The 72,089-nt window shown below is 38.2% G+C and overlaps 1 protein-coding gene across 3 annotated transcripts; it reads right to left on the bottom strand.

Moving 5' to 3' along the window:
• Positions 1-22,581: 22,581 nt before the first annotated feature.
• LOC104246938 (lysine--tRNA ligase, chloroplastic/mitochondrial) lies at positions 22,582-43,567 on the bottom strand. Of its 3 annotated transcripts, none has more exons than XM_009802850.2 (14): positions 43,268-43,567; positions 37,809-38,027; positions 37,088-37,199; positions 34,618-34,726; positions 33,782-33,839; positions 32,600-32,668; positions 27,698-27,805; positions 27,328-27,420; positions 27,085-27,189; positions 25,752-25,958; positions 25,510-25,604; positions 24,746-24,836; positions 23,420-23,599; positions 22,582-23,021 (listed from the first exon to the last, which is right to left on the bottom strand). In XM_009802850.2, the coding sequence occupies exons 1-14, from the start codon at positions 43,505-43,507 to the stop codon at positions 22,929-22,931; spliced, it is 1,779 nt and encodes a 592-aa protein (XP_009801152.1). In that variant the 5' UTR covers positions 43,508-43,567; the 3' UTR covers positions 22,582-22,928. The 3 variants fall into 3 exon arrangements, 2 of the variants coding, with proteins under 2 accessions (XP_009801152.1, XP_070018620.1); XR_011403620.1 differs by lacking the exon at positions 22,582-23,021 and adding an exon at positions 24,449-24,486 and having other exon boundaries at positions 23,507-23,599; positions 24,625-24,836; XM_070162519.1 differs by lacking the exon at positions 22,582-23,021 and adding an exon at positions 24,449-24,486 and having other exon boundaries at positions 23,507-23,599.
• Between the last annotated feature and the right edge of the window lie 28,522 nt (positions 43,568-72,089).

The following is a 72,089-nucleotide window of genomic DNA, read 5'->3' as shown; positions in this document are numbered from 1 at the left end:
CTTTAGGTCTTAAAGCACGCGTTGCACTGTTTTCCCTTGAACCATTTTTTGTCCCAATTGGATTTTTTCGCAAGGTTTTTAATGAGGCAATAACAGATCGTGCTAACTCAAAAATCGAAGGTCAACCACGAATCGGTGTCAAAGACAGCATTTAACAGTATCCGAGGTTCCATACAATAAACCTCGAATACTGAGAGGCATTGCCTTTGGATGTTAACTTTGTTGTGAGGAAATTACTTCATAATAACGGGGTCTCGATAGGGCCAAACGGTTGAACGAACCATGCCCAGATAGGTTGTTCGAGCCCTGGCTCAAAACATGTACGCATGTGCAATCATTTTTCATAAGAATAAAGAGAAGTATTTTTCCTTGCAATTATTTCATGTCTTAGAAAAAGTTTTTCTACTTTACAATTCCATACTTCAATCTATTATGGGAATGAGCTTAAGGGCCGATTGTAACAAGAGTTCGAATAATCACTCCCACACTCGGGGACTGACATCCATAAAATAAACTCGAACAGATCGAAATATTGAACGTTGAGGACATAAGACCTCTTAGGCAACCCACAAAATTTAAAGTCCATGTCCATACCCACTCGGGGACTGTTATCTTAGGAAGGCCTGGATAACCCGAGAAACCGAGCTCACTGGGCTACACCAAACTAATAGTCTACAGCCAATTTAACACAGCTCGGAGACATCTGATACCTATAACAAAATGGCTTCGAAGAAGACACAAAAGAAAGCAAAAATACAATGGCCTAAGGGCTACTTTTACTTCAAGTTCGAGAAATCATTCTCACTCGACTACAAAGCCCAAGGGATACCTTATCTTAAGTTCGAGCAAATCCTCACTCGATCATAAAACCTAAGGGATACTTTTACTTCGAGTTCGAGCAAGCCCTCACTCAACTATGGAGCCCAAGGGCTACCTTAACTCGAGTTCAAGCAAATTCACACTCGGGGACTATCTATCAAGCCCAAGGGCTACCTTATCTCGAGTTCGAGCAAATCCTCACTCGATCATAAAGACTAAGGGATATTGTTACTTCGAGTTTGAGAAAATCCTCACTCGACTACGGAGCCCAAGGGCTACCTTAACCCGAGTTCGAGCAAATTCTAGCTCGGGGACTATCTATTAAGCCCAAGGGCTACCTTATCTCGAGTTCGAGCAAGTCTTCACTCGATCATAAAGCCTAAGGGCCAGTTTTACTTCGAGTTCGAGCAAGTCCTCACTCGACTACAAAGCCCAAAGGCTACCTTAACCCGAGTTCGAACAATTTCTCACTCAGGAACTATCTATCGAGATCAAGGGCCACCGTAGCTCGAGCTCGAGCAAAACCTCACTCGACTGTTAAGCCTAAGGGCAAATCTAAGTAAAGTTTGAACATTCACTCGGGAATTGCCGATTGGAAATAGTCAAGGGCAATACTTACTATCATTCCTTTCCATCTCAAACCTTGGACCTTCGAATACAACTTTATAATTTTATGCTAAGGGCTTTTTGACCCTTACATAAACTAACAGATTCAGAAGCCAAGGAAAGGAAAAATGTTTTATATATTCACCGAAATATTTTTACAAGGGCAACACGGCCCAATGGAAGTTCTTTACAAAATGCCTAAGCGGCCTCAATAGAAATACAAAAACTATTTAAATGCCTAAGTGGCCTGGTCATCTCCATCTCCGAGAGTGGCATCTTCGCCCTCGGGGTGTTCCGCACTTTTGAATTTGCTCAAGCTTTTGAATTCTCCATCATCATCGGGTTAAGCTAATTTATCAGCCTCAGCTTTAAGCTTCCTAGCGTTCTCAATCTCGACTGAAAGATCGAAGCCCCGAGCGTGGATCTCTTCGAGAGTCTCCCTCCAAGACTGGCATTTGGCGTGCTCAGCAACCCAATTTGCTCGAACCTGAGCAACCTCGACAACCTCCTTTGCTCGGACCTGAGCAGCTTTGGCATTGGCCCGGTAAACAGCCACCATTGCATCAGCATTGGCCTTGGTCGCTTCGACCTCCGATTTGGCCGCTTCGAGCTCTGTGACCAACTTCTCTCGATTAGAAATTACATAACCCAACTAAGACTGGAGCTTCTCAATTTTCATGGCTTGCGCCAAGGTTTTTTCCTTTATATTTCAGAGCTGACCTTCAGTCGAGGCCAACTAGGCCCAGACAGTCTCCTTTTCTGAGGCCAAATCATGTTCTTTTCCATTCTTTGGCCTCAGTCTTTACAGTCTCTACCTCTTCACGGAGCTGCCCGATTATATCAATCTTTTGTTGGACCTACGGGTTTAGATAGTTAGTCATTATGCCTGATTCATCTTCAGTAACTTCAAAGATTATGTTTACCTGCTCGACCAGATCGGCATGCTCTTTTTGGGACACCTCTAAATTAGCTCGAAGGCTCTTAACCTCCACTTCTCTTTGCTCACTAAGAAGTTTGAAGTCATCCTTCTTCTCGGTGAGCCCCTGAATCTTGGCCTCATACCGGCTCAACTCCTCTCGAGATCGAAGCAAGGCCTCGTGATGAAGCACTTAAGCCTGCAAAACACGGAAAAGGAAATTGTATAAAAAAGCATAAGTACAGAAATTGAAATTGTCAAAGGTATCTAAGGGTACCCGATTCAACATCTGTTGAGCTTTATTGAACAGGAAGGGCATCTCCACTTCATCCATATTAGTCTGGTCCTCTTCGGTTACCAAACATCGAAGGTAGCTAGCCACCCCTATGGGGGCAGAAAGGACTCGAGCATCCTCCGGGACCGAGATGTCAATCGATCGCTTGCGTCTGGGATCAACACTTGGAGCTGGAAATCGATTGGTCAGTTTAAGGCTCAAGGAAGCCTCACTCAAGCTCTTCTTTGGTATCTCCAAGTCACCCAGGCCGGTTGCGTCTTCCACTTCGACAAAATAGCCACGGAAAGGGTCTTCTGCACTATGGACCCCTTCATCATGGCAAGTCTCCGCCGCCTGAGCATCATTAATCATCGACTTAGTGAATGAAGGAAATGAGAGGTAATCTCCGATTTTTATCACCCCAGGTAAATCTTTTGGGACACCGCCTTCATCTCGAGAACCCTCGAGCCCAGTTTCTATATCAGCATCAGTCGCCTCCCCGATAGATTCCTCACCTCGAGGCAAAGCAAGTTCGAACTTTTCTGGCTCGAGGACCTCGGCTAAGGCTTCCTCGAGCTCATCTAGTCGCGGCAGTACGGTCTCAGCCCCCACCGGTTTGGGAGTTCCTCAAACATCGACACCGGCTCACACACGAGCCACCAGCCCGGTTCCCTCTTCTTTTTCGTCTTCGGGATCTTCCCTTAACCGTTGGACTGACTCCAAAGTTAAAGGGATGATGTTCCCCTGTGGTTTACGGGTTGTCTTCTTTTTGGGCTTCTGCCCCTCAAATTTCACGAAAGTTAAAACCTTCTTCCTCTTCTTTTTCTCCACCGGCTTCGAAACAGATGATGGGGGAGGGATTTCTTCATCACCAGATGGAGGCCTCATCATCACCTCCTTTCCAAGACTTGCAAAATAAGAGAAATAAGTAAGTTAGAAAAAATATTCGAACAGTGGTCAAATCATTAAGTTGAGGAGAAAAACTTACCATGGCTACTAGCCTCCCATCGACCCTTCGCCAAACCGTCCCATGCGCGCTCAGCTTGTGTCGATTGTGATATCAGGCTCCTAACCCAATCCTCAAGTTGGGGGACCGCACCCGCCATCCAGGCAACGGGTGCATCCAGTAAAACGCTAATAAGAAAGGGTAAAAAATGAAGACAATAAATAGAAATTAGGGACGGAATCTTACTTACGTTTCATATTCCATTTCTCAGGAAATGGCATACTCTCAGCCAGGATCAAGTCCGAGGTCTTCACTCGAACAAATCAGCCCATTCAGTCCCAGTCTTTGTCCTCGTCTATGCTCGAGAAAGGTGCCCTAGTGGCCCGACGTTGAAGCTTTATTAGTCCTTCTCGATAGAGTCGGGGACTATATAGGCGTATGAGGTGATCGAGGGTGAAGGGAAGCCCATCAACTTTGCTTGCGAAGAAACAAAGTAGTATCACGATCCTCCAGAAAGAGGGATGGATCTGACCGAGGGTCACCTCGTATTTCTTGTAGAAATCTATGATAATCGGATCCAAAGGACCCAACGTGAAGGGGTAAGTGTAAACACTTAATAACCCTTCCACGTGGGTGGTGATCGATTCTTCTAGAGCAGGCACTACCACATGTTTTTTACTCTAGTTGCAATCTATTTTAACCCGGGAAAAGAGTTTTTCAGTTATCGAGCATATATACCTCCATAGTGGCTCGCATCGGCTCTACACCGAGGAAGTTTTTTCAACCTTGAAATCAAAATCAAGGACACACCCTCTGGGAAAAAAATCTTCTGGACATGGCTCCGTCGTCGTTTCCTTACCAACCGACCATGACGATGAAACATTCTCCTTTTGTGGAATGGTTTTTGAAGTCTTAGCCATTTATATGAAGAAGAATGAAACTGGGGAGGAGCGCTTGGTAATTTGTGAAGAAACTTAGAGATCTGAAAATACAAAGCTCTGAAGAAGGTAAAGGGTTTTGGAGATTAGAGTGAAGAGGATTTGAAAGTAAAGTTTGAAAAACGAAGAAAGATACATTTATAGGTAAAGATGACGGTTCAAATCCGGTAGTGGCCGACCGTCGATTGGCACGCATTAAATTCCTGGGAAACTGTGCCGCCGAGACGTTTCAGTTACCTCTATTTCTTATGTCATGTTGCTTACGTCATGATATATCGAGGTAAAGATCGAGGGCTCAAATCATTTCTTGTCATTACTCTCCAAAAAACGAGCGGACTATCTGTAAACGGTCAAAATCGGGCTTGACCTTTTTGTGCAACTGATCGAGGCAGGGGCATGATAAGTCAAGGATCGGCTTCGATTTATATCATACTATGGTGCAAAGTTAGGTTGTCAAGGTCGAGACCCTAAGACCGATTAAAATCGAGACCGACCAAGATTGGAACCGCAAAAAGATGGAGATGGGGGGAAGTTTACTGGGTTGAATAATGGAAAGATAAAATATCCACTATTGGACGAGAATCACGGCACAAATCCCGGCACGTATCAAGAGGGGGCCGATTAATCAGCCAATCATGTTATTTCTCACTATATTTAGAATTGTACCAAGAGTAGGACTCCCCCACTATATAAAGGGGGTCTGATCATTTGTAAAGGACATCATATTCACATTACAAAGGCTATATATTCACTTTCTCTTAAGCTCTCAATATTTTTGTTATTGTGTTCATACTTACCGGTGAAATATTCATTTAATTCGAGGGCAGTCTAGCTCAAGGATTAAAGCTATACATTTTATTTAGTTTGCTTCATTTATATTTGCTGTTAATTCCATTGTCAATTTACCTTTTCTCTCAATTTGTGCTAAGTAAATCACGTGTCCTTGAAACCATATTATAAATTCAATTGTTATCCGTTTTTAGAGTAAACATTATGGTTTTTTATTAGGCTGCAATGAGCAAAAAAAGGGGAATTGTAGTCCAATGTTTATGAGATTAATGACCGAATATCTAATGTAGTATGACCAAATTTATCTCTCTTTTTTTACGTTTTGTAGTACTTCATATGAAAAGCTTTCACACCGGTAATGCTATTATATTCAGTAATTACACAAATATTATGAATATGTATGAATAATTAAAGCAGGCCACTTGTTCCTATAGCATTGCGATGAAGGTGGGGGCCAGTTTAGGATATGAAATGAAAATAGAACCAACCAAATGATTAAGGGAAGCCTATAAAGGTGAGAGCTTTTAAGGACAGAAGTGAAAATATTTCAATCTTTAGACACCAACTTTTTTTTAAAAAAGAATTTTTAACTTTTACCCCCAATATTGGGACAAACGCATGGGGTAATGTATTTGATTGCGGAAGCAAAGTAGGAGGCTTCTTGTCCTACCTCATGCCCTACAATCCGATAGCCACAGCCATCAATGATAAGGTTCCAAAATCAAAAACACCTCACGCTGATTTTAGTTGGGTTCACTTTAGAATTTAGATTATAGCCTGTGCATCATTTCAAGAACGCTGGTGGCAGTAATCTATATTGTATGAATATCTTCCTTTATATGGCAATAGAGTGGTTCTAATAATGCATATGAGACTCAAATAAATTTATCATCTTTGTAAGTTAAGACGATATCATTTTGAATTCAAGTATTCTGTTTATGTAATACCATTAATTTCTAGATTCAAAATAATTGTCGTATTTTTATCACGTCAATTACTCTACAATGATCGTTTCATCTTGTAAATAATTTGCTGATAAATTTAGTTAGTTGTTCTTTCACATAAAAGTTCTGACTAAAGATTTACGTGCAACGCGCGTACATAATGAATAGTTACATTAAAAAGCATGAACCCCTAAACTTAAAAGTCAAATTACATATTCACCCTTTAGTTAAAAAAAAAAAGCAAAGGAAGTCACAATCGCTTCAACGCGTGCATGGTTTGAAGACCTAAATAATGAAGCGGTGGCAGCTTTTGGTTTTGAAGAAAGCATCTTTGCGCGCTACAAACGTTGCATCTACTATTCTGATAGGGTGCGTTCACTTAATTGGTAGACTCATATGAGAAGTTGAAGCATGTGCACATTGGAATTAAACTTGTTTGGAAAACTTACTCGAAGCCGGTTCTTGAAAGTAATTCCTCAATATTCAAGATCAGTGATATGTTGGTTTTTGGTATCTTCCTACTTGTTGTATTTGTAAATTATAATTCTGGAGAAAAGAAAGTTAGCGTATAAACGTAAATATAAACGAAACAGTAATTAATTCGAGTCCACTGAATTCACAGTGTTTCCTTAAGGAATTTAATCCCCTCCTAGTACCCAAGGTTATGGATTATTTCCTCCCAGAATAGAACGAATTACACACTGGTGTAGCGATACTTCAAACCCCAGTGTTTCAGCGAACACAAAGTTCGGTAGTAAATCACACTTACGGTTGCTTTGTTTGTAGTTTTAAAATAATGCACAACAAAGGAGGAGAACTCAGAAGTCGAATGGAAATTCTAAGAGGAAGGAATGCAATTTATAGCCGATGTTGAGTTCTTACTGAAGAGGATATCAGTAGTTGTGTAAACTGAAGAGGAACGATTTCTTTCTGTGTCTTCAACAAGTTGCTTGCACCATCTATTTATAGTGCAGTTAGCTGCTAAACACGGACCCGCTGCCACTCATTTAGTGGAGCACTTGGCCATGGTGGACGGAGCACCAGGCTGCTAACTAATGGAGCAATCACTTGCTATTATGGAGCAAGCATTTGGCAATGGTGGGAGACGCATTAGCCTGCTAGAACAAATCCACGGATTGGAACATATCCGTTACAGACACAGATAATATTACGTTAATATTTACTATTAACAAATAAATTTGGTCAAAAAAATTAATCAATCAATCATGTGACCAAATCCAAATCCGAATCCGAATCCGAAGCCGAAGCCGAAGCCGAAGCCGAAGCCGAAGCCGAAGCCGAAGCCGAAGCCGAAGCCGAAGCCGAAGCCGTAGCCGTAGCCGAGCCGAGCGAGCGACGACGACGACGGCGCGAGGCTTGCCTTCTTCTTAACTCTTTAAGAGCTACAAGAAGAGCAATTGTATATATACCCACCAAAATCTTTTTCCTCTTCCAATATGGGACAATGTTTCAAGAGATGGAAACTTAAAATTTTACTAAAAAAATTCATTTTCCCTCCATTTCCTATTCACCCTCTTTTTAAGACTTTTCCATCTTAAAATCCTCAACAATCCCCCACATGAATAGGGAATGGCTATATCACAGAAGTATGCATGAAAAACTTGTGTGATTTGAAAGCAAGGATTAATTGCATTTGGATAAGTAGGTTTCCCTTTGAACTTTCCGTAGTGAACTTATGTCGGATATACTCGGTCAATCGGTAGATTTGATATCTTTGAACCGTCGAACTTAAGTGTATACCTAGACAACCATAAGTCACATAATCATCCCTTAACCGTCTTTGGTTCTCATTGTTGTGTTTGTTTCAGCCATGAACACCGCTTGGTTTCATAATTGCGTAGAGAATTGGCCTTGCAAAATTCTCCTTGAAGCGGCTAACACTTCACACTTACATAGGTGATTTCTAATCGTGTCATCTCGTAGATACACTATTTGATATACCCCTATCAAATTTAAAAATCATTAAAAATTCTTAATGATTTATCCTTGGTACTGAACATTGTCTCATCACGAGAATGGACCAAAATTTTTGTTGACAATGTTGAACCGTCATTAATGACTTTGTTTGATCTCCTTGAACCTAGATCTTGGGATCTCCAGTCTTCTAGGTAGAGTTACCGCCACAATAACTTGTTCTCGGCCATAGTCCCATTCCCCTCGATGATTTCTCAACTACCTCTCTAGTTAGGCCTTTTGTAAGTGGATCTGACACATTATCACTTGACCTTACATAGTCAACGTGATAATTCCTCTTGAGAGTAGTTGCCTAACGGTTTTATGTCTTCGTCGTATATGACGAGATTTACTGTTATACATAATGCTCCCAGCCCTTCCAATTGCCGTTTGGCTATCACAATGTATGTATATTGGTGCCAACGGTTTGGGCCAAAATGGAATATCTTCCAAGAAATTCCGGAGCCATTCAGCTTCTTCACCGGCTTTATCTAAGGCTATGAACTTAGCCTCCATTATAAAGCGGGCAATACAAGTTTGTTTGGACGACTTCCAAGATACCACTCCTCCACCAATAGTGAATACATATCCACTTGTGGACTTCAAATCAGTTGAACCGGTGATCCAATTTGCATCACAATATCCTTCAATCACTGCAGGATATTTACTGTAGTGCAAATCAACATTTTGGGTATGTCCTAAATATCCCAAAACTCGTTTCATTGTCATCCAATGAGATTGACCTGGATTGCTCGTGTATCGACTCAGTTTACTTATAGCACAAGCTATATCTGGTCGTGTACAATTCATGATGTACATTAAGCATCCCAACACACGAGCATAATCCAATTGTGATATGTTTTGGCCTTTGTTCTTTGCTAATGCAAGATTCACGTCAATTGGAGTCTTTGTAACTTTAAAGCCTAAGTGCTTGAATTTTTCAAGTACTATCTTAATATGATGAGATTGTGACAATGCTAGACCTTGAGGAGTCTTTTGGATCTTAATCCCCAGAATTAAATCTGCAACTCCCAAGTCCTTCATATCAAACTTGATAGTTACCATACGCTTAGTCGCATTTATGTTGGCAATGTCATTACTCATTATCAACATATCATCCACATATAGGCAAATAATGACTATGTGATTTGGAACATTTTTAATGTACACACATTTATCACATTCATTTATCTTAAAACCATTTGACAACATTGTTTGGTCAAATTTCGCATGCCATTGTTTGGGTGCTTGTTTTAGTCCGTAAAGGGACTTAACAAGTCTACATACCTTATTTTCTTTACCTGGAACCACAAACCCTTCAGGTTGTTCCATGTAAATTTCTTCCTCCAACTCTCCATTTAAGAAGGCCGTTTTAACATCCATTTGATGAATTTCAAGACCATACACTGCAGCTAATGCTACTAACATCCGTATGGACGTAATCCTTGTAACTGGGGAGTATGTATCAAAGTAGTCAAGACCTTCTCGTTGTCTATACCCTTTGACAACAAGTCTTGCCTTAAATTTATCAATAGTGCCATCATCTTTCATTTTTCTCTTAAAAATCCATTTAGAACCCAAAGGTTTATTTCCAGGAGGAAGATCAACCAATTCCCATGTATGGTTGTTCAATATGGATTCTATTTCACTATTGACTGCCTCTTTCCAGAACAATGATTCCGAAGAAGACATAGCTTCTTTAAATGTTCGAGGCTCATTTTCCAATAAGAAAGTCACAAAATCTGGTCCAAACGAAGTAGACGTTCTTTGACGTTTACTACGTCTTGGATCCCCCTGATTAAATGTACTTTCTTTTGTTTCTTCCCGAAGTCGTTTAGATCCTTTACCAATCGACTCGCATTCCTTTTTATACGGATATATATTTTCAAAGAACTCAGCATTATCTGATTCTATAGCCGTATTATTATGAATGTCGTGATTTATGAACCAGAAATCGATATGCTTTACTATTGGTCGCATATCCTATGAAAACACAATCAACTGTTTTCGGTCCTATTTTTACCCTTTTGGGTTTAGGAACTTGCACTTTTGCCAAACATCCCCACACTTTCAAATAATTCAAGTTGAGCTTTCTTCCTTTCCATTTTTCATATGGAATGGATTGTGTTTTGCTATGGGGTGTGAGCACGTGATTTTTGCCCTATGAGAACTACTCCCAAATATTCAAAATAAAATGGTTTTGTGTTGTTTGTGATTTATTTGTATTTTGTCTGTGCATGTTTATTTCTACTTTAATTAAGAAAAATACAAAAATATGTGTTGCATGTGCATTTAGGATTTAATTTTACAATTTAGGAATTAATTAAACAATCAAGTTTGTTTTACAAAATGGAAAAATCACAAAAATATGTACTTTGCATTTTTGTATTTAATGTCTGAATTGTGTGATTTAATCTTTATTTGATGTTTAATTTTGTGTGATAGCTATTATTAAGAGTTAATGTTTTTAGTTAATTGTCGATTTTATAATTTAATTAGGATTTTTAGTTGAAAAGGAATTAAAAGAAAATGAAAAAGAAAAGAAAAGAGTGAAAATTGGACCAAATCGGAACTGGGCCATTATATTTTGACCAAAAATCAGGCCCAAACAGATGCCCAGACCGGTCCAAATCTCACAGACGTTCGAACGACGTCGTTTCAACAGCAATTAATCACAGTTGTTGGTCCTGCATGATCCAACGGCTCAAAAGCCGTCTCCCTTACCCATTCCCTAGCCCGACCCGTTACCCGGTTCAAACCGACCCCCTACTTAAACTAAACGACGCCGTATTGGTTAATCTCCTTGATCCTAGCCGTCAATCTTCATTGATCCAACGGCCAGGATTTAATCCCCTCCCCCGTATATAAGTCCAATCTCTCACCCCACACCCCCCCAAGCCATACCCTCTGTTCATCCTTCGTCTCTTTCAGAGACAAACCAAACGACCCTCGAAACCCTAGCCGCCCTGAAACCCTTTCGCCTGAAAGCCGGCGGCAACGATGCCGATGACCATGAAACTAACACCCCTCGAGCACCTAACCACCCTCTCCACGAATCTCTTACCCGTTTTGCTCGAATCAGCCTGTAGCTTCTCGAATCTTCAATCGAAGATTCGAGCAAAACTTGAAACTACCCCAACCAGCCCCAAACTCACCCCACGGCACCCCCTGACCACCCTCGTTACCAAACCACCGTTGGTTTGGTTCGAATCAGATCAGAACCGTTCGAACCCCAAATCGAACCCCCAAGAACCCTAGAAAACCAAAGGTTGAAGTCTGTCCGAAGAAAAGGAATTTGGGTGTCTAGTGGACCTTAGTCGAAGTGTTCTCAGTTGAGAACACTCGATTAAGGTCCCTTCGACCTCAAAAAAGGTCCGAGTCAGAGTCCAAGTTAGGATCGTGTAGTGTCCGAGTTCTTGAGGTATTTTTCCTGTCCTGTTGATTCCATTTTGTATGTATTTATATTTGTTTATTTGTTTAGTTTAGTTTTATTCATTTTTCAATTCTTTTTGTCGATTGATTCTGTCCTTCTTCAATGACCTTTTATTTGGTCGAACTTTTTCTGGTCATGGTCAATGTATATGATAAACTATATAATCGATTTGAATGAGTGTCGTCGATTAGTTAAGTTTTATTACGAATCCTTGTTTCTATCAATACGATTCGAATCACCTGTGTGCCTGTTCGATTCTTATTTGCTATTGATTGTATGTGTTGTAATTCGTGTAGTCAATTGGATAAGTGTCGTCGATTGGTTTTACATGCTTGAATGTTAGAATAACCTGATTTGACTCATGCTGCTTCAATTCTGATTGAATCACTATTAGAATTTGATAGGCTGGATTGGTTATAGTTGTTGTAGTTTGGTGATTAATTAGGAATCAACTTAGTTATCTGTTTAAGGAGATTGGTTATAGCTGATGAGGTACAGGGGATTGGGTAGGACAGTAATTTCAGGGACCCTAGGAGGGTATTTTGGGATTTGAAAGGTTTGAAATGGGTTTAAGTTGAATGGCCTGACAGTAGGGTACTAAAGTGCCATTAAACTAATGAATTGTTTAGTATTAGCGGGGAACAAAACATAATAACATGGGGAGACCTAATAGGGATTTAATTAAAGTATGCACTACCCATAACCATTGAATAAAATAAAGGAAAGACAAGGGTTAATGGGGGACAAAAACAGACCTTAGTGGAGTCCTAGAGAAGATCATGGGAAAAATGTTTGATTAATGGGTCTAAATGCTCCTAAGAGCTGGAAAAAGATAAAAAGATTGGCTATAAAGGAGAGGGATCGGGACAGTGTAAAGGAAAAAAAAAGAGATTTTTGGAGAGGGTAGAGAGGGCATTGTTAACACACTTTTAGAGTCTGGTCTGGCTGTTTCTTTTTGGGTATACTTTAGAAGAAAAAGGGGATCGGAGAGAGGTATTCTGAGAGGTTTAGGAGTTCTTGAAGGATTCAGTTTTGAAACTAAGTCTGAGAGTTTGAAAAAAGAAGAAAAAATAGGAAAGGATTGAAAGTTACTGTTCCATTGGTTTTTAGTTGGATTTGGAGTCTTAAACACTGATTCATGCTCTTTGTTGCTTGCTGAATCTACTCTTGAAGTCTATTGGTCTACTTTCTGGTTTAAACTCAAGTTCTGTTAGGCTTAATTTGGGTATTTGTGTTGCTATTGGTATTGCTGGAGCTTTAACTGGTTTTCCTGATTTATTTCTGGTGTGTTTTGCTACTGGAAGTGTTGTGGGTCAATCTCTTTTCTATTTCGTTCCTGGGTTGCATTTTGGTCCTTCTGGTACCACATTGGGTCACTTTCAAGCTGTTGGTTATTTGTTGCTGTTTGTTGTTGCTGTGTTGTTACTGCTCTGCTGATTCTCATCTTCCTCTTCTTATATTTTCCAATGCCAGGTACACTATTGCACCCTTCGAATGACTGTAGGCTGAAAATGTGCGGAAATAATGCTATATGAAGAAGTGAAGCTTGTTTCTGATTTAACCTCTCTTTGAGTTGTGTGTTTAAATTCTACACTCACTGATGATATAGATCCCTGTTAGTCTATAATAGTTGGACTGAAATTAAGTTGTATGAGTTTCTCTTGTTGTTTAAAAACATAGTTCATACTACTACATGTGGGCATCTGTGAAGTTAGGAACGAGCTTAATGGACTGTTAAAATCAATCGGAAGCTATAGTTGTTAGATTATGTTCTATTAGTTTTGAGTATTTAGCTTGCACACCATTTGATAATTCAGATATCACTGCAGTAATTGAAAAGAAGAGAAGATTGTAAATGTGACTAGCATTGTTAGATAGCACCAGTCGTAGGCGTCAATTATGATTTTAGCATTTCGGATTGTGTTGTTCTACTGTTAAATAATCACAGATTTCTCAAAATAATTGGTAATGGCTCACTAGTTTTGAAGCAGGAACATGTAATTCAAATTAAGGGTACTGGTTGCCCAGATTGACGTTAATAAAGGCAGTGTTAAACCAAATTGGACTTGATGCATGATATAAGCCATTTCTTATATGTAAATAACGAACAGTAGAATGAGTAGGAGTAATATTCGCATTTTATTCATGTAACTGATGCTGTGGAGATTTGACTTGGGGCCCTGCCCTCAGCCGTTGTTTAATTGGGCTCACATTTGGGCCCAAGCTGGCGTTTGTACTGATTTCTTACACGGACTGTAGAAAGGCCCAAAACCGTTGAATGATTTGAATTCATGTGCCCATGAACCCCAGTTATAACAAACCTTATTGTACCGGACTTTGTGAATTAAGTTGATTGGGTAGGATTTCTTTTTCTTTTAGAGATAAATAAAAAGAGAAAAAATGTAGTCACTTTAGGATTGTCTTTTTAAAATAAACAAGATAAGCCTCGCCTAGTAAAACTCACAGATTGCGGGGCCCTCACGATTGTATATATTAATTACTTAGAACTCGGGATCGACCGCTTAGCGAATTTCACGGCCTTCTTCCCAAAATAACAACGCGTTAGTCTCTTTAGGCGCGTACTTTAAATAATATTACCTTCTTAAACCCGGGTGCACATTTATGTGACCCAAATCCAAATCTCAACGAAGTCGAAATATGTCGATAATCACGGGTACATTGATTGTGACGTAGTTCGAGATGCATTTCCATGACGTTGCAATTATTTTTTTAAATAATGAATGAGACGAGCCTCGACAAACAAAATACATAAGCTGCGGGGCCCTCTATAAGTGTTTGTAAAATTCCTTAGACATTGGGATGAGCCGTTTAGCAAAAGTTCACGGCCTTCCCCAAAATGATAATACGCTAGTCGCCTTAGGCGCGCCTTTAATAATTTACTTTCTTAAACTCAGGTGCACATTTACGTGACCCGAATCCAAATCTCAACGGAGTCGAAATGTGTCGATAACCACGGGTACATTGATGTGACGTGGTTCGAGATACGTTTTCACAACGTTGCAATTCTCTGTTAAAATAATAATGATAATAATAAAAGCGGTTAAAAGTTAAAATTTGCACATAGGTTCGTAATTGTATAAAAATCAGATAATTAAGCCGAATATGACAGTTGAGCGACCGTGCTAGAACCACGGAACTCGGGAATGCCTAACACCTTTTCCCAGGTTAACAGAATTCCTTATCCGGATTTCTGGTTCGCGGACTGTTAAACAGAGTCAATATTTTCCTCGATTCGGGATTCAACCGATGACTTGGGACACCATGAATCTCCCAAGTGGCGACTCTGAATTTCTTAATATAAATCCCGTTTCGATTGTCCTTTAATTGGAAAAACTCTCTTATACCCTTACAGGGGTGTAGGTGAAAAAAGGAGGTGTGACATGGGGTACTCGATTTAGTATCCAGTTAGCCGTAAGAACGGCTTCCCCCCACAAGTTCGGTGGCAAATCAAAACTTATCATCAATACGTTCATCATCTCCTTTAATGAACGATTCTTTCTTTCCGCAATCCCATTAGATTGGGGCATGTAAGGGGCTGTTGTTTGATGAATAATTCCATATTCTAGACATATTTCTATAAAAGGAGATTCATATTCACCACCCCTATCACTTCTTATCATTTTGACTTTCTTGTTAAGTTGTGTTTCAACTTCATTTTTATATTGCATGAATGCGTCTATTGCTTCATCTTTACTATTAAGTAAGTAAACATAGCAATATCGAGTATTGTCGTCAATAAAAATTATGAAATACTTCTTTCCACCGCGAGATGGTATTGACTTCATGTCGCAAATATCTGTGTAAATTAAGTCTAAAGGATTTGAATTCCTTTCAACCGACTTATAAGGATGTTTAACATACTTAGATTCCACACATATTTGACATTTTGATTTTCCGCATTCAAACTTAGGCAATACTTCCAAGTTAATCATTTTCCGCAAGGTTTTATAATTGACATGACCCAAACGTACATGCCATAAATTATTTGACTCAAGTAAGTAAGAAGAAGCTGAAGTTTTATTATTAGTTTCGACAACTATTACATTCAACTTGAAAAGGCCCTCAGTAAGGTAACCTTTTCCTGCAAACATTTCATTCTTACTTATAACCACCTTGTCAAATACAAAAACGCACTTGAACCGTGCTTTACAAGAAGTCCAGTAGAGACTAAGTTCTTCCTAATTTCGAGAACATGAATGACATTGTTCAAAGTCATGACCTTGCCAGAAGTCATCTTGAGAAATATCTGCCCATATCCTTCAATTTTTGTTGTAGCAGCATTTCCCATAGAAAGCGTCTCTTCGGGTCCAACAGAAGCATAGATAGAAAATTCTTCCCTCACAGCATAAACATGGCGAGTGGCTCCAGAATCAATCCACCACTCCTTAGGATTTCCTACCAGGTTGCGTTCAGAAAGCATAGCACACAAGTCATCAATATCTTCGTGCTTTTCAACCATGTTTGCTTGACCCTTCTTCTTGTCTTTTTTTGCAGCACGACACTCTACAGATCTGTGTCCAACTTTTCCACAGTTGTAGCAATTTCCACTGAACCGCTTCTTGCTTGGGTTATTTCTTGGCCCCGAAGCCTGCATCCTCTTTCTCTTAATTTGAGAAGTAGCCTCAACAATATTTGCTACCATTATTATTGATTTTCCACGGCCTTTCTTTTCAGCTGCTTTGTTGTCCTCTTCGATTCTCAACCGAACAATGATATCTTCAAGGGACATCTCCTTTCGTTTGTGTTTCAAGTAGTTCTTGAAATCTTTCCACAAAGGAGGCAACTTCTCAATAATTGTTGCAACTTGGAATGCTTCATTGATGACAAGACCTTCAATGAAAATTCCGTTAGTAAAAATGCTAAAAGTTTTACTTTCAATATCAGTATTCATTTTATATATACCTTCAACAAGTAGATCATGAATAACCACTTGCAATTCCTGGACTTGGGTAATAACAGACTTGCTATCTACCATTTTGTAGTCCAAAATTTTTGCGGCAACGAATTTCTTCATCCCGGCATCTTCGGTTTTGTATTTCTTTTCAAGCGCAGTCCACACTTCTTTTGACGTCTCCATATTACTGTAGACATTATACAGATTATCCTCCAGTCCGCTAAGAATATAATTCTTGCACAAAAAGTCAGAATGCTTCCACGCCTCAATCACGAGAAAGCGTTCATTCTATGGAGTTTCATCATGCAGATCAGGAACATCTTCCTTGATGAACTTCTGTAAACATAACGTAGTCAAGTAGAAGAACATCTTCTGCTGTCAGCGCTTGAAATCAATCCCGGAAAATTTTCCGGGTTTTTCTATCGGTACCAACACTGGTGTTCGGCTTGTTGATGCGTTGGCAGTCATCATCGGAACAGCTCGGTTTCCGTTGTCATTTGCCATTTTTTCTGTAAAGGAATGACACAAACAAACGTTTAATAAACGTTTAAACTTGGAGGGAAAAAAATCACGTAGATTTTAATCTCCAACAAACCGCCACGAAGGCTTTAATCTCCAATACGGGAGTAGACAAAACCAGAAAGGTTTTAGTCTCCAGAGCAGTAAGTATAACACAAATACAGAAATGGATTAAATTCCTTAAGCTTCTTGGTTTTTGGTATCTTCTTACTTGTTGTATTTGTAAATTATAATTCTGGAGAAAAGAAAGTTAGCGTATAAACGTAAATATAAAAGAAACAGTAATTAATTCGAGCCCACTGAATTCACAGTGTTTCCTTAAGGAATTTAATCCCCTCCTAGTACCTAAGGTTATGGATTATTTCCTCCCAGGATAGAACGAATTACACACTGGTGTGTACTTCAAACCCCAGTGTTTCAGCGAACACAAAGTTCGGTAGCAAATCACACTTACGGTTGCTTTGTTTGTAGTTTTAAAACAATGCACAACAAAGGAGGAGAACTTAGAAGTCGAATGGAAATTCTGAGAGGAAGGAATGCAATTTATAGCCGATGTTGAGTTCTTACTGAAGAGGATATCAGTAGTTGTGTAAACTGAAGAGGAACGATTTCTTTCTGTGTCTTCAACAAGCTGCTTGCACCATCTATTTATAGTGCAGTTAGCTGCTAAACACGGACTCGCTGCCACTCATTTAGTGGAGCACTTGGCCATGGTGGACGGAGCACCAGGCTGCTAACTAATGGAGCAATCACTTGCTATTATGGAGCAAGCATTTGGCAATGGTGGGAGACGCATTAGCATGCTGGAACAAATCCACGGATTGGAACACATCCGTTACAAACACGGATAATATTACGTTAATATTTACTATTAACAAATAAATTTGGTCAAAAAAATTAATCAATCAATCATTTGACCGAAGCCGTAGCCGTAGCCGAGCCGAGCGACGACGACGGCGCGAGGCTTGCCTTCTTCTTAACTCTTTAAGAGCTACAAGAAGAGCCATTGTATATATACCCACCAAAATCATTTTCCTCTTCCAATATGGGACAATGTTTCGAGAAAGGAAACTTAAAATTTTACTCAAAAAAATCATTTTTCCTCCATTTCCCATTCACCCTCTTTTTAAGACTTTTCCATCTTAAAATCCGCGACATATACCACTTCATTGGATCTGCTATGAGGTTGGTAACAAAATAGGACATGCTTTGTCAGAGACATTTAATGTTTCAATTCCAGAAAGTGGTAGCAAAGATGGTAATTACTACTATTTTCTCCGTTGAAACTTGACGGCGAGAACGGAAGAGAGGGGTTGGGTGGAATTGTGCTATACAAATATACTAGTATATTTGTTACTACTGTTATGTATTCCGGAATAATGCCCAAAAATTGTTTTGTGCGACAAGAGGATGAGCACAATAGTAAGCGTAAAAGAGATTAGTCTGGTACGTGGATGAAGGATGAGAATCATGCGTTTGATGCGATTGTAATTTTTGAACTAAGAAAAAAAAAATCTCGAGGGAAGCAAATTATAGAATTGGTCAGTGGAATTTGTAATGTTCTTGAACAAAGATCAGAATTAAATTGAGTGCAGATCAATGGTAAGTTTCATTGATTAATCAATGAGTTACAATCTGAACGAATTAGAGTAAGTTGGCAACATAATGCTGCCTAGCTATGTTAATCGGATTCTGATCGTGCCAAATTAGAAGATGGTTCAGGAAGTAAGTGACAAAAATCTGCTTTAATTTTAACTTCTTTGCTAATTCTTATATTCTCTATTCTTTGTGATTTAACGAAATTTAATATCTTTAAATGTTATAAAAATATATGATCATGATCTCATAATATGTTTTGTGTCTAACGTACATATTATGATTAGGTAGTAATATTTATTATTAGGATAAGATTGTTATGGTACTTAGTTCTTTGACCAAATGAAGTTAGTTTGTTGATACACGATTTGGTACCATGAATGACAATATGTGAAGATCATTTTCAAGGTGGTAAGAATTTATAATACATGAAAGTTTTTGAGATCATTATGAAGTACTATGTTTGCCTGGATCATATCTTAAAAGCATGTTTAGCCAAACTTCTAAAATTAACTTATTTTAATATGTAGTAGCAATCATTATTTGGCCAAACTTTTAAAAAGTGCTTCTAAATGTATTTTTCTCAAAAAGTATTTTTTAAAAAAGTATTTTAAATAAAGCTACTTTTTTCTTCTTCTCAAAAACTGCTTTTGCTTCTCCTCAAAAGTATTTTTTCCTTTCAAAAGCTTGGCCAAATACCTTATTTTTTTATTTTTTTTAAAAAAGCAATTTTTACCAAAAGAATACTTTTGCCTTGAAAGAAGCTTGGCTTAATTTGAAAGTTGCTATAACTAGCTGAAATATAGAGAGAAATACTTCTTTATAATTAGTACTATGTCATTTTGAGTTTTATTTAAGGTTAAAATATCTTTTATATATACTTGATGTCTTCTAATAAGAAACATAAAATATTAATGCTTTGGGCAATACTTGTACTGTAATACTTATAAGTTAGAGTTGTCCACGATGTGGCACTTCAATTATCACCTTTACAACTTGCTTGGATGGTTGTTGTACATTGTATCGTATTATATTATTATCCCAAAATAATATTTGTTTTGATTGTTTAGTTAAAATTGATTGTATTGTGTTGTTATACATTGTTCCGAAATAATAAAATATCCCATTTTTTGAAGCAGCCAATTTGGTATGGTGAGATTTTTTTCTATTTTTCTTTTCAATTATGTCCTAACTTATTACTTTATAATTCTATTTTACTGTTTACCCTTTTTTATTTTAATCCAAATCTCCTAACCTACATGTTCATTCATTTTTTCATTCTGCCGCATCCAACTCCAACGTCAGGTATATGTTTTGCCTTCTTTTTGTTTTGTTCTTTCTTCTACTTTGATTTTTAACTCCAATTCTAATTACTTTATTTCCAATTAGCTGCATAATATTTATTTTTAACTCCAATTCTAACTACTTTATCTTCAATTAGTTGCATAAGATTTATTTTTAACTCCAATTCTAACTACTTTATGTGTAATTCTTGATAATATTTAAAATAATTGAGGGTATTTTAATAAACTAATCAATTACAGTACAGTATGATACAACAAAATATTATTTGGCAACAAGAAACAATACAATCTATCGAAACATTATATTCATAAAACGATACAATACAATATATTATAAAACAATGGGTAACAATGATCCAAACATAGCGTTAGACATTCATTTATATACAACTACTTTAAGAAGTGAACGCTTATTACTCTTTTGGAGACATTTAATTACCATCTTAAGCATATATATACAAAAGTGTTTTAGAGTAGAATATTTTAACATATTCTTCAAAACCTATCTCATAACATGGAGTGATGATCTTCAGAAGCTTGAAGTTCTCACGTAAATGATGCAGAGTCTGGTGGCGGATCCACCCTTCTACGTGAGGGTCGCATGGCACCCGTTAGGTTGGCAAAAATTTTATATACGTGTGCTAAATTATTTTTAAACAAAGTTAATAGTTAATCTTGCCACCCGCAGTTTCAAACTAGACAAATGTGTCATGGTTGTGAGAATGTTTTGGAAGGTTTGATTGCGTGTAGGGCTCATGTTCCAAGGTAAATACTTATCCGTACTGTGTGCTTATACCAATCCAATAAATATATGACATATGTATTTAAAAAAATATTTAACACTAAACTATAGTTAATAAATATATATTCTCATACTAATTTCTCACTTAACCATGGTAAAAAAAAAAAAAAGGGACAGCCCGATGCACAAAGCATTCTTTGTTCACACATGGTCCGGAAAGGGCCGCACTCAAAGAGTGTGATGTAGACATAGTAAATTAGTACAGTTTGGTGTAAATACTCGAGTGTGGGTAAATAAAAGTAGTATTGCTCTTAATCTCAAATATCTAAGCCTTTTTCTTTTAAAACTGAAAAACTTGGGTGTCGAGAATTTTGGATTGAGATCAAATTAATTTTTTATAATTTATTTTGTTTACCATATCTTAATTTTGTACTTGTCTATGGTTGTGTAAAGTTTAAAACTGTTTAGTTTTAAATTGTAATGAAAATTCCATACGTATTGTACAAAAAAAAAACCATAAATTTTTTGGTTTTGAGTTTTGGGGACTTGTAAATTATCAAAATTTACGTTTACTTATGGAGTGTTGTTTAACTATTGAAGATAATTTTATTATTTTTCTTATTCTGAATTGGTGTAGTTCTCTTATCCAATATGTTATTTTACTTGTGATTTTTTTTTTTTAATAGAGACGGTGTGATTCTCTAAATAAAATATTTACCTATTAATTTTACATGTGAAAATTTATTTTTAATTTATAAGAAAGACTATAATTCCACTGATGAAAATGTTGATTCTTGTATTATTAATAATAGAGATGTGATATATTGTACAAAATATTGGTTCTATTTGTTTTTTGATATATAAAATATGTAATTTTCATATTTGTAAACAAAAAACCTATTAAGTTGAATAAACTTGGAAGAGATTGAACCGATATATATTTCTAACAAATATTATAGTCAATGGATTAAAGTAAATATGGCACCCGCCACCTCTAATTCTTGGATCCGCCACTGTGCAAAGATTGATTATTTTTAAGATATACCATACAATCATTTGGGGTCTTGTGAATAAGGTAAAGTTTTCGGTGAGTATCTTCAAAATGATCAATAAATAAGGTGCGTCCATATAAATTGATCGCAAACACTCTCATGTATTGTTATGCTACATTTAGTTTAGCCTATACTTCCTAAAATAAAAATAAGTTAGAAAATCACATATATCTATTAAACTTTAATACTAATTTACGTATGTTCACAAGATATGTACTTTATTCTTATATGTTAATTTTTTACTCAAATATTGATCTTAATAATATTAATATTATTTTATAAAATAGCATGTTACATAACTTAGCATACACGTGCAACGTACGTGCCAAGAAACTAGTTATTAGGAAAAAGCTTACAAGAAAATAGATAAGAAACAATTACTTAATTAGTATGTGGCGTTTCAAAATTTAAAGAGGAAATTGTGTAATTACGATAATTACTAGGAAAGTGAGTGCAATTCTATCTTACAGTGAAATTCTAAAAAACTCCATGCGTAGCCTCAGTATCATACAAAATATTGTTAGATGTAAATTTTTATTGGTTTTTACCCTAACATTTGATCTATTTTCTTATTTAGGGGAAGGGGGCTGGGGGGTGGAGGAGTTTGTTATTTTAAACGTTAAAGTAGTACGTGACTCGTTCACAAGTCCAGCAGCTAAAATTATGGAACTAGAAAGTATCATATAAATTAAAACCAAAGCCTTCGTGTGTGAGTGTATCTTTCGTTCATAGTATTATTTTAATTATTATCGGGTTTGTTGTGGAAAGGAGCACGCCAGCACCCTCAAAATATATGGTGTACCTTGTACAAGAATGACAAATAAAACCACAAAATGAATTGTGCTTACACTTATCAAGTTACAGTTGACCAAACCTTTTAGGTAGATTACAAACGACAATGTCCTGTTATTAGAACAGTAAGGATCTTAAAGGGGGCAAAACTTTGAGGAAACATAAAAAACCCTAACTATTAGACATGAAGAAAGCTGAGAACCCCAACTTTGTTTCTAAATGATGTCAAGAATACTTATATCTTTCACGATAAAAAATAAATTATTATCGACGTTTTTGCTCAAACTCACTTTCTCAGGAAAAGGCAACAATCCTGGCTCAAAATTGGCGAATTTTGTGTAATAAGCAACTCAACCACTCTTCATGAAGCTATTGTTGAATCTTGAGGACTGGGAAAGCAATAACATCGCGGATGCTTGCTGAGTTTGTCAGAAGCATTACTAGCCTGTCAATGCCAAGTCCCTGAAAATGAATGCCATCCTTTAGTTTAAATGACTCAAATAATAAACAAGTTTATGAGGTACTTTATTTTTTGCTGATCCAAAATTTTGAATCATATACAGTGTATGACCAGAATATCGAGCAAACTGTATCATTACATGGTGTATTTGACAGAATGTTTCAATTGTCCTGTCTTGTAAATCACCAAAAACTAGAAGTTTCATTTGTGGGCAAAAGTATGCATTTAAGGAGAAAATTTAGTTACTATCACATAGTTGTCCATTTTGCTGGATTTTTATATTATGGTTACAAAAGGATATAATCTATGTAAGACGAAATACAGGTAAGCGGAACACCAAAGGTAGCTGCACCATTTAGTAACAACTATGAATTCCATGAGAGAGATTGGCTCAACATACCATTCCAGAAGCTGGAGGCATTCCATATTCCAAAGCTGTGAGGAAGTCTTCGTCAAGAGTTACTTCATACGAGTCATCATTATCATCTTTGTTCTCTTGTCCCTCTGAACCAGCCTTATTTAAACCTGATGCCGCTTTCTTCTCATTATGTTGCTTCACTTGCTCTTCCAAGCGTCTTCTCTGCAGCAAGTTACAACAGAACAGTATATATAAGCAAGTTATAAGGCTTGAATGTATTACAGCATTGATATGTTTTCATATGTAAATGAGCTTCCTAGTATATATAGGAATTTCAATAGCTTCCACTGGGTTTCAAATGCTTCAGCTTTCCAGCGTTATTGGAAATCCCACCTAATATGGCTATATGAGAAGATGTTTGTGGATTCAAATCATAGAAGCCCCAGATTTTGCCCACCAACAATTCATGCCAAGCACGAGTATAAGTATTGGTAAGCAAATTTGCAACTGGAAGGTCTAAAAGAAGCGCAACAAAATGATATATGCTGCTCCAAGCAATTCTCACAAATCAACTAGGGGAGATTCTTAGAACATCTGGAGTAACTCCAAGTAAGAAGCATGATAGAATGTTACAGGAATTGTGTCTGGGATAGAGTGGTTTCCCTGTCCTATCGGTGGTATAAGGCCATATGCTCTTTCATGACATTCTATTGTACCCATCTTGAGTTATCTTTAAAGAGATTGGAAAGCCCTATTAACAAATTCTGTTTAGCTTGAACGGCATAACCACTTTTTTCTACTCTTCTTCCTTGAGAATAAAGCCTTCATCTTTTTATCGCCAAAACATAAGTTCCGAAGCAGGGAACTCAAATCTAGTAGATTTTGCTAGCTTGAAGAACCCAGACCTCTTTATAAAACTCTTCTTCCATGTTTAAAAGAAAATTCTTCATCTTTTAACCCCAACACAAAAGGTTTTATGCACAGAAATTCAGACCCAAGGAATTGCTCAATGTAAACTTGAAATGCATCCTAAGTATGAAATCTTCAGCAAGAGAAAGCACATGTGCCTGCCTTTTTCCAATGATATCAGCTTACACTCCTCTGCATGTCTAGAAACACAAAAGTGAATCAGGAAAGGACATTTCACAACAAAAAAGATTGTCATTGTCTGCTGTCATTGCCTTGATTACAGCCAGTATCCGTCTCTAAAAGAATTGGTGAAAATTATAAAAAGAAAAACCATTCACCTGTTTTATAGGAATTGACAATCCATCATTTTGATAATATGGGTGGCAAGAGATTCTTCCACTTTATCAAATTAAAACATACAGACAAGCAAGCAGTTTCAAGATTTCAACACCCGAATACCTGGTCCACAGGATCAGTTAATTCTGAGAAGGCATTCGCTAGCTCGCGACCACAAATGAATAGCTCGAATCTCTCAGTTAAGCCTGAATGCCTGAAAAACAAATATCATGTAACAAGAAAATCGATGTGTATAATAGAAGTGAAAAATACAAGCAGCTTCCTTTTGTAATATATTACACAATCCAGTATTCATTTGAAACAAAACATTACAAGATCCAATCTTAACTTCAGGAAACTGACAGTGGAAAAGCTCTAACGACATCAAGAATCAGCAAAAAGAGTGCTTATACCAGAAGCCATATCATTTAAACAACCTAAGAACCCGAATAGCTGAAAGGACAGCAGAGCATCTTTTGACAAAGGAAGATCACTTTGAGTTGAAGCAAATGATACACGGAAGCCAAGACTACTAGACATGACCTCAAAAATTGTGTTCTGCCTATTCTAATGTATAGGAGATTTCAGCATCAAACTCAAATATTTAGAAACATCACAGAAAGCAAAAGCCAGTAACATTTACTTGTAACAGAAGTACAAGAGTGTCTCCTTTTTTTGCTACGTCCTTTGGTTTTCGTTCTTATTTGTTTGACAATTTATGATTTTCTTCAACTATTGAGCACATGTTGCCTTAGAAAGATCCTTGATGTTTAAAAAAAGATATCTGAAGAGAGCACACCCAGGTAAGTTGTTTCAACATTCAAAAGAGAGCCAAAAGAAAGGTCCATTTTACTGCTAGTGTGAGAATTCAATTGATGGTTCAGTACCTTCTATGTGGTTTGGCCAGTGGAGATATTTCAATAGGATAGTCCAAGACAAAAGTCGGTTGTAGAAGCTTTGGTTCTACTATCATCTCAAAGACCTGAAAATGGTTACAACACAAAGCAAGTTCACATTAACAAACCAGCTTAACCAAAAAGGTACTCTCGCATTGATATGTGGTTTAAAGCTGCTAATTCTATGTATCTGCAGAAGGGAATATCAAAGATTCTAAAGAACATTATTCAACCTCATTAAGCAAATGGCCAACAGAAGAGCATGCTTCAATTGAACCCTTATCCAGATCATCACCAAGAATAGCAATCGCTTTACGAGTATGTTCTTTAGCTGCTTTAAGATCATCACCAAAGTTATTAAAATCAATCCCGGTAGCTTCTCTCACAAGATTATGCATTGTCTCCCTCCTCCAAGGTCTTTCCAAGCAGATCTCCACACCCTGCAAGAAAGCATAAAGTTTGATTCCTTAGATTAAACTTTAACAGGTAATAGGGGGGAAAATGAAATACCAAAAGTGAGACAAAAACCTATTAAGCATAAAACTCATGATTCACTAAAAAGTTAGTCCAACCCAGTAACTATATGTAACAGGACCATGTACCCATAACTAGTGCTAAATCATTTTACACATTCTCCAAGTAAACATATGCAGCACATCAAAAGACATGACATGGGATCTCCGGAAAAGATCAAATAAGACAAGATGCTTTGCTACAACTCAAGGAAACAGGTCAGAAATGTGGAGAGCTGTCAACCCCAAAGAGTAACTAAAAATGTTTAACCGGCCATCTTTGGGCCAACATTATTCTGCCATTCAAAATTATTTTGTTATGATGAGAGAATATTATCACTGCGCACAAGATAGTCGAATACGGAAGATCAGCACTAGGAATGGAAACTCAAAAGGTGCCACATAACAACAACAACAACATACCCAGTATAATCCCACGGGTGGGGTCTGGGGAGGGTAGTGAGTACGCAGACATTACCCTACCTGGAGAGGTAGAGAGGTTGTTTCTAAAAGACCCTCGGCTCGAGAAAAAGGTGGAAAGGAAGAATAGGGGAGAAGAAGAGGAGGAAAGAGGGGGGAGGGGGGAGAAGAGCGATAAGCAAAGAGGAGAAAAACTAGCATCGAATAGTAACCATCAGGAAGCAACAATATCCAGTAACTATAAGAGGGAAAAAGTAGCATCAAACAGTAACAATCAGAGAGCAACAACCCCAGTAGCAATTTACAAAAGGTGCCACACAAAAGCATGTAATTCCATTGAGAAAGATGAAGTTCACATAATCCCTCCTATTTCTCAAGCGCATCCTTATAGCCAGATCAAGGAAGAACTAGGTTGGCTTCCGAGGAAATCTAAAATAACAACACAGCCAGATGCTTGCACGCTCAATCAATTCTCAGTATTAGGTCCACAATATAAGAATGGTTGCCACACCTATTCCTGTAAATGGCTAGTTAACAGAAATAATCATGACAGAGAAGATACATGAATTTGCAAAGAAGAATCGCCAATTTCAAACACTACTGAAGAAGATTATCCAGAGGAAATGGTATTTACCTGATAATCAATTATAAGTTTCCCATTAACTGCAAGGGCACATCGTGTCACCATTTCTTCTGTCATATTCATCATGCTTTCATAGTCAGAGTATGCTTCATACATCTAAAACCAACAATTGAAATGATTAATGATCATTTTGCAGGACAATAATTTGATTATACATTCTACGAATGGAGTTGTAAACTTGCTTTAAAGCCCCATAAACCAAAAATAAGAAGTCTTTTGACAAAGAGCTATTACCTCTATGGTGGTGAATTCAGGATTATGTCGAGTTGAAATGCCTTCATTGCGGAATATACGGCCAATTTCATAAACTTTTTCAAATCCCCCAACCTGCAGTTACGCAAGAAATATGGACTGTTACAAAGAAATCAGAAGAACCACAGCTCTTCAAGTAAGGGGGAAGGAAAATACAACAGAAAATAGGGAGTCTTTCCTTCCCCTTCTTTGTCCTATGTGCACATATGCACAGGACTAATCATGGTTCCAGCAGCTACTCATACTTTTACATTTAGCTCCATGAAGAACTAAATAGTTATAGTAGTCTCATGTGAACATCTTCTGCAAAAGAAATTATAATGGCAAGTTGGCAACTACAGGGAAAGCTCACCAGCATTCTCTTCAAATGAAGCTCTGTTGCAATTCTCAAATAGAGATCCCTTCCAAGAGAATTATGATATGTAATAAATGGCCTAGCTTCTGCACCACCAGCTGCTCCCTAGTAAATGAAACTGATTAAACAAATGAGAAATAATGTGATCTTAGAAACAATAGAAGTCCAAATCCCCCAAAAGGGGAGGAAAAGAACATAGATGCTAAAGTTACAAATAATACAGGTTTGTGTATGTATATATCAATGCTTTTTTCTTTTTATTTTCCTATCTTTCCTCTCTATATTCATCCTTAACTAATCAGAGTACCTTGGGGGGGGGGGGGGGGGATGTACAGAACCAAGTTTTCAAGCAAGTTGCTCAAAGATAAAGGATATCGTAAATTCAGGATAGGGAAAAATGAAGAAGTTAGGCTACTAGAAAAACAACCGCCTATACGAAAAATAGAAGAGAAACTCGAAAAGGAAGGACTTCCACCTAAGTAGTTATAGAAGGAAGACAAGATACCCAACCTAAATTCAACCACTTTCTATGTGAATAAGCCAAGATGAATTTTAAGCATCCTTTTTACACTAACAATTTCTAGTTATTCCCTTAAATTCGAACACTTTCAAAAAATGTAATCACTTCATATTTCAACAATGCAACACTTAAAATTTGATTAATTTGTTACTACAACTGTCCTTTGATCAATTTGTTACTACAACTGTCCATGGCTACAACAATGCATTTCCATACCAGGTTTTCATTCAAACTAGTGGTTTTCCTGCTAAACAACAATATTTTTTTACTCACTGATAAGGTGGATAATGATTGTTTCATTTTGCTCTGCCCATTAACCTATTTTCTAATTGATCCAATCATGTAATTCTACATCTTATCTCAAAAAGAAAGAAGATTAATGAGTGATAGAGAGGAAGATCTTGATGGAGCAGCTGTTTAACTTGGGCCAATCCTTACAGCAAGGATCTAAGGCCTCATTTGTTTTTATTACGATTAAGACGTCTGAATCTAGATACACACCTGAATATTAATATGTGTATTAAGATTAAAATATTTGAATCTGAATTCACATATGAATATTAAGATGTTGTATTAAGTTCTGAATACTGAATAATTAAGACTGTTTGTTTTCACTACATTTGAATGTGTAAATATTGTATTTATTTAAAAATTAATAAGTATTAATTCAAATCAAATAGTACTAATTAATTTAGTACTATATTAACAAAACATTTTAAAAAAAATATATGGTGGTTGACGATGATGATGGCTAACACTGCTAGTTGTGGGTGACGACTGAGTAGTAGCTGGTGGTGGTGTTGGTTGATAGTTGTGATTATGAGAGTAGATTGTGGATGACAGTAGTAGTTAACGGTGGTGTTTGATGGTGGTGGTGACTGATAACAGTGATGGATGATATATAATGGTGGTTGATAGCGGTGATTGTTGTAATGGTAGTTGGTGGTAATGGTTGTAAGTGATGGCTATTAGTAGTGACACCCGACATTCATGCTTGGCACTGGTGGTGGTTGTGGCTGAGGATTGTGGTAATAGATAGTGGGTAGTGGGTGGTGGTAGTCTGTAATGGTAGAGGACAACGATAGCTAGTAGTGGTGATGATGTTTAGTGGTGAAAGTGTGGGAGTAATAGTGAAATATCATTTTTACAAAAATTCTTAAATGTATAACATCTTAATGATATTAAGACTATTGTAGATCTTAATCATTAAGATGTATTCAGACCCATTAAGTGGTTGTAAAATTAAAAACCAAAAAGTCTAAATGGGTAAGATCTGAATGATTAAGATTCAGATCTAAAAAACAAATGCATTTAATGACCGAGATCTGAATGATTAAGATTCAGACCTCCATTAAGTGCAAACAAATCAGGCAAGAGTATCTCTTGATCAGGGAAGCAGCAAAGAATAACCAAGAATGACCTACAATTATCTCAACCAGGAGCTTGGAACAGCTTCAAAGGCTTGCACTGAATAAGTGCAAGGCAGAATTAGCAAAGGAAAAAGCTAACACAACAAGAGATGACTAAGCACAAACAACATCCCAACCAAGGGCTTCAACAAGCTAGAGAACCGAATAACAACCAATGTGCGCTTGGTTAAGCACTAGGTACTGAAGTGGTTATTGGTCATATGCAAGTATGCAGTAGCTTAATTTATACAGGCAACTACAAAAGGAGGTTCTGGGATTTTTGATTGTGCACACACTGCAGCTTAATTCTTAAAGTTTTTACAGTATTAAAAAAGTGCCTCTAAGGCAATCATGAGAATGCAGTGCACAAAGGAATAAGGATGATAAAGTGCTTATGTGAGAGCAAAGAGATTAACCCAGGTCTCATCTAACTCCTTCCATTCAAAGATATTTGTGGGGATTGGTCACTACCTCTTTCTCGTATCAAGCAATACCAGTTAAAAAACATATATTCCTTGAACAATTGGAGCAACCATTCTGCTGCATCTAACACTTGGAAGCAGTGGTGGAGCCACATGAATTCAAGGGTGTCAATTGACACCCCTTTGCCGAAAAATTACACTATGTAGGTAGGTAAAAATTCTTTATTATGCATATATACTATATAATGACTCCTGTAACACTCCTCAAATCTATAAAAGTTTCAAGACACGCTAAATATAGAATTTAATGTTTTTATAAATCTTAAATTATACTTCTATTACAAATTTAAACCCTTGTGATTGATTTTTGAGTTACTTTTCTATTTATAAAGAATTGGATATACAATTAGGGGAATATTAATAATTTTAATATCAGTAGTATTTAAAAGTGGGTATCATTAATAATTAGTTAAGTCAAAAAAAAAGGGGGGGGGGGGGGGAGACAAGCCTAAGCCCATAAAAGGCTGTTAAAAAAAGAAAAGGCTTAAAGCCTTGCCGACGAAAAAGAGGTCCAAAGAAAGCAAAGCTACAGAATACTATACGAACAAGAAACAGAAGCAGCGTTTCAGCGAAACACTCACGCATGCAATAAAAAGTTCTAGGTTTCTTTACAAATCACTAGTTCTTGAACTCAGGTATATACAATTTTCTATTCTCAATTATCCTACAGTAGCAGTAGGTAAGAATTGGATAGTTAATTCCCTTCTTCCTCTGTATCAACAGTAAGTTCCATGTTTAGATGTGAAACTTTGAAATTAATTCAAATGCACTTGTTGTTGTAGAATCAATTGTTTGACGGATATAAATTGGACTGGGGCCTACGCATTGGCTCAAGGAGTTTTGATGTGAGTTGATATAACCCTTTACTAAAGTGGTTTAACTCACAAAAGCAACCCTTTACTAAAGTGGTTTAACTCACAAAAGCACGCATACAAGGTGTTTGATGAATTGCTTAAAAGAGTTTATATGTACTTAATTGGAGCGAGTGAGTACCTATTAACTTAGAATTATTCTAGCTAAAGTTTAGATGATTTATTATGACATATGTGCATAAATTTTCAGATTTTTGTCTTATTCTTATATGCCATTTTCATGTTGAAAATTCACGAAGGAGCAAGAATCTTTAGATATACTTTTGAATATTTACTTCATTCTTATGTCATGCTTTACATTTAAGGATATCAGTATGAGTATGTATAGGATGTTTCAGAAAAGATTTAGACTTGAAAAGTCACAAGAAGAAGTTTAGAAAGAAAAGATTTTTGGGAGTATCCTCTATTCTAAGAAGGGGTCATCGTCCAGGCCGAGGGTCCTGATCAAGGCGTTGACTTCCTAAAACTACTTGTGCCAAAGTAGGAAGCACACGAGCCGAGGGTCTCGTTGCTGAATTTGCCAAGCCAAGCTAAGGTATGGTACATGAGCGCTGAGAACCATGAAGCGAGTGGCACCTCGTGGATTGGGCCTATTCGATCAGGTTGGGATCGAACCCGTGCCGATCACACGGTGACTGAGACAGAATTAAGTCAGGATAATTGGAACTCCCAAAGTATAAAGTGAAATATTTTTTTTAAAAGAAAGAAAAAGAAAAGAATTTCTTTTAGAATATTCATAAACTGCTATTATGCAATTATTTTAGAATTGTTCTTATAAGCTTTATGTTTTACATGCATTTAGAATCTTTGCTCGTAATATATATGTTATTAAAGTTCGTTTCCGTTTGTTAAGACTCATTGAGTAGAATGGATGGTAGTGACTTTCTCTTTTGGGAACCTACGTTGGTCTGTGGTACAACGTAGGAAGCGATTTTGCAGGCGAACAGGCTACAGGTTAGGACTTCCCTCACTTCCAGTGCTATTGGTGAGCTCCACTTTTATTCGTGGAGTACTCCTTTGAGCCGTCATCATTTACCTATTTCTTTGCTTACTTTGAGAACTTGCCAGGAAATCTCATGTCCTTGTCCTGAGCAGTGCGTCAGTTATCAATAGAGGCTTCATAGACACAGTCGTTGGGTTAAGATTTAGATATTTATGATAATAACTTAGCAGTATTTCAGTGGTACTACGAATAAAGTTTTGGAGTTGGTTTATTTTAGATATTCAAATTAATTAAAAGTATTTGGTTAAAGTATTGCCATGTTACATATAAAGATTAAGGTTATAATAGTTTTGATAAGCATAGATGGTTCGCTCGGTCAAATTTAGCGACCAGGTGTTGGCCACGGCTTATTCAGAAAATGGGTCGTGACAACTCCCCTTGGCTTCTTCATTGGTGTACTTCTTTATATTTTGACACCCCTTAATGAAAATTCTGGCTCCGCCACTGCTTGGAAGTTTACAAAAGCAAATATTATAACACTCAGAGCATAATATACTCCTTCATGGAAGAGTAGCTCACAAGCTTCATGGAAAAAACACAAAAAAAGAAAAAATAAATCACAACTAAATATGAGATAACACTTGCCCATACAACCAAAAGGAAATTCACAGACCTGGAGAACAGGTGTTTCAACTTCCACAAAGCCAAAAGATTCCACTGTCTTGCGTATTTCTGATACAATCTACTGAAGGAAGGATTAAATCAGCACGGAATCTAGTGCACATTTTCAATAAGAAAAGAAGAAAAAATATTATGCATTTACAACATTCATTACTGCCCATTGCAACAGAAGTTCTAGAGAAAGTAGCAACTATTAGTCTACTACACAAGTCTCCACCATAGGTAATTCAATTCAAGACAAAACAATATAGTATTAATCAGCAAAAGGCTATCTGAGGTTAACTTCATGCGAGAGATTATCGCAAATTACTTGGGGAAGATTCAAACAAACAATGCTAAGACAATATGAACTGAAAGCATTTTCCTTTATACTACAAAATTCCAAGTATAGTCTAGTAGATTTGTGCTTTATTTGTTAACTGTGGTTACAAGTGTAATATTTGAAAGATGACAACTTTGCTATGAAAAATATATAAATATCATGAAAGCTACAATAATAAGCTGAAAGTAGCTTAAAACTTAGAGCTTGAACTGAGCTCTTTATAGCTCATTATCTGGGTGGAATAGACTGAAGTAGAAGCCTATTTAGACAGGTTGAACCTCAACAAAGCAGAGGCATTAAAAAATCAAAAGAAGAGACAAAAGAAAAGAACCTCATTCACTGATGACGAAAAAAAATTTGTATCTATATCATTCTTTTAATAAGTCAGATCTCATTTATATGATTTACTACATGCATTTCTGAAATCATCAATCACCAGCGGGGAAAACAAACGCATGTTTAAAAGCAATGGTTAAAGTTCCAGCTTGCAATATTACCCATAATAACTAAAATACATTATGATCTAGTAACCAGTTGTTAAGAAATAATGAGATAAAATAGGAGGAGGATGTCAACCATCAGAGAACTAGAGACCAAAGTAATAACACAAAACTTTATGAGCAACTTAACTCCCAAAACTGATGGAGACTCCAGTTATTTTAGTCTAGAAGGAGAAAATATAAGGAAAATTTGCAGACTAACGATCACAAATTATTAACTCAGTAAATCTCCATACTGCTGGGAAAAAATAATTTACTGAAAGGTTTACAGTTCAAGAGGAAACCAAATGATGATAAGAGAAAGTATTGTACTTTTGACATAACAGTCAGAAGAAATAAATAGCTAACTAACCTTTGCCCTCTTGCGAAAGGTATCAACCACCTCAGGATTTGCAATCATGTCTACATACCTAACATAAGCAGCAAGGAGAGTGAACACACCCTGATTTTGGAATATCACAATTTGCTCCATGTTATAATAGCACATGCCTCAATAATATTTTTAAGCAACAGTAAAAATTAGACATTTTACTGGTTTCCTCTCCAGAAACCCAATATTGAAAAAAGTTGTAAGATATGCGAAAGGCCCAAACCTAAGGTAGATTGCATATTTTCCTTTGCTTTAGCTACTTTAAACGATCAACTTATGTGAAAGTAAAAAGCAAAGCCCCCACGGCTTTGGTTTAGAGGTAAAAGCGCAGCGTGTGATGTGTGGATGAGGCGCATGTCACAGGTTTGAACCCTGTCGCAAACAAAAGGCCTGGTTGTTCATTGGAGAGGGATAGAAGGTCAGGCCCTATCAATCAGGTTTCGATCCGTTCGCCACTGGCCCTCATGAATTTCTCGGTTATCAAAAAAAGGAAAGTGAAAAACAAAATACAAGCAGAACTGATAGCAAGAATAAGAGGCAATGGCACCAGCCACAGATGCAGAAAATACCTGGAGAGCAACTTATAAGAGTCGCTTATGTACCATCTGCCATTATTGACCAGAGTATCTAAAGTTACTCTGGCTAAAAAAACTGTGACAGTCATATTATGTATTCTAACTGAAAAGATACAAATTTAAATGCCAAATAACCCATTCTACAGAATTCCTATGATAGTTGTGCAGTTACCCTTCCAATAATGAGTCAGAAGCTGCAACTAGAATCTTCAATCACAAACTGGTGCAAGAAAGGAAACTCACCTCTGTCGATAGCGCTTGTCTACATCTGTTAAGCCATGATATTTGTCCGGCAATGGAAGCAATGACTTTGTGAGAATCGAGAATGAGTTGACACATACAGATAGCTCCCCTAGAAAGAAAACAGTAAGAGATACTTCAATGAAAAAGGCTTCAAGACTTCATGACAACAGCTCAAAAATAACAGAAACAAAAGAAACAAAGTTTAAGAAGATATGATTTATGTATTTGCAAAAACCAACTACTCAAAATAATGCAGGTCATTTTCAGGATTTTGGAATCATAAACCAAATCAAACAGAAGTTGCACGCATATACAAATCTGTAGAACGAATTGATGCTAGTGACTAGAAGGAAGTGAATTTTAAGAGCATGCTACGCCAACTACAGATTTCCATCTTAGGCCTGTATAGGATACCATAACTGTCTGAATGCTCATGTATATATCTTCTGCTTCCTTAAAAGTGAAAATTCAAGCACTGGAGATAGGATGACATCCATGGATGAGTCAGTAACAAGTGTCTAACGAACCATACACGTGGTCAAAATGTGTTTTGCCGAAAAAATCTCAACTTCCCTTGAATAAATAAAAAATTGATACATTAAATACCAGAGAAAACTTTATATAACTAGACCTGCATTACTCTTTCTAGACATAACTTTATCTTCTAGTTTATTCTTTTAAAACACAAAAGTTAAATATGACCTTACATGTTTCTTAAAAAATACTCCATTAAGCAACTCATATTTTAACTCCTCTTAATATTGATGCCAAGTCAAAAGGGATAAACAAATTGGACAGAGTGTACCAAAGTACGTATGTAAAACCTGTAAAGAAGTAGTCTTTATTCCTAGCTTAAATTTGACATGTTCTTTGATGTAGGGCAGCAGTTAATCTCATAGATCTCTCCTATATGTTCATCTCTAGAGTTGTAAGCAGCCTACTATGTGGTCTCCTATGTACCAGGCTTTTTAACATTCTTGTAGCTGTCTTTTGTCTCGAAGCCCATGTTTATTCAACTTGTGCTTTTTCTTCACCTGAGCAACGATATTGCCAAAAGAAGAAAGAAGACAGGAAATAAAAGTCCTTATCAAAAAAAAATCCTATCTTGATTGCAGCCAGAGAGATAGCAAAGAAGATGGGGCATAAATCAAACTTTTGCTGCACATAATACCCCTGATGTGTCCTCCACTCCACATGCCTTCAGCATGTCAAGAAGAAGGCAACATTGTTTATCGGGTTGCAAGCTCTAGTAGGATTTTTAACCACTTATTTCTTCATTGCTCCTTCACGTCACAGATCTGGAGCATCTTTTTCAATGTTCGTGGAGTTGCATGAACTGTGCCTACGACTGCAAAAGAGCTGCGGTTGGGCTGGAATTTACAAGGTCTGGGGAACGTGAAAAGGAAATTTGGACCACCATTCCATCAGTAATTTGGTGGCTCATTTGAAAAGAAAGAAACGCGAGAATTCTTAGAGCAAAGTGAAATCTCTAGTTAGCACTAAAAACAGATGTATAGCTTTGTTATTTTTTTTGGTGCAATTGCTCTACTGCAAATGACATAGATGGGTTGATTTCTTGAGCTCAACAGTGTTATCAAAGGCGCGCTTAAGCCCTAAAGCGAGGCTCAAAACATGTTGAGCGCTTCGCCTCGCTTAGCGAGCGCTTCAGTGTTGTCATCAAGGCTCTAAGGCATATTTTTCCTTACCAATGAGCGTAATCCTGAAGAGGCGACACTAAACGATTGATATTTCACTTTATCATAAATTTTCTTCAATTTCTTTGTCTATATATTTGGTAATGCTTATAGATAATAGTCTTGGACTACACATACATATTTGTTGTTTTTCTCCATTTGCGCCTTTCTTCATTAAAGCCCAACGCTTTATTTGAGCTTTTTTGCGCAACAGACCTTAGAGCTTTTTTGCGCAACAGACCTTAGAGCTTTTTTGCGCTTTTCGCCTTTGATAACACTGCTCGGAAATATTTTACAGCACTTACTCGTTGTTGTATTTCAATGAATTACTTTTACCAATCAAAAGAAAAAAGGCTAGTGGGACTTTAAAACTTTCTGCGGATAATGGGCAAAGCCTGCTCTTATTTTACGACAATACGGACGATTGCTTCCATTACTTACCAGAAAGACACCAAATTCTTCTTTTGGTGCTTCAACTTTGTAATCTTTCCTATCCTTTAGGCGGGGATTTCATAGGAGGACTTGGTTACATAGGAAGGAGATCCAAACAAACAATAAGATGAAAAGGAAGAGCCAGAGGAGGATTCACATATTTCACAACACTACCAAAAGCAACAAAAAAGGTGCACAAATGTCTTTATCAACCGATTATGCGATAGCTATAAATTGTTCAAGGATCTACACTGTTGAATACAGAAGCAAATGAACCTATTCATAGAAGAAAATAAGAATGGATGTCGAAAGTAGAACCCTGATGGGCATAGACATGAAATTACCTTTCTCTGTGCGCTTGATTGAACCATTTGCCCCCAATATATCACCAACATCAACAAGCGTCTTCAATTGCTCAAACTGATTATCTACAAGCCTTTCCTTCTCACAATAAAGCTAAAACCAACATTAACTTATTTCAGTAGAGTGCACATTTTTCTATTCGAAAATGGCTAAATTTAAAGGTAAAAGATCACTGCTAATCCAGAAATACAAGAAAATCTCTTATAACAGGATCTAGCAATATATCTCAGAGAGGTTTCTAACTTGTAAAATGTTAATTGAACCTGAAAGTTCAAGCAATTGCTATCCCAGTTTCTTGAGCACAAAAATGCTAAGAGCTAGATAAGAAGCACATGAGATGTGCTGAAGTGCTGTTTAAAATGAATAAACAGTTGAAAACTTTGCACATCAAACGGACGATAGGCACTATCAAGGACTGAAAATGTCCCTGAGACATGTCCGTATTCCATATCAAGCACTCACTCAGATGATTTCAACAAATCTAGAAAAGAAACCAATTGCTAGAACCATCAAACATATTTAAATAGATGTCTTAAAAATCTGTATATTTATAGTAATGCGGCACTATAGCTATTAGCTATTGCAGCAAGTAGACAGCAAGCAACGTAAAGTATCCCCAAAGCAAAAAACAGATAAAGTAGACTATGGCAATATTTTATTTTATTTTAAAAGGTAATGTAAGACTATGGCAAATATAAAAACCTGAATCATGCCAGAATCATCTCTTAAAGTTAAAAAGGCGAGCTTTCCAAAAGCTCTGCGAGCGACTATTCTTCCTGAGACAGAAACATAATCATTTTCACTATTCGACTCTTCGCCATTTCCTAAATTCTTATAAATCTCTTGCAGTTGACCAGCAGTGTGAGTCCGATCCCACTTGTAAGCATAGGGCTCCAAGCCATTGCTTCTCAGCTCTTCCACCTGTGAGTAAGCAGAACACATTAGATTTGAAGATGAAATTGAAAGTTTACAATGGACATGGTATAGATCCAGTCGAAAACGAAAAATGAAAAGATCAAGTAGTTGCTGGCTTTTGCTGGTACTAAACCACCAATAGTGGGAAAGATTAATGCAAAAACATTTTAATCCTTATTAAGTCTTAGGTAAAGAATGTAAGATAGCTTCCATTACTCGGGGTGCTTGCCTTTACATGCTCTGAACTATGATGATGCATAAAATTTGAAGCTACATTCGACAAGCATGCTGTCATAAGACATAGTTACATCAATACAAGCTTAGATCTACCATGCATCTTGGTGTCCAAAGTCAGTTAGAAACTAGCATACGTGCTCATAATAAAATCAATATTCATAAAGACTTTGACGTCAATATATCCACCAGGTATTGAGGTCCAAATGTTTTCTTTCAAGAGAAACTAGCATACGTGCTCATAATAAAATCAAAGGGCCAGCGCAGAATGTTGAGCAAGCACCTCAGCCTGTGGGTGATCCAATTTCCAAACAAAATTCTATGACAATTGAGAATGTCGAGACAAACCAAAAGGCGGGGAACGATGGTTGGAAGGAGGCTAAAGGAAGATCTGCTGCAAAGAGCTCTAACACAAACAAGAATGACACTAACAGAATGCAAACTAGAAACGGGTTCAGTTTACTTGGTGAGTCAGGAGGCCAGTGTACCTCTAATGAATTTCCTACCTCTAATGTAAGTGAACTGGGCCAATGTAGTTACAGAAGTGGAGATGGTGTTATACAACCCTCTTTTATTCCAATATGAAGATTGTTGCATGGAATGTGGGGGATAAATAAGGTGTATAAGCACAAGGAGATGAAGTTGTTTTTAAGGGAGAATAATATTGCACTTATAGCTATTATTGAGCATAGAGTAAATGAAAGTAAAACAGCTCAAACAATAAAAAAAACTAGGAGATGGCTGGAACTGGGGTGGCAAATAATGAGTCTGGTAGTAGAGGGAGATTGTGGGTTCTTTGGAATCCAAATATTCTGAACTTCAGGTGCATGGATAAACATACACAATATATACATGGACCGATCCAAATCCCCAGCATGAATGTGGAGTTTCATTTTACTGCTATCTATGGACTACATACTATTGAAGCAAGAAGAAGTCTGTGGCATGAACTTAGGCAGTTGCATGGAGTAATAAGGGGCCCCTGGGTGGCTATGGGAGATTATAACACTATCTCTTCAATTGAGGATAGAGTTAATGGTAATCCAGTAAGTGAATTTGAAGTAAGAGACTTCAATCGCTTTATGGAAGATACAGGATTAACTGAGATGAAGTGTGTAGGGAGGTCATTCACGTGGACAAATAATACTATACATAGTAGAATTGACAGGGCCCTTGTTAATGCCGAGTGGATGACATCCTTTCCTCACCTGGATGTCCAGATATTAGATCCCTACTTTTCAGATCATACACCATTCCGCATCCGGTTTGCGGCTAATCAAAGAAGGGATGCTAGACCCTTTAAGTTCTTCGATATTCTGGCTGAGCATCCCGATTTCTCAAGTGTAACAACAAAGAGCTGGTCAGTTCCTGTACATTGCAATGGGTTAAATGGCGTTTGGCATAAGTTGAAGCATGTGAAGGTTGAGATGAAGCGGCTAAATTCTAGAGAGTTTGCAGGAGTAGATACAAGATTAAAAACTGTCAGGCAGCAGCTCATGGATGTGCAAGAACAGATGCGAGATCACAGAAATCAAGCTAGCTTAGTAGACATAGAGAGGAACCTAAAACAACAATTAGAGAAATGGGGATTGATCGAGGAAAGTATAATGAAACAAAAGTCCAGGGTCCAATGGATGAAATTAGGAGACTCTAACACTGCTTATTTTTATGCATGTATGAAGAATAGGGTGGCTCAGAATAAAATCAGAACATTGATGACTTCCTCAGGGCAGGTGGTGCAGAATGAAAGGGCAATTGAGGATGAAATCACTTGGTTCTATATGAATTTACTGGGAACAACAACTCCACATGTACCAGCTATCCAACTAGATATTATGACCAAGGGGAGAATCTTAAATAGGCAGCAGCAACTACAACTGATACAACCAGCTACAAAGGATGAAATATATCAAGCTTTGTGCAGCATAGAGGATCAAAAAGCTCCAGGTATTGATGGTTTTAATTCTTGCTTCTTTAAGAAAGCATGGTCAGTTGTGGGGAATGACATATCAGAGGCTATTATTAGATTTTTCACCACATCTGAGATGTTTTTGCCAATAAATTACACTCTTGTAACTCTTATTCCAAAAGTTTAACATCCTTCAATAGTTAAAGAGTACAGACCTATCTCATGTTGCACAGTGGTGTACAAGATAATCTCCAAGATATTGACGGCAAGACTGCAAGGTGTCATGGACTATCTGGTTGACAAAAGCCAAGCTGCATTTGTGTCGGGAGGATGATCTATGATAATATTGTGCTAAGTCATGAATTGATAAAAGGGTATGGTAGAAAGGGCATTTCCCCTAGGTGCATGATAAAGCTAGATATGCAGAAGGCCTATGACTCTGTAGAATGGGTGTTCCTTGAACAAGTATTGAATTGCCTGAATTTGCCTGAAATCTTTGTTCAGTGGATAATGAATTGTGTTAGCACTGTGTCCTACTCTGTGTTGATAAATGGTAAATCAGCCAAGCCTTTTCCTGCCAAGAAGGGTCTTAGACAAGGAGATCCTCTGTCTCCATTCTTATTTGTTTTAGCTATGGAATACTTGAGTAGGCTCTTAAAAACCTTGCAATTGAACCCTGATTTTAATTATCATCCTAGATGTGCGAAGCTACAGGTGATCCAATTGGGATTTGCTGATGACCTACTCCTTTTTTGTAGAGGGGATATGATATCTGTCAAGCTACTACATGATTGTTTCATTAAGTTCTCCAATGCGTCTGGCTTGATAGCAAATAGGGATAAGAGCTCCATTTATTTTGGAGGGGTAAGCTTGGAGATACAGCAAGAGATCCTGGGCATGTTAGGATATACTAAAGGAGACCTACCTTTCAAATACCTAGGAGTTCCTTTGAGCTCCAAAAGGATGTCCATTATTCAATATCAACCTCTTTTGGAAAGGATGATGGGAAGAATTACATCATGGACTTCTAAGCACTTATCTTACTCAAGAAGGGTACAATTGATTAAAAATACTTTGTTTGCAGTCCAATCCTATTGGTCCCAGATCTTTATTTTTCCAAAGAAAGTGATCAAGATGGTAGAATCTATATGCTGAAATTTCCTCTGGACGGGTGGAGGAGAGATAACCAAAAGAGCACTATTGGCATGGGAGAAACTATGTGGTCCTAAGGTTGCAGGGGAACCTGTGTCAGAAAAAAAAAAAAAAGACAAATTGTGGGTAGTTTGGGTGCATACATACTATGGTAAAGGGAAGCAAGTTTGGGACATAAAGGGGAAACAAGCAACTTGGATAGTCAAAAAGGTGCTGAAAGCTAAAGTTTACTTAGAACGTGCTGGAATAAATCAAAGTGAGCTAGAAAAGATGAGGTCTTTCTCTATCAAAGCTATATAACAGAAGATAAGGGGAGTCCATCAAAAAGTTCCATGCAGAAAGTTGGTTTATAATAACTATGGTGCACCAAAATGGATTTTTATACTTAACCTGCCAGCTCACAGGAGGCTAAGCACAAGGGACAGGCTGGCCAGCTGGGTGTGACTGATATACTGGTGTGTCCTCTGTGTAATGTTGCTAATGAGACTATTGACCATTTATTTTTCAGCTATGTGTACTCAAGTCGAATATGGAACAGATTATTACAATGGCAAGGTTTGACAAGAAAGGCTATGAGCTGGCAGCACGAAATGGCATGGATAGAAGTAAATGAGAGGGGTAGGAGCGCTAGAGCAGAGTTATTCAGAATGGCGATAGCTGGATGTGTATATCATATATGGCAAGAGCGAAACATGAGGATATTTCAGAATAAGCAAAGGCAAGAGGAGCAAGTTATCAGACAAATTGTTCTAGAGATATTCTGCAGAGGTTCTATGTAGGCTCGATTGACTAAAAAACTGGAAAGCTTAAATTTTACCCTTAGTTAGCCTAGTAAATGCTTTATGATTTTGTTGTTGTTAGGGGGTGCAGTAGTGCTAGAGATGATGCCCAGCTTTAGTGCTGGTTTTTTTGTTTTGTTTTGAGCTGTACAAAGATTACTTGGTAATTCATAAAAAATTATTTACCAAAAAAAAAATCAAGATTCATACCCAGAAATTTAAATAGGTTCACAAGTGATCCTTTTACCCCAATAAAAGAATAGTAACAGATGAAAACTCTATAGCTAAGTACTCCCACCATCCCGATTTATATCACTTCTTTCATTTTATAACGTCCCAAAATGTTTGACACTATTCCTTTTCTATAAAACAGGTATAAATTTGCAAAAATTCAATTTAATTAGACCATTCAACATTTTCTATAACCTTTCATATCAAACTAATTTTTAAACCACTGCTTCAATATTTTCCACCATCATTATTATAATATATAAGACTTGAACTTTGTACCCAATCAAACACCGTCAAATGGAATGGAGAGAGTGATTAGTTGCAATACTATGGAATAATTGAAGCATGCAGTAATAATATGCACAACTACTAATCTGAATTCTTAAAGGTAATGAAAGTACAATGAACCTCAAGCTAAAAAGAGTGGACAAGTTTCCACAGCTGTACTTCTGTCTAAATTAAGTTATCACCTCAAGATTATATGAGGAAACCACAATAAAGATATGATCAAAAAGTGAAAGCAATGTCAAGGTAAGCATAAAGGGAAATCAATGTTTTCTGATCGATATGGCAGTTATTGTTATGTCAAAAATTCTTGTTAGAAAACATTTTATTACGGACCGAATAGAGTAGAAAAGGTTACGGATTAATGTATATCCTACACCAACTATATTGGTAGTAGTTAATTGGATTGATTGATTACAATATATTCGATTGTAATGGCGCAACTAGTATTAGAAAGCACTCCAGTGTATAATTTCTATAACTACTAAAAATACCATTGTGATAAAGATACAATTTTTACACTGAACATAGTCATAAAGATACAATTTTTACACTCAATATTCACCTAAATTCTAGTCGTCATTGGAATGGCCATAAATTGACAATCATCAAGAAAAAAGTGAACTTTACAATAAACCGGTAATAGTATCAGTTACCTTGTTGATGCGTATGGCACGAATAGCCTCTTTATCTGAAGTTGAAGTAGAAGTGCCGGAATTGGACCTACGGTTGCGGCCGCCGGCTCTACCGGCAACTGCAGCTGTAGTAGCGGCAGAAGAAGAAGAAGAAGAAGAAGAGCAGCAACGAACAATGAAGAAAGGAGAAGAGGGTCGAAATCTATGAGACCTAAAAGAAGCAAAGTGGATAAGTTGCTTCAACGGCTGCAGGGCTTCCATTGTCGCACTTCTCTTCTTCTTTCTCTCTGTTCCCCCAAGCACTATTTATAATTTCTTCCCTACTTTTTGCGGAAAATACGTCTTGAAATATTTTTAATTCAATAGTAATCCCGGAAATTTTTGAACAAGTGAACTACATACTTTTTAATTTTATAGCCCATATTTTAATTTACTACCAACTAGCCCAAAAATAATAGGCTAAGATTACTATTTAATTTAAAAAAAAAAAGATTGTTCAAGCTTTTAAATTAATTTTCGAATCACTAATTGTGTCTCAAATATTAGTTCAACAAGCCAAATCCATTTGGGTGGTGAAAATTAAATTTTTAACAAGGTTAAATATGTGGGTTTAACTTCCCAATTTGATTTGTTGAGAAATTTGGAGTTGGTGTTATTTGGACTTGTTAGAAATAGTATAAGGAGGTTGTATATAAAATTTGAAGTCATTTAATGAAGATTTGGATTGGTTTTGAACAAAAATTGCAACTGAAAATCGTGGAAGAAGTTCATTTACAGACGCTTGTATAAAGGTGTATAAAAGTGTATAAAATATGTTTATACACTCATATACACTATTATACAAGATTATACATAATTATACAAAAAACTAACTCCGTCTTCCTCCTTGCGTCTTTTTTGAAATTTAACTCAAATCTTGCTCAAATCTACTCCAAATCACTTCAAATTTTGATTTTGAACTCTTTTTGATATTTTGCAATCAATTGGAACAATACCCAATCCAAATAACTAACAAACTCAAAAAATCCCATTTTCGAAAGCAAAGCTTTGAATGGCCTTCCATGGTGAACTTTTACTCTTCAATTTTCTTACATTGCAACCAGGTGAAATAGGGGGAGAAGCAGAAAATACATGGCCCTTTGAAGCATATGTTGAAGATGTGAGAAGAAGAGAGAGTGAAAGCAATAATTGTGAGAACAAAGATTTAACTCCATAGCTTTTGAAGGCAAGGGTTGTAAGAACACAACTTTTGAATTTGCAAGTGCTTTCAAAATATATACAATATGGGTTAGGTCAGGTAAAACTTAAAAATATGGGCCATTTTTTGTTATGATATGAATTCATGTGTATTTCCTTGTAATTCTTAATTTCTGATCATGATTGGCTACTACATGCTACATCTTCAACTTCGGGCATAGGAACAGTAATTTCTTTTTAAAGAAAAAAAAAAGTTTGAAGTTTATACATTTTTTTATTTTTTTGTTTTGAACGGTATATTTTTTTATTGAAATAGATGAATATGATCAACTTCGAGCGGACTAATTAAAGAATTTACTTTTGAATTTTCAGTTTTAGTTAGTGTAGCGCATCTAATTGCATCATGTTAGTCACATGAGCTAATTAAGTAAGATTGATGGCAAAGAAAAACTATCCTTCTTAATGTTAAATAAAATTATCATTTTATAACACATGTCCCTTAATTTTTCATGATATATTTTTAAATTTTTATGAAGGTTAGTGAAGTTAACTGTTTTAATAATTACTTTAACTTTTTAACCGTCAACTGAAATAGAGTTATCAAAATAAAGATAACATTTTCTTAAAAGCCCCCTCCTTTATTTCAGAGGGAAATGGATTAAAAGGAAAAGAAAAAAGAAAAAGGTAAGTACTTGGGACTCGCTCCAAGAAAGTAGCTGTTTGATGGGCCTTATATAGGTTGAAGGTCAAGAGGTAATGTCAATAGTCCAAACCTCCTCACTTCACTCTACACTTCTCCCATTGAACGGATTTGAACAATATTTTGCTATCACACGAAATTAATTAATACCAAAAGTTTACATGAAAAGTTTCCTAGGGAGACATTCAGAAAAACTCAAGAAATAAAGGAAGAATGGGATACATATGGTACGTATTGGGGATCCAAATAATATACATATCGACATCGCCATCAATTGCAATTGCAATGGAAAGTAATGATTCATCAATGGCATTGATGAGAGGTCAAGATGATCACATGGTGTTCTGCGTTAGAGATTGCATGCGCATTTGCATGAAGTTGGATGGTGCCACCTCCGGTGAGTGCGAGAATGCTTGTCGCAAGGGATGTCGACCATTGCTTGCTCGCAAAGAAATAGGAACCCTTACAAATTTTAACAGTTCTGACCCTGAGTAGAATAACCCTATTCACAAACCTGAAAATTTTATATAACCATAATAATTTTGTATATTATTTCTCGCTCTCAGAATTATGGTATTTGCGTGATTAATCTATTTTTGCAAGACAGCTAATATTAATAGTATGATGCTTTGTTTTTAATTCTAGATCATTTTCAAAACGTTAATTTCTGTACTCCGTCTTAATATGATACACTAATTATCTGCATTATATTTTGAGCTTTCCATTGATAAATTATTGACCTTAATTTCCATGATAATATAGTATCCGTCCCATTTTTACTGTGGCACACCATCACTCAACTGCCTTTAGGCTGTAGACTTCATGAGGGCGAAAATCTTATATATTATTTGCGACATCATTGATCATTTACATGGACTTGCAATTTACGAATTAAGCTTTAGATACTTAAATTACTCGTGATAGAAAAAGGCATATAAAAATAACACGTAGTTAAAAAGTGAATTTGATAGAGAGCAAGTTTAAGCCAACACAACCGCCACCTTTCAAACAACACTTCACGAAGCGACCATGCAAATTCATCACTGTTTATCATTTTTCTTTTGTTTTGTTTCTTGAATTGTTCTTGTTTAATGTTTATCATGTTGATCTAAGAAAACTAAATCAGTTTGCTTGTTGAGATGGCAAAGATCGAATGATATCCCATATGTTGAAGAAATTAATTCTTGTATATGATATAGTATGAGTTTTGCCTTGGAGGCCCAACTGTTATGCAAGAGGAACAAAAGAACCAACATGGGTTAAGGCCATTTTGGTTGAAGTAAAGTGGGCTTGTACCTTCTATTGTTTTTGCTGAACAAGGAATCAGACAAGAATCGAAATGCTGACATCTTTGCTCCTCGACTCATTCTTAAAGAATATTCATCTATTAACATTTAAGGCCCAAGAGAAGTTCTATTATTAATGAACTAATTTGAATTCGCATAATAAAAGGTTCACTTAGGCTCAAACTAGAAATTTCAACTTTTTGTAATTCCTTAAACCCTCCCCCCCTCCCCCTCCTTAAATTTATTATAAATGGGGTGTTCCAGGCCCGTGCTATAATGCAACGCATAAGCGGTCCTTAAGAGCCCCGGTAGCAAGCTGTGCTAATATCTCGTGGCCGAATGACCATGTAACATAGAACAAAATTGAGAAAAAACAAATACTACACTTGATCGGTTAATGAAGTGCGTGACCCTATTTGGAATGTCTTGAAATCCGAACCCTACGATTGAGGAATGAAGCCATCCATCGAAGGTGGATTTAATTTATGAGAGGAAAAAAAGTGTAAAGGTAAGAAGTCAATTTTATCGGAGGTCCAAGGTAAGAAGTCAAGAATGCGACTAATTCTTGACAAAAATTGGATTGAGGAGGCATTCATTTTCCCACCGCACCAATCACGGAATAATACATTCTTCCATATGCACTCTGGGGCCAATCAAAGAGAAGTCAGAATTTTACCAAAAAAAATTCATGGTGCAATCATGTCGTTTCAACTTTCATGCAAGAAAAAGAAGTGTCTTCATACCCTAATGATAAAATTACGTATAAAGAAGTGGGAGGTAACTTTACACATATATATATCCACACTTTTCTCTCTTACATACATGTCTTCCCTGTAAATTTCATTTATGTATTGAATTTTTCCATGCCTTTTCAGTTCTATTTAGTTACTCCATTTTCATGAGTGGTTGTGAAAAATACTAATTAATGAGATCCTTAAAAGAGTTGCTCATGACCTTTCTTTTTTATTTTCTTTGTAGTTTCTCATTCATAGTGTATAGGTCCAAATTTGGACGACCACGGGTACTGACAAACACGACAAAAGATGAGGCCTTCATAGTACGACATCCTGTGGAGGACGACGACCGACAGCGGACAAAGGACGTATGACTTTTGCAGTAGTGTAGGCCTAACAGGGGGCATTAGGAATATACTTTCGAATATTCCCTACGATATGTCTTTTATCCTTCAGAAGGGGGTTGTCTCTATATATAGTGAGGAAAAAAACTTGTGGGGATTGTAAGGGGGGCGAAGAACACGGATTGTAATATCTCCCAACGTTCAAGGTTGGCATTTTTAACGTTCAATCACTCACTCTCACAAGATCAAGAAATATTGTCATTGTGTTCATCCTTTATATCTTTTATTCTAGAGTTTGTAAGCACGTGATTTTTGACCCTCCCCGAGGATTTTCACATTTTTTTTTAGCATAAATATGTAATTGGGTCTAAAATAGTCATTTTAACTATTTTGCTTTATTTCGTTGCAAAAAGAAAAATCACAAAATATATATATATAAATTTTAGTTTATGTATTTCATAAACTTGAAAAATACAAAAAAAGATTGTACTTTATTTTGGTACTTTATATAAATTCGAAAATTACAAAAAAATAATTCTATTAATGTTTTGTAGTCGTTTTAATTTTGGAAAAATACAAAAAATATTACTTTATATTTTGTCTTTATTAAAAAATACGAAAATTACAAAAAATAGTTTTATTAATATTTTATAGTCATTTTAACTTGGAAAAATACAAAAAAATATTACTTTATATTTTGTCTTTATTAAAAAAAACGAAAATTACAAAAAAAAAATAGTTTTATTAATATTTTATAGTCATTTTAACTTTGAAAAATACAAAAATATTACTTCATATTTTATCTTAATATTTACGAAAATTACAAAAAAATAGTTTTATTAATATTTTATAGCTATTTTAAATCTTGAAAAGAAATATTTTAAAAAAAAAGAAAAAAAAGATATAGTTTTGTTTAAATACTAGTCTTATTTTTGGTAGTTATTTTGCTTACATAGGACTAATTAAGCAACGTGTTCCTATTTCTTGGGTCCGGGCAAAAGAATAATATTCGGGTTCAAACTATCCGCTTTTAGGCCTAATTTCGGATCTAGCCCATAATAATCCGAGTCCACCACACATGAGAGGACACGCGTGGGGAACACGGACGAAACACGATACACGGGGAACACCACCACGCGTGGGGGACACAAGTCTCGAACCCCACCACGCGTGGGGCTCATTTGTCTTGGCAAAAATTATACAAAAGGCACGGACAAACAAGCCAAAAGGAGAGGATTTTTTTGAAAATTTTGTTTTGGAAAAAACAGGTGCATCGTCTTCTTCCTCTCGTTGGCAAACCAGAGAAGCCATACCCAAACAACCACCCTTTCTTCATCCTCCATAACCATCGTCGTCAAACCTTCAGCTCCCATCACCACCATCACCCTCGTTCCCACCGTGAAACCACCATAAACAAACCCTACTCACTCCGTCAACAACCTCACGTCCAAACCCACCTGCTCGTCGACCACCTGCTCCAACAGACCACCCTCCTCCTCCCAGCTCCACCATCATCACTACCCAGTCCGACGAGTAGCAGCAGCGTCGTCACCTCCACTGTCCGAACACCACCCCGTCACCTTCCCCCAGCACCACGACCAACAGCAACAACCTAACCTCATCGTCAACCTCCAACTCCATTCCTTACCAGTCCGTCACCTTCACCATCATCACTACCCAGCTCCTCGACCTCACGTCCGAAACCAACAAACCACCAGCAACAACCCTACCCAAAAAACCAGTCGCGACCAGCTCCCCCATCGACTCCCTCACGTCGAAACACCATCACCTTACTGTCCAAACCACCGTAATCCAGCCCTCGACCACTGCCCCGACGACCACTGCTGTTCGTCGTCCCCATGTCCAGCGACGCCTCCGGCCATTAAACACTGCCCGTCGACCCCACAATCGTCGACTAAACAGTCCGTCAGCTTCACGTCAGGCAACCCTGCGGCTGTTTCCCCTATCCTCACGCCACTAGCTGAGCCGGAGTTCATGGAGGTGAGCTGCTCGACCTTGTGTTGAAGTCGAGTTCCAGTCCAAAGTCCAAAAGTTGAGTCGAGGTCCGGTGCGTCGAGTTTGTTCCGAGGTTTCGTCTTTGTTCCTCGTTCAGTGAGGTCCGGCTTGAGTTCCGTCGGGGTCGTGTTTGTCGTCCTGAGTTTGCCGAGGTTCAAAGGTTAGTAAACCTCAAGTATTAGATAAGGAAATGCTACGTTAAATGTTCGAAGATGCAATATAAAAAATTCGCATAATAATTCTCTGCCCATATTTCACTGTATGCGTTTTGCTTCATTTTTATGTTATGTTATTCTTGTTTATTTGATGTCATTTAATTAAGTTGGATTAGTTGTTCTATGACACAAGTTTGATGTTAATCGGTTCGCCCTTCCTTTTGCTTAGGTCCTTCGGACAAAATTAGTATTAGTACATGCTGTTACTACTCCCGAAACCTTCATTCGCTAAACTCATTTTATTAAACTTCTAACAAGTTATGAGACTCTGGTCGTAAAGAAGCTGTAAGGTTTAGTATGGTTAAAGGCGTAAAAATAGCATCCTTTTTTTTAAAATAAATAAATAAATAAATAAATAAATAAATAAAAAGAAAAACGAGACAAGCTTCGCCAAAAAATAAAAATGTACAGATTGCGGAGCCCTCATAAAAATGTATGCATTAAATACTTAGATTCCGGGTCGGGCCGTTTAGCGAATTTCACGGCCCTACCCCAAGGTAATAATGCGCTAGTTGCTTCAGGCGCGCCTTTAATAATTTAATTTTCCTAAACTCGGGTACACATTTATGTGACCCAAATCTAAATCTCAACGGAATCGAAATGTGTCTCTACTCACGGGTATATTGATTATGGCGTGGCCCGAGATGCATTTCCATGACGTTGTAAATTCCTTTTAATAATAAATGAGACGAGCCTCGACAAACAAAAATGTAGAAGCTGCGGGGCCCTCTAAATGTATATATATTAAAAATACTTAGAATCCGGGACATGCCGTTTAGCAAATTTTACGGCCTTCCCCAAAATAACAATACGTTAGTTGCTTTAGGCGCGTCTTAATAATTTATTTTTCTTAATTCGGGTGCACATTTATGTGACCCAAATCCAAATCTCAACCGAGTCGAGATATGTCAATAACCACGGGTGCATTGATGTAACGTGGTTCGAGATATATTTTCACGACGTTGCAATTCTCGTAAAAATAATAACAAAAGCGGTCAAGAGTTTAAAACTTGCACATAGGTTTAACATGTACAAAATCAGATAATCAAGCCAAATATAACAGTTGAGCGACCGTGCTAGAACCACGGAACTCGGGAATGCCTAACACCTTCTCCCGGGTTAACAGAATTCCTTATCCAGATTTCTGGTACGCAGACTATAATATGGAGTCATTCGTTTCCTCGATTCGGGATTAAAATTGGTGACTTGGGACACCCTAAACCTCCCAAGTGGCGACTCTGAAATAAATAAGCCAATCCCGTTTCGATTGTCCTTTAATTGGAAAAAACTCCCCTGCGCCCCCGCGGGTGCGGAAAAAGGAGGTGTGACAGAGTTTATTATACTTAGCTGAGATTTACCTCTTTATTTTCTTTAATTGATTTATTCAAAAAGGTTTCAATATCTTTTGGATCAAATAATTTGGCGTCGTCTATGCGGATTTCTTTAGCTAAGATTATAGTTTCATCTAGACTCCTGGAAGGGATAATCGCTTCTTCCGAGCTTGGTACAAACCAACAATGGCAGGGAAAGAAGATGCAAGGCAAAAAATCATAGTAGGTGTCACAGCCAACCTCCTAGACACCATCAACGAAGATAGCAGAGAGGATCACAAAAATAAAACACCAAACATCACACCCCGGGGGGACACTTTACCTCCCCCGCATGGAAGCGTGACTGCTTCACGCGAAAGTGAAGCCTCCACATCTGCAACAAGAGAGGCACCACCGATAGTAACAAGACTGCTGGAAAAATGGCTAACAAGTGCTCTGAATACCATCCTCGATAAACCCGCCCAAATGGATGATATGAATGTGGCACATGCAGATGCCATGATAAACGAGGGCGAGCAAGATGCCCTCCGAACAGGTAAAACTTTTGTTGCTGATAATGCAGGCAATGATATGCTTGCAGTCGTTTTCAAGAAAATGGAAGAGATGAAAAATGAGAACAAGGCACTCCGTGACCAAATGAGGGAACACCAGGAGAGAGTTGACAAAATACCAGGCGCTCCAAAGTTGCTGCCAAAACGCGATGTTGGTCGATTCATCGAGCAACCATACAATGAAGAAGTGGCCCCTTATACCATTCCAAAAACCTTCAAAATGTCTCCTTAGTTAAAGATATATGATGGTACTACCGATCCGGAAGACCACATCATCTCTACGTTATAGCCGTAAAAGGTAACGATCTCTCAAAAGAGCAAGTGTCATCGGTGCTGTTGAAAAAGTTCAGCGAAACCTTAACAGGAGGAGCCTTGACATGGTACTCTCAACTACCAGCACGCTCAATAACAACATTCGAGGAAATGGCAGACAAATTCGTCACCACCCATGCAGGAGCCAAAAAGGCAGAGGCTAGGGTAAATAATATATTTGCCATAAGACAGATACACGATGAGGGACCTGGGGACTTCCTAGCTCGGTTCAACAGGGTGAGAATGAGCTTGCCGAACATGTCAGAAGGAATGTCAGTAGCAGCCTTCTAGGACGGATTAAACAGAAACGGGTCGAGAGTGACCAGAAAATTGCTAAGCAGGCTCATGAAGTACCCTCCAACTACTTGAGAAGAAATCCATAATGCCTACTGCGCCGAGGTACGAGCCAACGAAGATGAACTAAACAGCCCGACCCAACAGTTGACGTCACTCCAAACGGAAGCAAGGATAGATCGTTGCACGACAGTCGAAGAGATCAGTTGGGGTCCCGCTCTGGTCGAGAAAGGCATCAACCCTATGTCAGAACATCTGCCCCGCCTTCACCACGATGTACAAATGCTCATCCTTGACATACAACACCATATCGACACGAGAAAGGTATGTTTCCACTTCTATCCGCTCACAATTTTTGTGTTTCTCCTTCAGAAATAGTGTACGCCCTGGAGAAACTCGGTCCAAATGTGCAATGGCCGCAAAAGATGAGGTCAGACCCTAGCACTCGAAAGTCAAGCGCTTTCTGCGAATTTCACCAAGAAAGGGGTCACAAAACCGAAGATTTCATAGGACTGCGACAAGAAGTAGTACGAATACTAAACCAAGTTCACCTAAAGGAGCTACTGAGCGATCGAGGACGAACTAACTTCGCCGCGAACGCAAACAACCCCAAGGACCTCCAAAATCGCCTTTTCCCACTCGCACCATTCAAATGATCATCTGCGTGGGCGATGACGCGGCGATCAATCATGCAAGTTCACCACCACACATAAACTCAAACGATCAATTACCCACGAACGATATGATGACCTCGAAGATAGTATCATCTTCGATAAGTCGGATACCAACAGTTTGTCTTTCAATGACTATGATGCTCTTGTTATCACTTTACGTATCGCAGATACTGATATAAAAAGAATAATGGTAGATGACGGGAGCGGCGCGTGTATTATCCATCCTCGAGTCCTCGTGCAGATGAAACTCGAAGATAAAATAATATTGCGTTGTATAACGCTAACAGATTTTAATAATGTAGTTGAACGGACTTCTGGAGAGATAGTGCTACCTGTCCTAGCCGGAGGAGTCACCCTGGAAACGACATTTCACGTCATGAACCAAGAAATAGCTTACAACGCCATCATAGGCCGCCCGTGGATACACGCCATGCGAGCGGTCCCTTCCAGTCTCTATCAAGTGATCAAGTTTCCTACCCCATGGAGAATATTCATCATTCGAGGGGAGAAACGCACCGCACAAGAATGCTATCACATCGCCCAAGATTGCGCACACACCGAACATGTCAAAGGAGCAAATACGGAAGCATAACAACCAACGATATCGGAAGCCAAACTTAACAAGCGAACAGATGTTATCAAGGACCCCGACATCGTGGAGGCATCCAAATCAACAATAGAAAATCTTGATCCCGTCTTGCTATAAGGCAACGACAGCACAAAAAAGACTTATATCAGGCACAACCTCTCGGAACCAGGTAAATTTCATAAGTTTTTGACTGACCATACCGATCTGTTTGCCTTCTCCCATGCAGATATGCCACGCATTCCAAAGGATATCGCCACCCACAAGTTTAATATTGACCCCCTATACCCGCCGGTGCAGCAAATGAGAAGGAAGTTTAAAGCCACAATTAACGAGGCCGTCAGCGAAGAGGTCGATAAGCTACTCACAAATGGTTCCATCCGGGAATCAAAATATTCTCAATGGGTCGCCATTGTGGTCATAGTGAAAAAGAAAAATGGAAAATAGCGGATGTGTGTAGATTTCATGGATCTAAACGAGGCATGTCCGAAAGATTCTTTTCCATTTCCACACATAGACTAGCTCATCTATGCAACAACAGGATACGAGTTGTTAAGCTTCTTAGATTCCTATTCGGGTTACAACTAGATCTTCATGGAGGAAGAAGACTAGGAGAAAACCACTTTCATCACTCACCAGGGAACGTACTTCTATAAAGTGATGCCTATCAAACTAAAGAATGCGGGGGTGACATATCAGATATTGGTCACCAAGATGTTCAAAATCCAACTTGGTAAAGAAATGGAAGTCTACATCGACGATATGCTGGTTAAGTCGAAGAGGAAAGAAGATTATATCGGTCATCAAAAGGAAGCCTTCGACATATTGAGACGGTACAACATGAAACTAAACCCCGAAAAATGCGCATTTGGCATAAGATTGGGAAAGTTCCTTGGTTTCCTAGTATCACAAAGAGGTACCGAGGTCAACCCGGAACAGATTAAGGCTATCAAAGGAATACCCGAAACACTAACCAGCAAAAAGCAGGTGCAAAAATTGACGGGACGTATAGCAGCCCTGTCAAGGTTCATCTTACGGTCATCAGATAGGTGCCATAAATTTTTTAATGTATTAAGGAAGGACAACAAGCTCCAGTCGAATGCAGAATACGTCGACACCTTGAGGAAACTAAATGCGTACTTGTCTTCACCACTTTTACTCGCCAAAGCCGACCCAGGCGAGTGCCTCATAGTCTACCTGGCTGTATTCGAAGTCGCGGTAAGTGCGGTTCTAATCCGAGAAAACAAAGGTATGCAATCTCCAATTTACTATATCAGCCAAACCTTAATTGACACCGAAAAAAGGTACCCCCACCTTGAAAAGCTGACTCTGGCGCTAGTCGTAGCTTCACGAAAGCTTAGACCATATTTTTCAGTGCCACCCAATAAAGGTGGTGACAACCTTCCCTCTCAGGAGTATCTTGCACAAACCCGAGTTATCAGGTCATTTGGCCAAATGGGCCATAGAACTGAGCGAGCATGATATAACATATCAACCGCGAACTGCAATAAAGTCGCAAGTGCTCGCTGACTTTATCGCCGATTTCAGCACAGAGATATTGCCCGAAGTCGAGCAAGAAGTGTTTTGTGCTTCATCTAAGCAATCCGACCTCTGGTCCTCTACATCGATGACGCGTCCAACGCATCGGATCGGGACTGGGACTCGTACTCGAAGTCCTAACGGGCGAAGTAATTTGCCAATCCGTACGATGCCCTGAAATGACTAACAATGAGGCCAAGTATGAGGCCGTAATTGCAGGATTAAAATTGGCCCTCAAGTATGGTGCTCGGTGGGTCATCATCCGCTACGACTCTCAACTCGTTATGAACCAAGTTACTGGGACTTTCCAAATTAAGGAACAAAGGTTGCAGAACTACCAAACTGAAATCCACAAACTGCTGCCAGAATTCGATGAATGCTGATTTGACCAAATACCCCGAGCACAAAACATCGAAGCATATGGTCTCGCCAAGCTGGCAACGGCAACCAAAAACATCACCAAGGAGAACATGGTCACCCTTCTCCACTCATCAATAGACCAAGTCGAGGTACATTCTATAAATTTAACGTGGGACTGGCGTAATTGCATCATATCATATCTATAGGAAGGAACACTCCCACAAGATAAAAAGAAGCCAAAAAGCTCCAAATACAAGCGGCCAGATATAGTCTCGTTAGCCATGACCTTTGTAAAAGGACATTCGGTGGCCCGTTATCCAAATGACTCAGACCCAATCAAACAAGACGAGTGCTCGAAGAGGTACACGAAGGCCACTGCAGTGCCCATACAGGTAACCGAGCCCTCGTTAGGTGTCTTATTCGTGCAGGATACTACTGGCCCACTATGAAAAAAGAGGCTGGAGAGTATGTCAAAAAATGCGAGCAATGCCAAAAATACGCCCCTATGATACACCAGGTGGGGGAACTCCTACACTCTATCACCTCCCCATGGCCATTTATAAAATGGGGAATTGATATCATCGGACCCCTCCTAGTAGGGCGAGGTAAGGTACGTTTCCTTTTGGTTTTAACTGACTATTTTTCCAAATGGGTGGAAGCAGGTGAGTTCGCTCAAATATGCGAACAAGAAGTCATCATGTTCATGTGGAAAAACATCATATGGCGCTTCGGTATCCCCAAAGAAATCAGTTGCGACAACAGACCCCAGTTTGTCGGGAAAAAGACGACTGAGTTCTTCGAAAATGGTACATCAAGCGGATACTCTCCACACCATATCATCCTATCGGCAACGGTCAAGCAGAATCCTCCAATAAAATAATATTAAACATATCAAAGAAAAAGCTTGAAGATGCCAAAGGGCTATGGCCGGAACTGCTACCGGAGGTGCTATGGGCCTACCGCACAACGCCAAAGACCAGTACAGGTAAGACGTTGTATTTACCGGTCTACCGCACCGATGCAGTCATACCCGTTGACGTCGGGGAACCCAACTTGAGGTACTCCAATGAGAGCAGATCAAGCAACAACGAAAGCAGGTTACATGACCTGGATGAGGTCGAAGAGCGAAGGGATATGGCACATATAAGAATGGTGGCCCAAAAACAACAAGTAGAAAGGTACTATAACAAGAAGGACAAAATACGACCACTTAGAGTCGGGGACTACGTACTAAAGGCCAAAACGCAAGCAGCAAAAGACCCAAATAAAGGGAAACTGGGAATAAATTGGGACGGGCCGCACAAAATCACAGCAGCAGCAAGTAAAGGAGCATTCCAGCTAGAAACAATGGAAGGAAAGCTATTGCAAAATAACTGGAATGTCGCCCACCTCAAATACTTCCACTTCTAAAAAAAGATGTCACCTGAGTCGTACTCTTTTTCCCTCGCTCGAGTTTTGTCCCAATCAGGTTTTCTCGGGGAGGTTTTTAATGAGGGGGGTGGGGGCGTCTCGAGGTTCAAAGTATTGTTCATTGCCCCGCCTACCGATTACATCTCCAGGCCGAGCAATGAAGGGACTAGGTGCTGGCGCTGAAGTAAGATCCTGTCGTGAGAGTGGCGTTCTATTTTATTTGTTGGAGTGTCGTGGATGCTAGTTTCATTCATACATTGGAGATGTGTGTTGCTTTCATATACATAATGGAGTGATTTTACTCATATATCGGATATACATGTCGATTTCGTACATATAATATTATATGAAACAATATGTACGGAATCGACATGTATATCCGATATATGAGTAAAATCACTCCATTATGTATATGAAAGCAACACACATCTCCAATATATGAATGAAACTAGCATCCACGACACTCCAACAAATAAAATAGAACGCCAGCCTCACGACAGGATCTTACTTCAGCGCCAGCTCGAAAGTAACGTCCCAATGGCTAAGGCCATCGATGCAAAACAAGTTCGACTTCACTCGAACTACAACGGGATCATTCTTCGGCGCCAGTTCGAAAGTAACATCCCAATGCTAAGGCCATCGACGTAAATCGAGTTCGACTTCACTCGAACTATGACGGGATCTTACTTCGGCGCCTGCTCGAAAGTAAATTCCCAATGGCTAAGGCCATCAATGTAAATCGAGCTCGACTTAACTCGAACTACGACGGGATCTTACTTCAGTGCCAGTTCGAAAGTAACATCCCAATGGCTAAGGCCATCGACGTAAACCGAGTTCGACTTCACTCGAACTACGACGGGATCTTACTTCGGTGCCAGTTCGAAAGTAACATCCCAATGGCTAAGGCCATCGACATAAACCGAGTTCGACTTCACTCGAACTACGACAGGATCTTACTTCGGTGCCAGTTCGAAAGTAACATCCCAATAGCTAAGGCCATCAATAAAAAACGAGTTCGACTTAACTCGAACTATGACGGGATCTTACTTCAGCACCAACTCGAAAGAGATATCCCTACGGTTAAGGCAGTTGCCAACGAAAAGAATTCAACTAAACTCAATACTGTAAGTTTAGCATTTCAACAAAACATCGAAGCGACGTAACTACGACAGAAGTCGTCAAAAAAATCAATCTAAAGAAGAAAACGACTCAGAGATGTACGACCAAAACGACCTCCATCTACAACAAATATGTTACAAATATATGTCTTTGCAAAGGGCTCAAAGACACCCCTACAAAAATCGCAAAGCAAAAAGTAAATACAAAACAAATACTACACATCATTCCCGGTGGCATACACATCTTCGTACCAAGAGTCGGAGGCGAGTCTGTTCGCATTATCAGAATCGATATCATCTCCATCAGGTGTAAGAGGATCATACTCGCATGCCTCACGAGCTGCACGAGCCTTGGCATGTACATCCCGAAGCTCTTTTTAAGATGCCCTCCCATCAACATGAAGAACCCTGTACACATCGAGCTGAGCCTCAGTGTGAATCCACAACTCATATAGACGTCGAGGAATGATGGTATTAGCTGGAGCATAAGATGTAGAAGGCTCTGATTATCGTCGTGCGTCCCCCACTTTCAAAGAATCCATCTGCTTGCTCAATGCGGACAGTTCCGCCTCCAATCCTTGAACACGCCCCTCAAGCCCCGCTATCTTAAGTGTGGATGCCTCCTTCTCCTTGGTCCGCTCTGACCTACAAACATAGATTGCATCTTCCAAAACCGCCACCTCAGAGACAATAGTCACAAATTTATCAGAACTCGCGCCCAGCTCACCTTTAAGCACCTTAATCCCCGTCGTCTTTGTACCCAATTCAGTAGTTAAATTGGCCACCCTCGCTTGGAGGTTGGCATTCTCGGCCATCACCCCCTACTTAGCTCAAGCTCATCTTCCTTCACTTTAAGGGATGCCTCGAGCTCACTGTTACGGGCGATGGCCTTCATAAGGTCCTCATCTCGTTCCCTCAACTCCTCGACCTTATGCGCCAATTGATCCTCCCTCTGCTTGAGCCCTTCGCGGAACAGCTAGAAGCCAGGATCCTGAGTGTAGATATCGGCCATCACACGATTCTTGGTGTGATATTCTTGATATTTAGAAGACATCTTTCCATAAATGGCCATCCTCTTCCTTTCCCGGTGCTCGTGCTCGATCTCCATGATAAAGGTCTGGCACAAAGAGTAAAGTTAAAACAAAAGGATAGGCCAAAAACAATAACACAAACACAATGACGAAATGAAAAGGAAGATATTCACCCGCAAGGCCATGCCAGATACACTCCGAGACAACTTCATATCGCTCATCGCTCTAAGCGCCTCGTTCTCAGGGGCAACACACAAAGGAGCTAAAACAGACGCCACCTGATCACAGTCCGACAACAAGTTGTAATCCCCAGGGACAACTATGTGTCGATCAGAACCCTCCACTCTGACCTCTATGTGAGTGTGACGCTCCAAAACTCACGAACATACCCCGGGTCGACATCCGAGCTCGAGCCTTCGCCTTCGACTCATAGGCCCCATCCAGCATTAGACGATGTGCCACCCTCAGTAGAGCGCACGGAACCACCACCTTGGTAAACCCCTTCTGTTTGGGGAGACCTCCCCGCCAAGAGGGCATCAACCATAAACGTGGGCACAAGTGCCGTCTGTGATGCACCCATCCTACTCTTACCAGTATCAACGGCCACGCCCTTCCCAAGCTCCACCCTCTTCCTTTTCCTTAGTAACGATTCGTCCCTATTAGAGGACTCCTCCACTAGGTGATGGATCGGTAAGGAGGAGGTCTCTTCCCTCACGACCATATCGCGAGAAGGATCTCCTATCTGTATCGGTTGAGCACGACCCTCTCGGACGGACTCACTCAGAGTAAATTGCATTCCTGCAGCAGCAACAGCCTGTCGAAATGCAGGTACTGGGGCCCTCCATCTAGAAGCTCTGCGACCTGTCATCATAAAGAGTCATATCAATAGACAACGGTATATAGTCTAAAAGTGATACAGAGGAAAACACTTACCAGATGAAACCTTCGGCCCAAAGCATTTTACAAAAGCAAACCAGTCTCGAGTCTCCGTTGCATGGGGCAGCAAACGGGCTACCCAATCCCTTATACCTACAATAGGGTGGCGGTGGATACCCCATAGCTAAAAACGAGAAGAAAATAAACACTAAGGTAAATGAAGAAGAAAAGAAAGAGTAAAACAAGTGGCGACACTTACGATTCTCGTTCCACCTATCCGGAAACCTAGCGGGTTCAGACACGATGTGTTTGGTTCTAACGAAGAAGTACTTATGCCAAAATTTGTGACTCGCTTGGTCATCGGTTCTGACCACTAGCCCTTTTGTCCCACGGTGCCTCAAATGTACCATAGTACCCCTATGAAAGCTGGGTGAAAACAAATGTAGAAGGTGGTGAACGGTAACCTTGCACCCCGCCAAATCCACATATTTTGTCAACAACAGGAGTATTTTGAGTGTGTCGGGGAAAGTTGCGCCGGGCAAACTTGATAGAATCGACAGAATTCTTTTGCTAACGGGAGAAGGGGGAAGGAATGACCGATTACAAAGGGGTACTCATAAAAAGCACAGTACCCAGGCCTATGGATTTCCACGAAGTCCTTTCTCGCTGGAACCATATCAACATGAGCGGGAATGTTATATTTTGTACGGAGAGCATCGATATGGACTTGCTCAGTTTCAGAAAGTACGGGGGTAGGAGTAGGAGGAGGATCCTTAAGAAAGTCGCTTCGAGACATAGGGTGTCTCGGCAGTAACTCCTCCACGATGGGAAAGTTGTCCCCCTACTCCACTGCCATGTCCTCACCGCCATAGGGGAGCGCCATGGACAACCGGGTGGCGTCAGAAACCCCCTCACAAGATCGATCTGTTCTAGGCATCTCTACAACAGAAAATGTGTTGAAATAACAGAAAAAGCTAAGAACAAAGAATGGAAGAAGAGGGAGCGGAGAAATCGTTGGAGCAAACACGGGAGAGATGAAAAAGAATAACCAAAGACAAAATGGCCAAGAGTTTTTGAAAAAACAAACCCTCCACCTATTTATAGGATTGGGTGGCACCATAATCAAAGCGGAAGGCTGCAGAATGGCACCGAAATCGAAGCGATAAGCCCTCGGTCCCTATCTCGAAAACACGCATAACGATGACGCACGTGGAAATGGTGTCATTTCCCGATAAGATACAACACCCAGGGTCTTGTTGAGCACGCTAACCCCACATTGTTGGTCAATCCATGACGCTTCGTGAAACCAAATTTCTCCACATGAGTGGGAGGTCCGCTTATCAAGGACGCACCAAGTTATAACCTCGACAAACAGAGGGACTAACTGTATGGGTCCTAATTTGGACGACCACGACTACTCACAAACACGACAAATGATGAGGTCTTCATAGCACGACGTCCTGTGGAGGACGACGACCGACAACAGACAAATGACGTATGACTTTTGTAGTAGTGTAGGCCTAACCAGGGGCATTAGGAATATACTTTCGAATATTCCCTACGATATGTCTTTTAGGGTTTAGAAGGGGGTTGTCCCTTATATATAGTAAGGAAAAAACCTTGTAAGGGGGGCGAAGAACACGGATTGTAATATCTCCCAACGTTCAAGGTTGGCATTTTTAACGTTCAATCACTCACTCTCATAAGATCAAGAAATATTGTGCATCGTGTTCATCCTTTATATCTTTTATTCTAGAGTTTATTATACTTAGCTAAGATTTTTCTCTTCATTTTCTTTAATTGATTTATTCAAAAATGTTTCAATATCTTTTGGATCAAACACATAGGGTTTCCATACTAAATGTTCCATTAAAGCAAGTTGTTCGAACCCCCCAAAAAAAAAGGAAAAATATTTTAAAATTGCAGTAACTCATCTTTCTCATTTCCTCATTCTCAATACAACATCTCATCAAACAAAGTCGAAAACCAAAACTATTAAAGTACGTTGGATTATTACAGAATATCTATACATCTAGTTTAGCCGAAAAGGAAAAAGTTTCTAACCTATCTACTGTTGTTGTTGACACTTGACACCAAAGGATAATTAATTAATGATACCAATTACCAACGTGAGTATAACTTAGTGATACCAATTCTCTGCTCTTATTCTCTCTCGGTTTCCCGTACGTATACTGCAGTTCCTTAATGTACTTACGTAATACTACCTATCTTTACTTTTAGTTGTCCACTTTTAATTTTGCATTTCTTTTAAGAAAAAATAAATAAAATATATATTTTACAATTTTACCTATAATAATGATAACACTTCCAAAAGTATTGGGGAATGAGTAGTTAATAATAAGAGTAAAATAGAAAGAGAAAAAAGATTGTCTTTCTCTTAATTTAGTATATTGCACAAGTAAAAGTGAAAATATTTCTTTTGTATAGTTGATAAATGATGAAAAGTATATGTTTTTGAGTATATTTGTATATGATTTCTTATGCGAGTTACGGGAGATCAATACACCCAAGGGTGGATTTACATGGAGCCAAGCGTTGTCACGGAACATCGCTTCGTTGAATTTTTTACTATTTATATATATATAAACTACAATAAGTAAAACAGAATACAAGATAAAACCATTAAAAGTGACACTACTTGCAACAAAATAGCTTGGTAGTCTAGCGGTTTCACTTCCTTACCAGTTCCTTAATGTAGAAAAATTGAAGTTGTTGTCGTTGACCGGTTCTTTTTCCTTAATATAGTAAAATTATTAATAATTGGAGTGTCCTCGTTCTGTCTAGTTTAAAATCGAAATTGTGGATCATGTGCGGTAATTAATGCGAATCATTCATTGATTGCCTTCTTCCTCCCTTCTCAATAATAGTTGTAGAGTTTATTGCACTATTATAAATAAGCAATAGCGTACAACACCAGCCCATTCTCATTGGTTATACATGTAAATCCTTCTTAGTTAGCTCCCTTTTTGAAGTTTGTTGGTTTCTTTTAATAATTTAGAATAATAAAAATGGGGGTTAAATGGAATCTGTTAACTTCCAACAACACAATACTTTCCACTTTTAACAGTCAGAAATTGATCTTAAAACACTGTTAATAAGTCAAGGACCATGTTGAAAAGCAACGAACAGTACTGGAAGATTTGGGCTACAATTAGAACAGACTGAACATATAATTTAATCAGCATAGGATCGTAAATATTACTTACTTAGGATCATTTTAGATTTTTTTACGTTCTATCCTAGGTACAAGAGAAATAAAACTAAACCATAATCAAAGAAAAAGCCCATACTTTAATCATGAGAAGAGAAACTAAGTCATAATTGAAACCATAATAAGAGAATTAAAATGACACATTCACAATCTTGTTGACTATAAACTTCTACTAATTGTTTACTACTCCGTACGTAAATTAACATTTCCTTCTTGGAAAAAGAAATTAATATTAGCATTTTCTTGTTTTAGTGTCTCGTACGTAGTTTGTTTGTACACATACTCAACAAAAAATCTGCTCCGTAATATTCAATGGAGCAAATTGAGCTATCGAACTAACAGTGGACTTTCTGTTTTAGGTGAATCAGAACTATATGTAATTACGGCATCATTATTTTCTTAATTACCTCTTGTGTCCCAAATCCAAACAATTGACAGATACTACGATATCACAAGTCACTTTGTGTACAGTATTTCTTGTCTCATACACTCTCAGTCTCTCACAAAATGACAGCAATAACTGTGTGGTGTTCAAACAATAATGGATCACGAGTTTAGAGTTTTATATTTCTCATGATGGAGAGAACACATATGCTAAGAAGTGATTCTTTTGTATTCAAATTTTGCCAAAAAGCTTTCGTACTCTCCTATGCTTAAAGTTGATGATAATATATATACAATACTACCGACAAGTTATTCAACATTTTCTTCTCTATTGAAATCTATATTCGTCGATTAGGTAGGCGTTTGGACATAAAAATTATAGTTTTTGAAAAAAATAGTATTTGGAGGTAAGTTAAAAAATGGTATTTGGACTTTGAACTTATGTTTAGACATGCATTTCACTTGAAAAACTATTGGAGTTTTGTGAGTGTGGAAAAAAGTTTTTCGAAACTCATTCTCAAAACTTACAAAATTTCATGCACAAGCACATATTTTAAAAGAAAAAAAAATCGAAAAAAAAAGAAAAATACCTATGAACAAACGGGTCCTATATATGCATGCACCCGACAATTTTTCGGTGTTTCCAATCAAAGTTAATTGGTGATAAATAATTCTATTCGTTAATTACTCTTTCTAAAGAGTGTTATTATAGAAAAAAAACAAGTACTAATTTCCCAAGCTGGTCCCAGAATTTCTATGCTAATTATTATAAAGATATATAGAAAGGTTAATTGGATTATATATCAAATAAAGTTTATTAAATTCGTTTCTTCTATACGTGAAGCGAAAAAGGTTTCGTAGTGTAAAGGAACTTTAGTGACATATTAGTCCACTAATCTCGTCTAAATAGCGATACATGATTGTACAAAGAAGTAAAATATTATATATGGTTGAATAATAAAAGGATCTAAACAAATGAATAGGAAAAAGATTGATGAATTCTACTATTCCACTTTGACTCCACGCATGCAATGGATTCCGATAAAAAATTTATTATAGCCAACTAAACCACAAAATTGCTTTTGGGAAAAGAAGGCAATTATGTATAGAGAAAAAGGAAGAGAAAAGATGAATCATTTCTAACTTTATAGCAAATCAATTACTTAAAAGCATGAAGAACATTGTCCCCCATCTTCCACTAATTAGTTTTATGTCTTATCTTTATCTCCAACTTTTTCCATTTTATTTGGCATTTGCATCTCATAATTGTTGAATATATAACTAAAAAATCGAACAAGGAAAAGGAAAAGGAAAAAAAAATTGTGCCTTGTTCTCCTCTGCTAAATGGTTGATTGCAACTTGTAGTAGAATCTCAAGATTTTCATAAACTCATAGTATATTCACAAAGAGATTAAAACATTAAATATTATCTTTTTTAATGTCGAAGTGATCAGGAAAAGTTCTTCCTCATGATCAACTCAAAATGCGATTGGACACTTCTTGATAAATGCTTCAAGAAGATCCATCATATCCTTTGCTCGAGAGATAAGCCATTTTGGCTCTCGATTGAAGAAACAAGAAGGATTGGAGCACTCAAGAGAATTTATTCTTCATGATCGATTAGAAGTAATACTCGACTTTCTTGAAGATCAAATATATACCCAGGAACAGAAAAAATAAGGGAACAAACATATGACTATATTCACAAATATTCATCAATAAAATCTGTCTTTTTTTCATATAAAAAAAGTTCATATGGAGAACGCCCCACTCTCCTCTGTCTAACTCACATGCCATATGTAGTGCGATGTGATATAACACAAAATGTATTATCATACTTTAAAGTAGTTTAACTTATTTTCGCTTAATATTTAATGGACTTGATAATCACATTCTTGTCATGTTTAAAAACGTTACTTGGTAAGAATTTTAGTACTATGATGTAGAGACGAATATGAAAGGCTTCCAGATTTATATGAAATGATAACATGATGCTTAATCCTCGTTATTTTTGGAGCACATCTAATTGGATCTTACCTTGGCTCAAAGGTACTAACAATAATATCTCGACTCATATTCTCCAAATATACCGACCGAAACTTATATCTTATCTTGGTGGATATATACTATATGGTATTTGCCAATTACAAGACTAAAGGTAAGATAATCTCATTCTCGTTGAGATCGTGAGAATTGATATAAAATTAATTAAAATAATGAATCGGGTGGTTCCTAGTTGAACTCAGTTGTATGCTAACTTTATGGGACAGTTAAAAAATAAAACCTTTATGGGATGGTTCCCATTTTAGTGCTAAAATAACATGAAGGGCCACATATGAGTGTATGTCAAAAAAGGAGCAATTGTGATATGCCTAAAAGTACTGGGACCATCCCACCTAGATTCACACTCATAGGAAGTTTCAAAATAATTGCATTTAACAGGACAATGATTCAATTGACATGTATTTTTATTTGTTTCGATGAGGAAAGAATTAAATCAACAAATTACTGTGAATCAATAGTTAACACATTAACTACTATTGACATAAGATCAACTAACTATTGTGAATCAATAGTTGTAATACGATCTAGGAAGCAATTGAAACCAACATTAATCTTTGTACAATAAAACTTACTTATTTTTGGAGGAACTGTACATCAAATTTCTATATCATATAACATTGACTACGTCAATTATGGTTCATAGTATATACTGTATGTCATAAGCATTTTCATTCGTCATTTTTCTTTTGCTTACCCAATTTTGCTTCATAGTACTGTTTTCAGAGAAAATATCACTACTCCTTATTGCAAGAAAACAAAGGGACAGGTTTTGCAGTACAATGATTAAAACATTTATTCATTTGTATGAATCTGAAAATTATAAGTCACTGACCTTTATCGAGCTAAAATTTCCGTGCTAAGATACTCCAAAAGTTCTACAAATCATACCAGTTAAAATAATTAGATTGTTTACCCTCACGATCCGATAATAATTGAATTTGTAAATGGTTTTAAGGATATCTAGATTAACTTGACACAAAGTGATAAATTAAATCGCACTTGAAATAAATAATGAAGAAGTAAATTTAAATCATACGAATTGAACAGTTATAGTCTTGGGAAATTAGCACCCTCGAACTGGATGCACTTCGATCGATATCAAGACACAGTTGATTAAGAGCTTAAAGAGAAAAATAATATATTGCTTTGGATTGCGTGTTACAATGTACTTTACAAGTAATCAGACCCCCTTTTATATAGTAGGGGAGTTCTATATTAGGTACAACTCTATATAAAAGATAAAAATTCCCTAATTAACTGATTGCTTATCTCACATCGACATATGCAGAGATCTCCGCTGTGATATTCGGTCGGTCACGGATATCATGGCCTTTTGTTGGCCAAGCTTGACTACCTGACAATGTTCTTCGGAGTTGATCAGGGCCAGGACCGAATCACGACCCCGATATCCTCTAGGGTGGGCGTTATGGTCCGGACTCAGAATTGATGAGATCCCTTCCTCGGTCTAGGCCCTCTGTTACCATATCTCGAGCTTGGCCTATCATGTCGGAGACCAGGATATACTACGAGACCGGTTTTACTCGTATACAGATAGTCTCGCACTTTTCAGATAGTGGACGACGAGAAACGACATGAGCTTCCGATTCCGACTTCGATACCCCGCATCAGAAATGACAAAATGAACGGAACATCACGTCAGTTGCTGGTCGGCAGCTCCTGGATGTGAACTGTCGTTGGAAAACTATAAATACCTCTTCATTTTGTTCATTCCAATTTTACATCCAAACCTTTTACCCTCGTACTTTAGAATTCTCAATACTTTCTGGCAGTTATATCCTGGTTTTTTTGAGATTTTTTGGGGGAACTTTTGCTCTTATTCAACCCCAATAATCAAGTGCTTTCCTTCAACTTCCTTTCTTCCTTTATTTCCGTTTAATAAAGAAATGTCTAAGACCTCAAAAACCGTTCCCCAAAAAGAAACGCCTTCTATTTCGCGGCCAATTAATGAGGCCGAAGAAACTATTTCGCATACAACAGTCGTTGAATTAGTACAGAAAGCCCCTTTGAAAATGTTCATTCATCCCTGGAGGATGCTCGGTAAATAACGACTTTAAGGTCGAAAAAAATTCTTCCGTACCGGGTCGGTGCGAAGACTTCTCGAGGTACATCTGTTCGATTACCGAAGAAATCCTCCCAACGGTCAGGATATATTGCGACTAGGCCGAAAAAACTGTAGTGGTCCCCGACCCCGAGGAAGCCATTACTACCCATCTCAATGGATACTTGAGTGTTTTCACTTATCCATTTACATTGGGACCGATGGACCCGGTTATCGTAGACTTCTGCAAGAGGTATGAAGTTTGCCTCGGTTAGATCCACCCTTCAATATGGAGGATCATGATCCATCTTCGGTTCTTCGTGAGCAAAATTGACGGCGGCCATTTCACCGTAGATCATCTACCTCGGATGTACAGTCCCCGACTATTCTGAGGGGGGATGATAAAGTTTGTGCGTCGAGCCAGCAAAACTCCGTTCTCTAGCACCGATGAGGATAGGGACCGAGGCTGGCAAGGCCGTTTTGTCTGCATGCTGACTTCGGACCTAATTCGGTGCAATGCATGCAGTTCCCCGAGAAATGGAATACAAAACATAAGTGAAGCTCTCCTTTGAATATCAATTTTATGCTTGCTATTCTTTTTCTTATTAATGCTTGTAGTGGTGCAATCGTTGCTCGGGTTCCAAATGTTGTCACTCGACTTAAGGAGTGGGTCGAGGGCATCATTTCTCAGATGTCATACTTTGAGCGTTCGTGGCGTGAACTCTCAAAGGGTCGGTGGGAGGCTTGTTCCCATGGTAAGATCTCTTTTCTGATCAGGTTGAGTTAGGATTTTCTTTCAACTATCAAGCTCTTACTCCCTTTGTTCTCTTTCTCAGGTTTGCCCAAGGATGTCGAGATTAGGCTTCCGGTTGGCGACAAGGACTTTCCCGTCGAATCTCTTACTCCAGGGCACGCCAGAGAGAAGAAGAGGAGAAGGGTTCCAAGCTACCCGAGCTCGGAGAAGAAGAAATCGATGAGGAGGCTGGTCTGCAAGCCAAAGGAAGGCACCAGCGCCTGAGCGCCCTCATCAGACATATTTTACCGGCTGAGGTACGAGTCCGAAGAAGATGAATTTGATCTGGTGGTCGCGAGCCGTCACAGATCAAGGGGCAAGGGCATCCGAACCAGAGAGAGTCGAGGCTAATTTGCCTCAAGTTAGGGAGGCCGGTGAGGAAGCTGTTGTCGAGGCTTCCCGGGACGTAGGCAATGCCCCAAAAGATGCACTCAGTGTGATAGATATCACCGAGTAGCCTTCATTCATTGAGTCCATGTACAACGAGGCTCAGACAATGAAAGAACGCCCCAACGAGGGGGGCCAGGAAGGGGACGACCTGTTACAACCCATATCCACATGTGTTAATTCATGCCATATATTAGTTAATATAAATCCAAGAAGGAATTATCTTTGAGATGATAAGAATTCAATCCTATTGGTCTTAAGTGATACAAGAGTGTATAAGGGTGATTAACATGTATTAGAAGTTAAATGAATCAAGGATGTTATAACTCGTATTTTCAGGTAAATCTAGCGGTTCTTAATACACTCAAGAGGTCATGTATTAAGGTATTTTAATCATATAATATCCGTATCATAAGTCTTGAAGTCAAACGAGTTATGAAACAAAAATCGACAAAAGTTGTCTCAACTTAGGTTCATAATTTTACTTAAACATTAAGTCAAATGTTTCTAAACTTTTCTCCTAATTCACAAGGGATTACGGGGTTATCTACCAAAAAAATTAAAGATCTATGAGTCTAGTTTCCAACGTATTAAACCGTTCATCGATACGATCTTGGAGTACAGAGATATTCGCATTTTCGCGAGACTGCGCCAAGCACCTCTCTATGGGGCCCACTAAGGCGATTTAAGATATTTGGACCTATATAGGATGCCTCCAACCCGTTTTAAGTCATTTATTCTCACTCTTTTCATACCTTAGAACTCTAAGAACATCCTCTCAAGATTCAAGACCCAAAAAAGGGCAACCAACACAAATCAAGTGTCGGGAATTCCGTGGCGCTAGTAAGTCTCTTGTTCTTCTTGTTGTTGCTCATTTTTATGTCGTTCCAGCTCATGTGGGAGGTTGTTTTAAAGGGTTTATGTTCTGTAAATACTCCCTCATGTTCTTAATGTCAATCCTAGGTGATTTCAAGCCTTCTAAAGTGATTCTAGTGCCGAAAAACACTAATTGATCGCTAGTTTCATTTTTTTGTTGCTGTGGCAGCATTGGAGGGATATTTCATGGAAATTTAAGGTCAAATTGGAGTTGTTATTTCTGTATAAAGGTAAGGAACCTCTTACTCTATATGTATTTAAGATTATCCAAGTTGCGGCTAAGCCATTGAAGCTAGAACTTGTGAAATATATATCGAAAGGCTTGGTAGTAATGTTATTGTTTTGTGGACTGTTTTGCGTTGTTGTTGGGCTGCGTATTTTACTACTATCTTGTGGAGTTTTGGAGGAGGAAGGGTGTGGAGAAACACCATATATATGTAGGGTTATGGGCTGATAGTTATTCGTAACATTTCCAGGTTGTTTGACACGACTACGGTGGTCGTCGTATGTATGGAGTGATTAGGCTGTGTGTGGACTATTTTGGGAGGCTCAATATGTTTATTATTGATGTTGTTTGGGCTGTTTGGTGACTGTTTTGAATGGTGTGAGGTCATATATATAGGGGAGGTGCTGTCCGTTTCATCGTAAAATAGGTTGTGGTCGATACATAATAGTTATGACGCTTAAATGATAACGATAGTATCGTTTCTCTTATTGTAGACTAAGGAGTTTTGACAATTGCATAGCTTGAGATTGGGGAAGTATATACAAGGTATGTGAGGCTATATCTTTCCTTCTTTTGCACGACTCCGATTGTACATAATGTAATGAATGAGCTTCCAAGATACTCTACTCTTAGAAGCTAGCAGTACTTACATTGTTTTCCCTCTTATGGAACGATTGATGTTAATGTTGCTTCTCTTATTCTTATGTTATCAATGTTGTTGGTACTTCCTGATTCTTATAAGGTTCATAGTGAAGAGTTAGTCCTAATAACGTGTATAGAGGATACCGACCTTACGTCACTCCGAAAGGTTTAGAATGTGATTCCATGAGTCGAGCATGCATTATATATATGTATCTATTTTACTCTACCGAGCCACGCTATAGTTGGCCGGGTACGACACCTATTGTGCAACCACTGATCAGTTGGGTTTTACCGAGCTCCACGTGGCCGGGTACGATTCTACCGAGCCTTATGATGGCCGGGTACGTTTTTTACCGAGCCTATTATGGCCGGGTACGATATGATGATGATGATGCCCACAGAGGCGAATGTTTTAAAGGTTTATGTATTTATACATATGTATCATGCATTTCATGTCAGTAGCCCTCAGAGGTACTAAGATGTTACAGGTTGTAAATTCTCTATCCTTGCTTACATTATTGATCGTATTTATGGTTCCCTGCCTTACATACTCAGTACTTTAGGCTAAGATCCTCCGAGCTGAGCTAGAGAACGGTTCAGCAGAGCTATAGATATCCGATAGGAAATTCCTTAAAAAATGAAAAATGAAAAATTTTAAGGGACAAGATATTTATCCGCAAGGTAGAGACTTCTTTATATTCTTGTGCGTAATGGTTACACACGTGTACAAGCTTTGTGCTAGGGCTCGATCAGTCTATGCGGGCACGGTTCATTTGATAGTTTGGCCCTTACAGTAAATCCTATTGATCGAGCTGAGACCGTTTAATCACAAAGTCTTTTTCCTTGCTAAAATTGTTATCCGAAGGTAATACCCCCGAGTGTCCGAGGTTGATCATAGGGAAGCCTCAGATACTATTGATGTGATCTTTGACACTGATTCATGATCCGCCTTTGATTCTAAGTTAGCGCGATCCACTATTGCCTCGTTAAAAACCTTGCCGTAAAATCCATTTGGGAGAAAACCGGTTCAAGGGAAAAAAGTGCAATGCATGCTTTTATACCTAAAAAGTGTATCGTTCCTTGTTGGTTACCTGCAAGTATTTGTTCAAAAATAAGTAAAAGAAATGAATGGGGTCGTACCTTAGCAGTAGTATCACCTCAAGTGAGTCAGGTTCCAGTTATTCGGTAGCCGTTCACCGTTCACAGCTCTGAGTTTGTACGATCCTTTTTCGGTGATCTCGATAATTTGATATGGCCCTTCCCAGTTCGTCCCCATCTTCCCCTCATTTGGATTTCGGGTGCTTTGTGTGACCCTTCTTAACACTAAGTCCCCGACATTGAAGTATTGAATGTTGGCCCTTCAATTGTAATCTCTCGATTCGCTGCTTTTGGGCGGCCAATCAGACAGAGCGGCTTTGCACCTTTCATATAATAGGTCCAGGCTCGTACTCATGGACTCATCATTTGATTCCTTGGTTGCATATCAGAACCGAAAACTTGGTTCTCCGGCTTCAACCAGTATTAGTGCGTTGGCACCGTAAACAAGCGAGAATGAGGTGGCCCCAGTACTAGACTTTGAGGTCGTATGGTATGCCCATAGGACTTC

This window comes from Nicotiana sylvestris, chromosome 11, assembly GCF_000393655.2.
Source record: "Nicotiana sylvestris chromosome 11, ASM39365v2, whole genome shotgun sequence".
Classification (NCBI taxonomy): Eukaryota; Viridiplantae; Streptophyta; class Magnoliopsida; order Solanales; family Solanaceae; genus Nicotiana; species Nicotiana sylvestris.
The sequence above is the reverse complement of the archived record's forward strand: the minus strand, read 5'-3'. Positions and strand labels throughout refer to the sequence as shown.

Excerpts from the sequence above, each read along its gene's own strand:
- LOC104246938 (XM_009802850.2), bottom strand. The coding sequence starts at position 43,507 with ATGGAAGCCCTGCAGCCGTTGAAGCAACTTATCCACTTTGCTTCTTTT. Across the intron at positions 38,028-43,267 it reads GTGCCATACGCATCAACAAG|GTGGAAGAGCTGAGAAGCAA; the intron begins GTAACTGATACT and ends GCTTACTCACAG. Across the intron at positions 27,806-32,599 it reads TTGAAACACCTGTTCTCCAG|GGAGCAGCTGGTGGTGCAGA; the intron begins GTCTGTGAATTT and ends TTCATTTACTAG.